This window comes from Syzygium oleosum, unplaced genomic scaffold (genome assembly GCF_021117445.2).
Source record: "Syzygium oleosum isolate NSW1041296 unplaced genomic scaffold, Sole_v2.1 Sole_v2.44, whole genome shotgun sequence".
In the NCBI taxonomy this organism is placed as follows: domain Eukaryota; kingdom Viridiplantae; phylum Streptophyta; class Magnoliopsida; order Myrtales; family Myrtaceae; genus Syzygium; species Syzygium oleosum.
The window spans coordinates 1,730,955-1,786,773 of NW_026607528.1; the positions used below are offsets into that span (position 1 = coordinate 1,730,955).

The 55,819-nt window shown below is 39.6% G+C and overlaps 3 protein-coding genes across 6 annotated transcripts; 2 read left to right on the top strand and 1 right to left on the bottom strand.

The window, feature by feature from the left end:
• Nucleotides 1–12,449: 12,449 nt before the first annotated feature.
• On the bottom strand, nt 12,450–22,584 carry LOC115684201 (TOM1-like protein 9). The gene is made up of 10 exons (XM_030608918.2): nt 22,208–22,584; nt 19,953–20,031; nt 18,722–18,820; nt 18,533–18,646; nt 18,217–18,377; nt 17,514–17,595; nt 17,213–17,298; nt 15,695–15,886; nt 13,520–14,007; nt 12,450–13,263 (listed from the first exon to the last, which is right to left on the bottom strand). The coding sequence occupies exons 1-10, from the start codon at nt 22,306–22,308 to the stop codon at nt 12,650–12,652; spliced, it is 2,016 nt and encodes a 671-aa protein (XP_030464778.1). The 5' UTR covers nt 22,309–22,584; the 3' UTR covers nt 12,450–12,649.
• A 2,672-nt stretch (nt 22,585–25,256) lies between these two features.
• LOC115684260 (aspartate aminotransferase, cytoplasmic-like) lies at nt 25,257–31,441 on the top strand. 4 transcript variants are annotated; one of them, XM_056306453.1, is made up of 13 exons: nt 25,316–25,438; nt 25,650–25,774; nt 25,989–26,060; nt 26,357–26,418; nt 26,490–26,573; nt 27,538–27,637; nt 27,730–27,850; nt 28,272–28,435; nt 28,700–28,837; nt 28,980–29,101; nt 30,023–30,117; nt 30,421–30,541; nt 30,943–31,441. In XM_056306453.1, exons 3-13 carry the CDS (start codon nt 25,992–25,994, stop codon nt 31,025–31,027), a joined length of 1,161 nt encoding a protein of 386 aa, XP_056162428.1. In that variant the 5' UTR covers nt 25,316–25,438; nt 25,650–25,774; nt 25,989–25,991; the 3' UTR covers nt 31,028–31,441. The 4 variants fall into 4 exon arrangements, with proteins under 4 accessions (XP_030464859.1, XP_056162427.1, XP_056162426.1 ...); XM_030608999.2 differs by lacking the exon at nt 25,650–25,774 and having other exon boundaries at nt 25,257–25,438; XM_056306451.1 differs by having other exon boundaries at nt 25,297–25,774.
• Nucleotides 31,442–32,363: 922 nt separating this feature from the next.
• Nucleotides 32,364–33,714, top strand: LOC115684216 (protein SENSITIVE TO PROTON RHIZOTOXICITY 1-like). Its single transcript, XM_030608936.2, has one exon. It carries the CDS (start codon nt 32,412–32,414, stop codon nt 33,522–33,524), a length of 1,113 nt encoding a protein of 370 aa, XP_030464796.2. The 5' UTR covers nt 32,364–32,411; the 3' UTR covers nt 33,525–33,714.
• Nucleotides 33,715–55,819: the final 22,105 nt, after the last annotated feature.

The following is a 55,819-nucleotide window of genomic DNA, read 5'->3' on the forward strand; positions in this document are numbered from 1 at the left end:
ATTCCCAAAAAAAATAAAAAAATAAAAAATAAAAAATTTCACATAATGGCTTAGAATACCTGTGGCCACCCACTTTGAGCGAAATTTAAATTTTTTTAGGTGCCGAAAAAAAATAAAAAAATAAAAAATTTCAAAACTTCACAGAATGGTTTAGAATACTTGTGGCTACCCACTTTGAGCGAAATTTAAATTTTTTTAGATGCAAAAAAAAAATATCAAAACTTCACATAATGGCTTAGAATACTTCTGGCCACTCACTTTGAGTGAAATTTAAATTTTTTGAGGTGCCCAAATGGTATTTTTGATTTTTTGCTTTTTTAATTTTTATTTCGTCACCTAAAAAAAATTAAATTTCACTCAAAGTGGGTGGCCACAGGTATTCTAAGCCATTCTGTGAAGTTTTGAATCTTTTTACTTTTTTTATTTTTTTTTCGGCACCTAAAAAAATTTAAATTTCGCTCAAAGTGGGTGGCCACAGGTATTCTAAGCCATTATGTGAAGTTTTGAAGTTTTTTATTTTTTTATTTTTTTTTCGGCACCTAAAAAAATTTAAATTTCGCTCAAAGTGGGTGGCCACAAGTATTCTAAGCCATTATGTGAAGTTTTGAAATTTCTGATTTTTTTATTTTTTTTGGGAATCTCAAAAAAATTAAATCTCACTCGAAATGGTTGGCCACGGGTATTCTAAGCTATTCTGTGAAGTTTTGAAATTTTTTATTATTTTTTTATTTTTTTTGGGCATCTCAAAAAATTTAAAATTTACTCAAAAAGTGGGTGGCCACATGTATTCTAAGCAATTCTGTGAAGTTTTGAAATTTTTTATTTCTTGATTTTTTTTGAAAAAATTCAACAAATTTCCTACTTTCCCGAAATCTGAATTTTTTTTATTTTCTCGACATTTTAATGAATTTTTCTGGAATTTTTCAATTTTTTTGGATTTCCTGAATTTTTTTTTGAGATTTTTAGGAATTTTTCAGATTTCTAATTTTTTTTGTGTTTTTTGAAGAGAAAGACTTCTCTCAGAAATGATTCTGATTTTTATTCAAGAAATAGAAAAACTACTTTTTTTTTGTTCTGATTTCTGGTCCAGAATCGGTTCTGGAACAAAAAGTTGTTCTAGAAATAGAAAAATGAAATTGCGTTACCAAATGGGTTTCTGGTCCAAAACTATTTCTGGAAACAAAAAACTAGTTCTGGACAGAACCAGAATGGTTACCATGCGCTACCTTAGTCTTCGTGGGCATGTCGTCGCTGAGAGCAGCCTTGTGGACATGTGTGGAAATTTTGGGTCGCTTGATGAAGCTCGACGTGCTTTCGATAGGATGATCAACAAGAATTCTGTTTCTTCTATCTGCATTGCTTGGAGGGTAATGTCAAAGTGCAACGAGACAGTAATTTAGTTTTTCCGGGAAATCGGTAGTGCTGATCTTATGATTATGGAACAGTTATTCGAGCTTGTGCACGTTTGGCAGCTGTGAGGCCAGCAAAAGAGGTACACTGCCAGTACGTAAGGAGAGTTGGCTGGAGAGATGTTATCAGAGAATCACCTTTGCATGATTTGATTATTGTGTTATGTGAATGTTGAATGTTCTTGTGAAAATTCGCAATGTTAGTCACGATAAAACGACACCCAAGATCTCCATAGCTAGAATCTAAAACACATTAATCGAGTTAAAGAGATTTGCGCACCTAATTTGGAATCCATCATTCTTAATGCGGAATAGCGATGATACTCTGCGCAAGTCTCCTCTATCACCCTCTGTATCTCTGGCTCAATGAGACTGCCTCTCACAAATAACGTTTGCTTCTTATGTGAAATAATGTGTGTGTCAGGATTAGAATAGGGACTTAAGATTTATTTATAGAGTTTTAAGCCAGGCCCTCTCATCACGGGCTGGGCCTTACTCGACCCATACTAGCTAGTCCCATATCAGACTATTTAAGAAACTTTATATCTAACCTTACTAGACCAAACCCGTAAAAACGGTTAATTCTAATCTCAATTAATGTAGCCCACGTAAAAAAAACTCTTACATTCTCCCACTTTGGCTATATTAATTGAAATTGTACTGTATGTGTGCACATTTATGTTGGTCTAGAGATAATTCTTAATAGTCAATCCGATCCCATAAAGTCTCAAATACCGAATTATTGCGATAACTGCATGTATACACACAGAGCCTTTCATGGTCACAAATGTTTTCAACTCTACTGATATGAATTCAATATGCTAGTGTAGCAATTAGATAACACCTCAAAAAAAGTAACACCTTATGTGTCATCCCCTTGTCAGTCTATATTCTTTTTCCTTAGGTGTCACAAAATCGGATATTTCACTAGAGAATATCCTTGTGGTTCGAATGAATCTACATATGTCTTATCCTTATAGTTAACTTACTTTATGTGTAACAAGACATATCCTTAAGGTTAATAACCGGATGCCCCCAGCCTTTACTCATGGCTTACACAATACCTTGAGGTTTTCACCGGATATATGTATTCAACATGATAACAATGCATTTATAAACACTTTATTAAATGCAAATGAGTTGATACATATCAAAATATGTTACTAAATGTAACAAAACACATATGTAAAATTTATTAGAGCAAAGACAAAAGCAGCTCCCACTAAACATCAGCATCCCATGATGCTCCTAAACCCATGTTAATGATATGCCGTTCAAATACACAAGAGCGAAGGCCTTTAATTAATGGATTTACAACCATATCATCTGTGAGAATATGCTCTACTTTAATGTCACCATTACAAATTGTTTTCTTTATGGTCAAAAACTTGACTGCCATAGGTTTAGACCCCTTAAGACCTCTGTTGTTGATAAATAACACTGCAGAGTTATTGTCATAATACAACTATATGGGCATGTCCACAAAATCAAATACGGTCAACTCTCTAATGAGATTCCGGAGTCAAATAACCTGGATAGCTGCTAAAAAGCACGCTATAAACTTCGCTTGCATGGTAAATGATAATATAGATTTCTATTTCTCGCTTTTCCATGATATCGCTCATCCTGCTAAAATAAAGATGTATCCAGTTGTCAACTTCGATTCATCCTGACAGCCAGCAAAGTTTGCATCCGGATACTTTACTAGCTGCAGGTCCTGAACATGTCTATAAATCAATATATAGTCTCTTGTCCTTTTTAAATACCTCAAAACCTTCTTGGCAGCAACCTAGTGATCGTATCCTGGATTTGACTGATATTTGCCTAGAAGTCTTGTTGCAAAAGTAATGTCTGGTCAGTACAAACTTGAGCATACATGATACCTCCAAGTGCACTAACATAAGGTACATCTTTCATTTGGATTTTCTCAATATCAGAATAAGGACACTATGACAGATTCAGTTCAGCACCCTTAATGTCCGGAACAATTCCTGGCTTGCAATGCTGTATTCTGAATCTTTCTAAAATACGATCAACATATGTCCTTTGAGATAAACCTAATATATGGCGAGAACGATCCTAATGATCTCGATGCTAAGGACAAAAGACGCCTTATCAAGGTCATTCACGTCAAAATTTTTCGACAACATCTGTTTTGTCTCATGCAGTAATCAAAGATTATTACTCGCAAGCAAGATATTGTCTTCATAGAATATGAGAAGAATAAATTTTCTCCCACTAACCTTGTAGTATATACACCGATTCACTTTGTTTTCAATGAAACTGAATGAAGTGACAACACTATGAAACTTTAAGTATCATTGTTCAGAAGCTTGCTTGAGGCTATAAATTGATTTTTTTTTAGCCTCCACACAAGCTTACCTGAATCATTTGTTGCAAAACCTTCGGGTTGTATCATAAAGACATCCTTATCAAGGTCTCCATTCAGAAAAGCATATTGTCATTCATCTGGCGTCACTCCATATTAAAATGAGATACTAATGCCATAACCACTCCAAAATAATCTTTAAAAGAGACTGAGGAAAATGTTGATTTAAAGTCTACTTCTTCTTTCTAAGTGAAACTCTTGGCAACTAATCTGGCTTTAAATTTCTTAATCTTTCCTTTGGAGTTCCTTTTAGTCTTATACACCCATTTGCAGCCGATGAGCTTGTGACCTTTGGGCAACTCAACAAACTCCCAAACACCATTATATTTCATAAACTACATCTCGTCTTTCATCGCATCCAACCACAAATCTGACCGAGGACAAGAAACAACATCTAAATAAGTCACTAGATCAATTGCTTAGCCAATATCATAGTCATACTCTCCGAGATAAATTATATAGTTTGGTGAGTGGAGCTCCTATAACTTCATGCTGCACCTGAGAGGTTTGAAGAACTTCATTAGGAACTGTCTCAGTAACATGATCCTAGACCTTAACAGGCTCAGTGTGTGCTGTAGAAGGCTCCACAATCATTTGCATTGGTAGAGAAATAGACATAGTTGTTCCCACCATACTATTATTTTTAATAGTGTATGAGCACCTACCATCTTTGGCCACGTCAAATTCCAAAAACTTCGCTGTCTGTAATTCCGCAATTCTTGTGCCTCCATTAGGATTATAAAATTGATATCCTTCAAATGATCTGGTTAAGATAGGAAGTAATAACGAGTGGTTCTAGAGTCCAACTTACTTAATGTTGGATTATATAATATTACTGTTGCAGGATATTCCTAGACTTTAAGATGATTCAAGCTAGATTTACACCCAATTTATAACTCAAAATGATTCAATGGAACATATTTAGTAGGAACAACGTTTAGTATGTGGAGAGCTGCTTCAAAGCTTCATCCCACAAAAAACCAGATAAATTGATCTTACTAATCATACTCCTCATAATATCCATAAAAGTGTGACTGTGCCTTTCGACCACATCATTTTGTTCAAAATCAGACATAGTAAATTGAGTTAGTATTCTAGAATCCTCCAAGTATTTGGCAAATGGCCCTTTAAGCTATCTAGCATTGCCATGATTTCCATAAGACTCACCACCACTGTCAAATCTGACAACCTTTATGACTTTTCCCAACTGTTTCTTGACTTCAGTCTGAAAAATCTTGAATTTGTCAAGAGACTCTAACTTTTCCTTAATCAAGTACATATAACCATATCGGGAATAGTCGTCAATAAATGTGATGAAATAAAAATTTCTACACAAGATTGCCGTATAGGGTCCGCTAATATCAATGTGGGTCCACTAATATCAGTGTGGATGACCTCTAACAGGTCAGAACTATAGACTGCAGTTTTCTTCTTTATTTTAGTTATCTTACCTCTACAACAGTCCATACAAGTCTCTAGGTCACTTTTTAAAAGTCGGCAGAATGTCGGCCTTTATTAGCCTTTCCACTCTTTCCCTAGAAATATGACCAAGTCGTTTATGCCACAACGCATAAAACTATACCTTAGGTAAAAGCCTTTTGGAAACAACATTGTCAGTCGTATAAGCGACGTACATATCATTAGGAGTTAAACACAATTTGTATAATCCATTGGATATATTGCAGTACCTAACTTTATTTCAAATATAGAAATAATATTGTTCTTTATTTCAAAACAGTATCTACACATGTCTAGACATGATACGGAAACTAAGTTCTATTTAAAGGAAAGTACATAAAATGTGTTTCTTAACATCAAATTAAAATTAGTATCTAAAATTAAAATGACATCTCCCACGACTCGATGTCGGCTTTATTGTTGTTTTCCATAATAAGCTTTGATTCATCTTGATTTGGCTTCTTTCGATTATGAATCCCTGTATGGTAAACGCAACATGATTTATTGCACCACTATCTTGCCACCATGAACTGGACGGAGCTTATGTTAAGTTAGATTCATAACCAAATGCCAAAGAATCATTAATTACATGCTCACGCTTGGATAACCAAGTCTTTCTTTATGTGACTAGTCTACTTACAAAAGAAGGATAGTCACCATCCTTCTTAAAGTATTCTTTCTTAGAACCTAGACAGTCAGAATGACCGGTGGTTTCATGAGTTCCTTTATGAGTATGATTTTGAATCTCTTACTCTTCTTGTCCCTAACCTTAGTAGAACCATCAAGAGTCATTGCAGATATGTTCCAATCTTAGCATTAAACGAGACACGGTTCCAAATTTCCAAGGCTTCCATCATTTATTTAGCAGTGCAGTCAACTGGCAAACCACTCTTCAAGTATTCTTGAATGGATTGCTTCATCGATAGTAAGCAAATCCTATTGCTCTTTTCCTAAGTAGCAAAATGTGCTTTCTCGGGATTCGTACTAGAGACAGTGAGATCTACCGGTTTTTCCTTAACTAGAGCAATATAAGCATCCGTCAGCTCCATCCTCAACAGAAAATGCTCTTTCCATTGCTTAAAGTCTGAACCAGAAAGAACCTCAATCCTAATAAAGTTATCATTTTCAGATAAGGTGACTAATTTATAAGCAATGTATAGGTATAACTTAAAACCGTATAAGTACACATCCTGAGAATTACATATATCATCGTACAAACACCATTGGACATAATAGATGATATGCAGTTGTATACTCTCCACATGACAACGGCCATGAGAATATATTTCAACATTTGTGAATTCACCACCTTTGAGTTTATGAACCACTAAAATCAATCACTACTCAAGCATATGTTGTACATGTGTCCCTCCATAAACTAATGCACGATCACCTCCTTTGGAAGTATGACCACGCATTAGAATAGGAGACATCCCAACACAATATGAGACCGATATTTCTCAAACCCAATCAAGTGTACCACTTTGGTGGTCACAACCCAATTGAATCCTTGAAACTCTCTCGTACCAAGGATATAAACTTTGTGTCTCACATTTACGATATACATGTGATTTTCTTGAAGACGGAGGCAATTTGTCACTAAAATCACATGTCATGCCAATTACATTGCTCCATTCATTGATAGACAATGAATTACACTCTACACATTCTTTATGTGGTGATATACATGTGTAGCTGCCATATGTATTTCCGAAACCATAGAGAAATACATGAAAATAGTAAAAATACCTTAAAAATACGCGCATATAGAGTTCTATACGTATTTTCACATTTTAAGAGTCTCAAACATGTAAAATAAATACACCACAGTGTAGAGCATATCGATACAAGTGCAACAGTACCAAGAATGTCTCAAATAGACGTCGGACGCACCCTCACGCGCCATCAAAAAGCGCAGCATATGCGCGCGCATTCAGCCAGTCAAACCGGTCTGAACCGCCGGTCCGACCGGTTGATCGGTGGGGCCGGTCAACGATCAATGGTCAACGGGCCGATCTAACCGGTTGACTGCGGGTCGGGTTTTGGATCTAGTTGGACTCAGGTCGGGTCAACCGACCAACAAAAAGTCAACAGGTTAAGTTAGGTTGGATCCCAATTGTTCAGGTCAACCCGTGACACGGGTTGATGACGTCATCTGGCGTGTGTGTTGCACATGCTGGTCGCGCTAGCGCGTGGAGGCGAGTGGACGATGCACGCTGCCGCCCAACGGCGCGTGGCCGTGCATGCGGCATCCCTCGGTAGTGCGCTGCCTATCAAAATCTTGGTATCGTTGAGTACATTTCGAATATATGATCAAAAATTATCTTTGATGAACAAAAAATTCCAAAAAAGGCAAAATCAGTACATTCGAATACTAGGCTATGTCGGCTCTAATACCACATGTTAATCGCGATAAAATGACACCCAAGATCTCCGTAGCTAGAATCTAGAACACATTCATTGAGTAAAAGATATTTGTGCACCTGATTTGGAATCCATTGGTCTTGATGCGGAATAACGACGATCCTCTACGCAAGTCTTTTCCTCTATCACCCTCTGTATCACTAGCTCAATGAGACTGCATCTCACAGATAGCGTTTGCTCCTTAAATGAGATAATGTGTGTGTTAGGGTTAGAGGAGAGACTTAAGCTCTATTTACAGAGCTTTAAGTCAGGCCCTCTCATCACAAGCCGTGCCTTACTCGGCCCTCATAAGCCAGTCCTATATTAGACTATTTAAGAAACTTTATATCAAACATTACTAGACCGAGCCCGTAAAAACGGATAATTACAATCTCAATTAATATAACCTACATTAAAAAAAATCTTACACGCAATGCATGGTCATTTAGATGGGTGTGCCAAGGAATAAAAAAACCAAGGAACAAGATTGCATGTTCAAAACATTTTCGACAGAACGAGAAAATGTATGAAGTTTGGCATAATCAATTCCCCATTCCCTGAATCATGGGTTCTTGGAAGTGAAACGACCTCTCGCATTTCACTCAGCTACTAACCGACCTCAAATAGGATAGTGGCGACTCCTTAAGAGATAACAAAATTTTTGTAACTAATTGAGTCAATCGATGTCTCGATAGATAGAATTTGGAAAAGTTCAAGCTAGGTGTAAACACCACCATACGAGAAGAACCACACATGCCACTTGGTAATTTGTCTGCTTGTCTCGAGGCAACATTTCTAAAACGTGCTTGGCCGACCGCCCTCGAGAGGGTCGTGACAATGAGCATAGGACATCACATTCCTTCCCACCCTATCCCGCGATCCATTCTGGCAAAATCAAAGAATTGACCAATTTCACTCCATCAAAAGAGAGACGTGAATGTATGATTTTGACTTTTTCTTCATCAAATGGGCTCGAGAAATCATTGGGGACACTGGCTTCATGTGAGCTTAATGCATTACAATAGTTAGATCATGCAGGTCTCATTTAGGATCTATCAAAACCAATTGAGGTTTGGGCTCATTTGAATCCGATGAATCTTATCATTTTTCCAGTTGCCTCGTGTAGCACAGAAAAAAGAAAGTTAATCCATGATTTCCTTTTTCACTATCTGCTCGTTTTGTTTTTGGGGTGAGATCTTTCGAGACATGCATTAGTAATGTGATCAAACTTTGCTCAACTTGGGATCGTGGAAAAATGGAACTTCTGAGACCGAAGCAGCACAATCACGTCAAGTTTAGGACGCAAAAAGTGTCATTCCCCTCGCACAAGTGCATGCTTCTAAAGAATGTGAAAAATCTCAAGTTAGTCTTGTCCTGCCTAGTGTTACACTTGGACATGCCCGAACGAATCAACTTGCCCCGGAACCATATGGTTAGTACACGATCTTCTCCAAGATTTTGATTTAACAAAATATGTCGTATGATGTACCAATGTGGGTACATTGGTCAAATTAAGAATGATGATGTGACGAATGTTGGTAAATCAGCCAAATTAAGGTTGGTAAGTTCGTATAAAAAAAAAGTTAGCAACTTCAACACATTGGTAAGTCACATAATGGATAGATTATCAAAGTCACGGGTAATTTTGAAGTATAAATAAATGGTACTCTTTCAAGACCAAAAAAGATAAAAGTTGATAAGTGAATAAAATTAGTTGGCATCTTAATGCCATGCCATCCAGCACAAATCCATAACAGTCCAAACTTTGCTATTGACATCCTGTGATGACACGTGAACAATGGAATGCATAGATGTGAAGCTTCTGGCAAGTGCATGTGAAGCTATGATTGAAATTTGGGATCCAGCACACTTGACTTGACTTGACTTGCTTTTTCTATTAATAAAAATATAGAAAAGTAAATTGAGGAGCAAATACTGGTTAAAGTTGTTTGTCATTAGACACAATAATATGAAATAGTTATGATAAAACGAAATAATTTTTAGGAAAGAATATGAAATGCAATTTTTTCTATTATACGATTTTGTGCAAGGATTTTGCAAAGATTATGAAAAATGAATTTGAAAAGAGTATAATAAATTAATTGAATTTCTTTTTAAGTGAAACAAACCAAGGTTGGGACTTTCATTCACCAATAAATATATATATATATATATATGTGTGTGTGTGTCAAGAAACTTGTAACGAAATTCAGCATGGAGAATTACAAGAGGAAAGACACATCCATGCCTCATTCTACCGAGCTGGATAAAGATGAAAAATTGTAAGCCTATTGACCTAAAACCGTACCAAAGCGTTATAGGATCATTTCTCTACTTGACTGCATCTAGGCCAGATATATTATAGAACGTGTATATATGTATTCGATTCTAATCAAACCCTACAGAATCATATATTACTATTGTGAAGAGACTTATGAAATGCATTGAAACAATTCCTAACTTCTATTAATCCCGATCGTGCCCATCTCCTAAGAATGTCTTCATTCTTGCCTTCCTTGGAGTGGTCCCTGTATGCATGCATGCCATTTCGGCTAAGGTGGGTGAGGCCGGGCTTGTGGGCTTGACCTGGAGCAACGCAATGGGCTTTGGCTTTGCATGGGTGTTAAGGCCCGGTCCAAAAACTCTAAAAGAATCATTGTCATGGAAAAACTTTAGATTTGGCCGCCCAACGGGCCGGTTCACAAAAATTCGCAATCTTGCCTAATTTAATAGTCAATGTGGACGGCCGGCGCGGATGTGAATACCGAATTTCAAATCGTTAAAGAAATGAAAAAAAACCCCTGAGCCTTAGAGAAGGGGGTCGTTCACTTAAGCTTCCTTCTGATCCAAATCTATCGATCTCTCGCCCAATCTGTCCATTTCTAGCCCAAATCTCAAAGCCAGTTAATCATATCACGCTGCATTACTCCCCCGCATTTCAAAGGCCTCTAACTCTAAGCATACTTTGCAACTCAGTATCCTCGCTTCCGATTCCACCCCCAACCCCATTCCCCATCAGTAACTTTGCGTGCTCGTAAATTGTCTCTGTTCTTCGCGGTTTGGAAGGGCGAATCTGGGCGAACGCGTCGGGCAAGCATCGATAGAGCGTGAGATCAATGGGGCTTTGGGTGATAACTCTCAAAATTTTAGATTTAAGATCAATTAAGGTTCACAAGCGATTTGGGGGGAGAGATCGATGGATTTGGGGCTAGAAGAAAGCTCCACTGAATGACGCCCTTTTTTAAGGTGCGGGGCTTTCTTCCTTTAATTTGAAGTCCCGCGCATATATCAACGCTGATCGTGCCATGTGGGACGATCGGCGCTGACTAAGTATTCACGTAAGCATCTTCCGGACTAAATTTGTTGAAAGAATTACATTGACAAATCGTTAAAAGGTTTGAAATTGAATTGGCGAAATTGAAAGGTTTAGAACTGAATTGACCGCCGTACAATAGATTTAGAACTTTTTGGACAATTTTCACGAAATAAATTAAGGTTTAAGGAACATTTAAACATGAAAAATGTTGCTAACTAAAAATGGTGTTAAGCAAATATGGATAATATGGCATAACAAAAAAATTCTACTTCAAACGTTTTAACAAAATTAAAAGCGATGTTTTTATTTTTTGTTTATAAATGAAAGGAAAAATGCTTGAATCCTAGCAGCACTTTATGTGCCATTTGAATATGTTTGTCTTTGCGACCAAAATATATATATATATGTTTGTCTTTGCGACCAAAATATATATATATATATATATGTTTGTCTTTGTTTTCAATTATAAACAAGAAAATCATTTAACTTATTTGAAGTTATTTTGAGTTATTTAAATGTTTCTTAATTGAAAGCAACGTTTAATCACGCCTAATAATATTTCTTCATTTAACATCATTTTCGTTAAGCAATGGTCGTCCCCACGCATATTTGGGCACTTACGTACTTGAAATTGGCCAAACCATTGGATTGAAGAATGTCAAGATTCTGATCTTTAATCCCTCCTTCACGGGTAAAATGCATCATTTATCAAGCTCCGCTTGCTTCGCATAAAATGAAGAATGAGCCTGGTCGTGAAAAGCAAAAAGCGAGAAGAGAAGGCACCTCTGCAATGAAGTCAGTCTCTGCTCTGGATCATGGGAGAATCACCCCTCAATGTCATGGGTCAATTTGTGAAGTCTATCTAGCCACAACCATGAAAGTTCGAAGCATCATTGATGGAAAACAACACCGATGTTTCTTTTGTAGGGCACTTAAAAAAAAAACAAGAGTAGACAGCAACCCCAGGAGAGGTCTCGTATCATAAACTTTGACGAGAATGCTGAACACAAGAAAACATAAAAGCTATAAAGACCGACGGAGCTTCACTTTCGGGCGAAAACATTCTAAAAATATGGCAGAAATACCAAATATAGGATGATAATACGAACATCAATAAAGGCCAAGCAATTTACATTTCACAAAATGATATTAGAACAGCGGGACAGAGTTTTCCCTGCTGAAAAAGAGTTGCTCCATATGTACACCTATACAAACTCACTCATCCAAACTTCACCCCCTACAAGTACATCTTCCGAAGATGAGAGAGCCCATCGCAACGACAGCATGCTCAAAATCGAAAGCCAATCATCCTGCTAGGTCGAAAATCCAAGTATCGTCGCCACGAATTCTTCTCTCAAGCACACTCAAATTCTCATAAAAATCTGCTGTAGGGATGAGCACCAACTCTAACTAAAGAAATTCTATAAGAATTATATCAACTTAATGACGTGCACTTATTACCGGTTCGGCCCGATAAGAGATAAAAGGTCGAGGAGATTTCCTTTGCTTTCCCTTTACAAAGAATGTACATGATCTCAATGCCAAACAAGTAGCGCCAATACACGGCCACAAACAGAAGAAACTGCCGAATATGTATAATAGAAAAATTTGAAATAAAGAAAATCAAAAGAAATCAACTTAACAAGCAAAAAACATGATTGGCAAATACTACTGCTACATGCTACCAGCTCTGCCTGGAGTAGATTTCGCAGACGATTTCACTTTAGCCATATCAACAAGATCTCCGAATAGCTTGTCCTCCGGTTTGGAAGGCTTCATGGGCGGCACATACGATGAAGTGGACACCTGGTATGAAGAGTTCCTTAAGCTACTGTCGTCTCTAACTGATAGCCCATACATCCGCTGGTCAAGGTACTGAGCACCTTGTTGGCCATAGCCGTAGGCTGCCACCTGGCCGCCATACATTTGCTGGGGATACATATAAGCCATCTGACCTACTTGCATTGGCTGAGGAACCATCCCCATGTAAGGACCTCCTTGGATGTGCTGAGGCGGTAGTCCTACCATTTGGTTTGTCGGAACAACCTGGTTATTCAGCAATGGCAAGTGGCCACCTGCAACTGGTTGCATGTACATGCCCATCGCTTGCTCATTCCCCATCGGATAAGGCGCCTGGGGATGCAATCCACTCGGTGCAGGTTGTGAATGCATGACCACCACCTGCGAACCTTGCATTGGTTGGGGGTACTGAGTGCTCATCACTTGACTGTTATCCACTGACTGAGCTTCCCAAGGGGGTGGTGGTAGCGAATCACTAGTTTGAGCACCTGCAGATTGTAAGCTCAAAACCGTAAGCTCAAAAGATTGTAAGATTGTTTGTTAGGAGTTCAGGTATGTCCACAAAGAAGAGGTCTAACTCTTGCCAAAAGGACTTAAGACTCGTAGCACGTCAGTAATCTGGAAAAGGATTACTAAGCATGCCCCTAGTATGTGCCAAATAAGGTAGTACAGTACAAGCCGACAAACAAAATACACATTACTAAGAAAGTAATGTCAGGTACTGATGAAGAAGCAGAAGAGCACCATAGACAGGAGAGGGAGGCTGTTGCTGCTGCGCAATATGGCCATTCCAAACAGGAACAGAGCTTTGAGAATAAGGTGATTGATCATGCTGGTTCGATCCCATGTTTGGCATGCTGCCATTAGCATAAACTCCAAGTTGTGGAGCTTGCAGATTCTGCTGCTGTTGGAATTGAGGAGTAGAAGGATTGCTTTGTGTAGTTGAATAGCCACTCTGGGTATTGATGGTATTAGGCTGGTTGTAACTGTCCGAAAACACATCAAAAAGAACGAGCGCATTCTGCTGTGACTGAGCCGCAGTTGACTGTGGTTGTCCAACAGGCACAAGTGCTAGTGAAGTCTCTGCCTTTGGAGAGCTGTAGTCCTCTCCACTGAGAAGGTCCATTTTTGGATTGATTTTAGCTGGAGCAGCAGGACCGTTAGAGGAGGAGGGAGCGGGAAGCAGCAACTGATTAAAAGTCTGAGACCCTGTACCAGCACTTGATGTTGATCTGCAGAAAATCCCACTTCTTATAGCTCATTTGGCCAGAAACTATGTGCAGAATCGTCAAAAATTTAAATCAAGATGGTCACCGATCCTCTAATAGTAAAATACTGGTACTTTTAGGTAAAATACACGCATGAACATTTCAGTTTTACTTTCCTCTCCCGGATGTTTGCTGAACTTTCAACTTATTTTGTATCTTACTATTAGTCTATTAATGATAGAACATGTCAATTATCAATAAGTGATTATATAGAATCACATCCACAAAACCAAGTACAATATTTATATTAATTTTCATAAGATAGCACAAAAATATAACAAAATTCAATTATTAAATACAATATTTTCACAAAGTCAGTAATTTAAATGGTCTTATTCTACCACGTAAATCTTTTCCATTAGAATAGAATTTGTGAAGTCGTGATAGCTTCATTTTACATTCTATTATAGTAACTCCGAATTCATTCATGTACTTTTAAGAAAAATGACCATTTATACTCATCCTTATCCTGTATCGAATAAATTTCTTTCTGTATAACACTAACAGAACCGATCTCTGTGTAAATCTCAAGTAATAAGTAGAGAGAGACTGCAGGTGTTTAACCCCAAAAAATGGCTGCTTTCTTGTCAATCTAGACTAGCTTATTAAGAAAGATCCCTAGCCATCCTATGAGCAAATTGGGGAGACATAGAAACACTTGGAACTCAAGAACTGAACGCATAACATTGGACAGCAATCTCCTAAACTTTAATCAGCCTTATTAGACACGAAGTTTCAACAGCAAATATTCAAGATCTGAGGTCAATTTAAGCCTCAAGAGAAATGTTTGAGAGAAACAGGCTTCAAATATTTTGTACTTGCCTATTTACAATGAACACATGTATAAGATGTATTCGTACATTTCTCCCTTCCTCTCCTTTCATCTTCTCTCAAGACCTAACTCACAACAATAGTACTACTTAGCATCTGCTTGGCAAAGTTGTGGGTCTGTTTCTGCGTTGTAGCACACATTATGGTTGTGCTGTGAAGCACTGTAACTTGTATGCTTGGTAATAAATCCTTTACAGCTGCAACACCTCAAAATTGGATGAGGCAGTTTTCTAGAAACAGTTATAACTCCTGCAATTTTGAGGGTACTGCAGCTGTAAAGAATTTGCCAAACACCTCATAAAAGCTGCAACACCCTTTTTTCACAGCTGTATCTGCTGTGAAAAAGTTGCACCATACAAACTCTTAACAACTGGAGGATCAAGAGATAGATGATAAACTTCTATAAGGCTCCGCTTGTTTTGGGGAAAATGAATGATTTAGAAAACATTTTCCTTAAAACGATCGCTTGTATCGCTTGAAATAATTAATCAACAAAAAATGTTCTCATTGTCGATAACAATTTATGTTTAAACATTTTCGTGGACAATGAAATTATTTTTCATTCATTCATTTTTGTAAGCAATATAAATAGTCATTTTTAGGAAAATATTTTCCAAATCAGTCATTTTCCACGAAACAAACGGAGCCTAAATTTATAAATATCCCCAAGTTTTACCAAACAGCAGAAAATTAGCGAACAATATCCAGATCAACTTATCATAAGAGTAGCACTGCTCAGTTCACTCAGCTGAACTTCATATTTTGCCACATAACAAGTATATGGGGTATCTATTGGAATCATAACTAATGAACCAGTTACCTTTCATCAGGCTTTTTGCTGTTATCTCCAACATCAAGTAAAGGACCTTTGACATCCGCCGTGGTGCCAGAAGGTTCTAACTGGATTTTCTTTGCCTGAATTGAAGTTCCAGAAGAAATGACTTCATGCTTGGCAAGTACACGCTGCAAGTCATCATTCAAAGCTAATCCTTGAAGTAGAAGTGATTCATCCCTGGATTACAAGATCAAGTTGGAATTAATAAGCCATCCCTTCTTATGAAATTTAACATGTGCATATCTAATGACTACTGGAAAGTTCCACATCTATGAGCTATGGAATTACCCTGGAGAGAGAGAGAGAGAGAGAGAGAGAGAGAGCTGGGGCTATAAACTCGCTTCAACAGGACCCGACATAAAGAAAGTAATGTTAACTAAGAACCTCCTTACAGGAAGATCCATCGTTGTTACTCTCTGCAATTGTGCTTTATTTATAATTCCCATCTTCTTAACTGCACCAAAATTCATTCATTCACTGGTTGTGAAAAATTCCTGTCAGATGAGTGAAAACTTCTTTTCCTTTAATCTTTTATTCCCACCCATGCGTAATCAGACAAGATATCTCACAGTTAGCCTTTTACAAGCTTGGAACTCATGCAACTGTTGGCACCTATATCTCATGTTACTATACCCTAAAAAACTACAAGGTAGTGGAGGAAAATAGGAAACCACACAGAAATCATCTGCACTTGTGCTTATAAATTAGATGCAAGCACAAGTTATTCGTTAGACGAAAATAAGTTTCTTTCTGTATCAGATCCATACACATTTTAAATTTGTAGCATACATGACTTCCTCCTTATCAATAATTAAAACACCACAGCTCCAATGCAACAGGTATGACACAATCTTCTCCATACCTCACAAAATATCTATTAAATCTTGACCCTTCATCTAGGAACACGCTCTATGTCCATTTATGCTACTAAAAATGGACAAGTTGCACTGCAAAGATAGCAATCAGATGAAATATTAAAGGAAGCAACAGGGCAAGGCAGACGAATGCACTGATTTTAGCTAAACTGATGTAGGTCATTAAGAATCAGAATTTTAGTCAAACAATTTTCTACTCTAGTGTCCTTTTCACCAGATAAGACAAAACTTGATATCCACACAAGTTAGATTGATTTATTATAAAACGAAGATATAGCTATTGAACATCACATCATACAGAGACAGCAACCAAGTTATTAGTGTGCAGACACGTAAAACATTCCAGTGCAAACCAGATGAAAAGCATACATCTTGAGGAAGAGTTCACACTTTCTCACACCAACATCATGAATCCACCACTGTGTCCTACAGCGCTTATGCTGGATCTAGTCTTATAAGCAAAGAAAACATATCTAAAGGTTTCCTCTTCACCAACAAACAAATTGACAACCACTAAAATGTCCCACCTATGGACATGGTAGCAAGGGTATTTAAACACAAAAAAGGAAAGCTGGAGAAGACGATAAGCAACAAAATACAGTCAGGAAAGAGGGCATAAGAGCCTTACGATGTTGAATTTGCAAGGTGCACCACTCTCTGCTTGTAGGTGCGGCACTGCTCTACCAAGTCAACAATGACCTCCTGCCTAAGCCCCTGCAGATTTTTTAAAGAAAAAACTAGCCAATAAGAGAACAATTGTAACTGCAAAAGAAACACCGCTGGATGGTTTCCAAATTAATGGAAAACTAAAAAGAAAAGTGAACTTCAACCTTGCATTATTTCAATAAGATACTATCGGCGCCCCTAATTCAACTGCTTGATGCATAAAAATACATCCTTAATTAAGCATCACAAATTGAAAAATATACCTCCTTGTTCCCAGGATCTATGGCATTCAGCATTTCTGCAAGCACATCCATGATCCCCCGTGCATTCTGTATTTCTGTCAAGCTATACAAGAACATTAAGTTATGCATCAAGAACATCAAAGCAAATGACAGAAGCAAGGTGCTGCAAAATGTCCTTTAACAGGTTATACTAAATTATCCCATTTACATAGGGCTACCATTTCGACCAAAACAAAAACCTAGGGCTACCATCCTTTAAACATCAGTGCACTAAAAAAGTATGTAAAACAATAATCAAAGTGTTCCTTTCATCAATTGTGCAGACTGTCTAAGGATCACAAAGATAGGACCTCTAAGATACATACAAGCTAGAAGACAATAATGAGCTTGGTTGAATTCGCTTGAAAAAACAATTATTATATGCGAATTACGTGTCAATATATGACTATTTTGAAAAACAATTCAGGTGCATCACGTTAACAAAAGTCAAATTGAGTAAGCCACAGAATTAAAGAAAATAAAAAGTACTCAACAAAAGTCTCACTAAACAAACCCTGTCTTACGAAGAACAGATTTGCCACTTAGAAGTAAATACAAGTGTTAAGTTCCACACGGTACTATAATATGAGCAGCAGGTTTAAAATTCTTTGACATAGATCTGTAAGAAATAAAAACTCTTGAATGACAAGAGAAAAGTTATCAGCATTTCTACGTATTAATGCACCTCAATGTGGGAAACTCAGACTCAGCAGAAGACTCGGATGCCTCCGGCCGGAAATCAGCATTGCGGATATTTTGCGGATATGATGAAAGAGGTTGTGTTTGTGGAGGTGTAAAAACCGGTGCAGAACCCTCTGCTCTCTGAGGGAACACTGCTCCTGCTCGCTGTACCAAAATGAGTGGACTTAGTGAATAGTAACTAAAATAACATAACAATCAACACCAGAAAAAGGTAAATGGTATAGTACTGTCAAGACCTATATACATCATCCAAATCACAAATAAAACAAGTCCGTTCCCAAGAGCAGAAAAAAAAATACCAACAACTCCTGGTAGGCAGCATAGTATTGAGGATATCTTGCCCTTGCTCCTCCAAAAGCTTCTTGCCAAGTATCTATCAAGATCAGTATCTTCTCTTTGACATGGATATCGGGCTGAAGAATCAGGAATACCATGAAGTTTCAGCCAACAAGCACCTTTTAGCATCCAACAGCATTAACATTTCTTACCTTCTTCTTCACTATTTTCACCATCTCATGAAGAACATCTCTCTCAGCTACATGCATATGAACAATGTCTCCACAATTCTTTATAATTGTCTCCAATAACTATTAAGACAAAAAAAAACCCAACTGATCTGCATTAGACAAAGATTTAACAAGCATTTAATCAAAGAAAAAAGAATTCGTAATGGACCTAGAGCAGAGTTCTTATCCAAACAATATGAAAATCAATTCAGATACTTCATAAAATGAACAACCTTCTCTAAAGAAAACAAAGTGAAGGTATGAAAATGCAATTCTCACTCAACACAACAGAATATCGTAAATTGCTCCCCTTTCTAAAAATTCCTTCCTGTGACTGAACAGAAACATATTGCACAAAGCAAACAAGGTTACCACATCGCCTATACACTCGATGACAAGATTTCATGGGGTCAAAAAAACACTAAAATACGAAACTTCTACAGCAGGTAAATCAGATTGTAGACGGTGCTTTTAGAACAAAACAAGTTATTCCACAATATTCAAAACCTCTAATACATCTTCACTTTAGTGAACCCAAATATGGGACACAGAATTAGCATAAAGATTTTTTTTCCAAATTATTACAAGCATATTCTTGTACTCTGGACCTTTTTCAGTATTCAAAACTATTAGACTGCTTCGGGTGGCCCATGATTCTTGTTTGACTGGCCTCTGCTTCTCATATCTTCTACTTCTAAGCTACAACAAAACATGGATCCTCAAAATCGCAAAAAACAAGCCCACATAGAACCTTTCTTTTATCTCTACATTCACTAAAAACTTGTGAGCAGCTTTTTTAACATCAAATTGGACTGTAGTATCCCATAATTTGCTATTTGTGAGAAGTTCAGTTTTTTATAGCCATAAGATCACCATCATGGTTGAACATGAGCAAATATCCCACTCTCTTCTTAAATAACCACTTATCCACTTTCTTCACCATTCTTTCGTCTCCTCAATAGTTGATAACCACTTACTCTATCCTTTTTCCTTCTATCCCTTCTTGCACTTACATATGTTTGTGCCTCTATACTGGTATTAATTATAATTTCACTGGTACTAAACATTTCCTCAGTGCCCAAGTAGGACCAACACTTTATGAGTACTATATTGCTTCAAAAATCGCAACAATAACACGAGCGCATTCCCAAGGAAAACAGAAGTTCCATTGTGCTTGCAACTTTAAAAGGAAACCAAAATCTGCAAAACCTACCGTTAAAGCCAGGAGTTGAACCTTAGGATTCCTGCTTCCAAGACGCTTCTTTATGCCTTTAACTACATCCTTAGCTTGCCTGCAAGCACAGTAGATGAACTCATGCAGTCAATCAGGACTGAGCAAATATTTTTCCCCAAAAACGGAAGATCGTGAAAATTTCAATACTGACAAAAAGAAGTCAGGCAGAAAGTCTCTGTATAGACTCAATCTAGGTCAATTACTGAGTTTAACAGAACCAAACAGAGGGAAAGCAAATAATACATGTTATGGGTAGACAAAGTTAAAATTTGGAGGACCTTGCAACCAAGAGTGCAAAACCTAATTAAACTTCAAATCTGGCCCAATAAGTCCTTAAGCTATGTGTGGGAGACTCTAGGGGAAGGGAAGGAAAATGCCAATAAATTTAAAAGTTTCCCTTCGTTCCTTTATCACAAGAATTTTACAATTTCAAAATTTTCTATCCAAATTTTCATTCTCCCAATTTGCCAAACAGAGCCATAATGTTTAGCAAAAGTAAGAGGTGATGAAATACTTAAGAGTTTGACTGATAACAAGTTTCTCGGGACCGTCATAATTAAGAAAAATTCCAGAATCAGTATTAGATGAGATGCTTCTCAACTCAAAGAGCTTGAACTTGACAAAAATAGAGAAAAACAAAACCGCCCCAATCCCCACCCCAAAGGAAACCCCAAAAGAAAAAACTCAAAGCACACTGCAATGGTTAATATCAGAAGCTCGGCTAATAATTTTGAAGAGGAAACCCAACTGGTAGTTCGATTTATTTGTCTAGGAATGCATCCCATAATCCAATATAGTGAGTAATATGAGACTAACAACTAGCATTGAAAAGTTTAGAGAAGAAATATTTCTCCTTCAGCGAGTGAAACAAACCTATACCGGTTAAGCAGGAAAGGGAACATTCCTAGCAGGAGAGAAGATGATAAGATGCCAGAAATACAAGCAATCAAAATACTAACTGAGAAACATGCTTCAGAAAACCATCACCAGCTACAGTTGAACCACTATGCTATAAAATATTCATCCACATTTTCCTTTCTTGCCATTAATTGTTTCGCCTTCTAGATGAAAAGAACAATTCCAAGCAAATTCACAAGACCGTTTAAGCAATTCAATATTAAACCATCCCATCACAGTCACATTTGACCTTTATGATTTTGACACCTATCACAAGTCTGTATGATTTATGACCACAACAACTTCCTAGTTTCATAAACATTAACCCTGATAATGATTGATTAAGTAATGACTCAAGAAAATCCAATGTCTCAAAATCCCATAAAATTTCTCACAAATAGCCTAAACCACCGTGGCTTGATCAATCTCAGTTTCTTGACAAAGTAGCTAGATTCAAGTGGCCAGGTCTTAGATCACAATGGGTCCAATCAAAGTTATTAAAGGGCTTTATTTGAGAATTTATGATCACGCCTTGTAGAGTGGAACAATGGAAACTTGGAGTCATTGTGTATGTTGGTTGCAGAAGCAATCGGAAAATGTCACGAACTCATCATGGCATGTCAATTATATATACAACTCGTCACGATTAATAATCTCTGGGTTCCCTGATAATAACAGCAAGCTTTTAATGGTTTCATGTACTGGGACTCACATAAAAATCCAGGGAACCCCCACAAAAACGGTTTTCCAGCTTTCTGGTCAGTAGGGAGAAGAAGAAAGCATCCAAAACAACTTTTTCCTCTCTATCAAAACCCACTGAGTTAAGTTGAATAGATTCTCTCATCCATTCAACTGCGACTTTGGGTTGAGATATAAAAATCAGACATCGTTACTAAAACCAACGTTCACTAACTTTATAATTCCTTCTACACGAACTTCTCTCAAAAACCAAATGAATCTTGTCCAACCTCTTGACCATCCAAAACTACTTCCATAGCTACTTGATCAAGTAAGCGGAAAACACAATGACAAAACCGACTGCTTCTGTGCTCTTGCAATGCGATCGCCGCGCGAAATTGATCTCACTTCATCCATCCAAACAAGACAGTTAAGCATGAAGATTTAAATATTTCGTATTTGGACGATAAGCATCGTCAAGAACCCTTTCGCACTAACTCTTCTCGACAACCAAAATAACTATTCGATCAAATTCCAACCACTGCCCCGAGCTTCCAGCGCAGGAACTTGATCAAACCGAGCAGAAAAGAGTAGCAACGGAAAAAATACTTCGACAGCAACACGACAACGACGAGATTAGTCCGCAGAGCGGCTCTCACCCGGGGTCGTGATTGAGGATGTCGCAGATCTCAATGTTCATCGCCCAATCCGGTCCGATGAGCATGTCGGTCGTCGCTCTCTCCACCATGGAGTTCACCATCTCGACGAACGACAACAGCACCAGCAACAATGGCCAATCGGAACCGCTCGATCGGCGGCGGCTGCGACCGATCCCCAAGGCTCCGTCAAGAGAGAATCAAAAAGGAACTCCGGCGAATCGCGGAGCGATCCGGCGAGCCTCGGCCTCTATCCGAGCAATCTCCGAGCAGAATCGACGGACGGAATCGTCGTCGTCGTCGTCTTCAACCTACCGTTCTCTCTGCGCCCCCCGTGAGATCGCGAGATTTTCTTTACCTTCCGTTGAGGAATGATTTTTTTTTTTTTCCTTCTTTTTCTGCTCCGCTCTTCTTCTTCTTTTTTTGTTTGAACTACTCCACCTCGATACAGCGATCAAAGGACGGGGGCGAACGACGCGTCGCCACGTGTCCGTGGCCCAGCCCTCGAAGGGTTCGGCGGCCGTTGATTCGGCCGACTTTTTGCATCGGACGGTTATTACGTGCTCGGTGTGCTTATTCTCCTTTTTCTAATTTTTTCGATTTAGGCGGCAGGGTGCTGCACAAAGCGACAGGGCTCGCGTGGTCTTCCGGCGCAGCAAATTATGCGGTTTTTGTTTGTTTTCTTCTTAAGCTAGAAAATATGCGCGTAGATGCGAGGAATAAAATAAAGCAAATTTCTCACAAAAAACAATAAAAAAAAGTAAGAAAATTGCTTTCGTTCCGAAATATTTGAACCGTTTAATAATAAAAAAATTTATTGATAAAAGGAAAAATAACACGAATGGTCTCTGAATTTTGATCCGAAGTACAATATGGTCCATAAACTTAAACCCAATATGCAATGCAGTCCTTGAAATTTTAATATATTCAATATTGTTCTTAATCTTTTGGTGCATGTTCAATTTAGTACATGAACTATATGAAAATGTTTAATATAGTCATGAACTAGACATCATATTAAATATTAAGTTAAAGTTCAGGGACTATATTGAACAAAATAAAAGTACAGGAACCGCATTGTACAGTAGGTCAAAGTTCAGAGACTATTTATTTTATCACTTAATAAAAATTACACAATATATATAAATTGTACTAAATTTGTATTAAAGTTGCACACCCGCTCCATGTGTGTGAAAAATTAAATAAATATTATTGGCTTGAAAAAAGAGAACATGATTGAGAGTAGATCATTCGAATAGCTAACGTCACATTTCTAGTGGAGCAAGTGGATATTGAGTTGTGGACAGAAATATTGTTATAATTTTCTTATTATTTTATGAAAGGTATTTTTGGAAGAAAAAATGAGTCAATTGAATGTTTTACCTTACTATATAGAAGATAGAAAGAAATATTCGAAAATTTGAAATTGTTGTTAAGGTAGAAAAAGAAATCCAATTTAAAATTGAAACAAGTAAAAAGTAAAATAAAATTAGGGAAAAAATCACCAAAAACCCCAAACTTTGCCATCTGTGACACATTTACCCCAAACTTTTTTTTGTGACACCAAAAACCCTGAACTTTGCTTTTTGTGACACATTTACCCCAATGTATTTAGTCCATGGGCATTTTCGTCTTTTTTGCTTTTTCTTTTTTTTTCCTTTCCGGCGAGGGGGGCCTCGCCGGCGTCGGGCAAGGGCTGCCCATCGCCGGATCCGGCGAGGGGGGCCCTCGCCGGCGTCGAGCGAGGGCGGCCCTCGCCAGATCCGGCGGCCCTCGCCGGAAAGGAAAAAAAAAGAAAAAAAAAAGAAAAAGCAAAAAAGACGAAAATGCCCATGGACTAAATACATTGGGGTAAATGTGTCACAAAAAGCAAAGTTCTGGGTTTTTGGTGTCACAAAAAAAAGTTCGGGGTAAATGTGTCACATATGGCAAAGTTCAGGGTTTTTGGTGGTTCTTTCCCATAAAATTATTAGTTGACGTACTTATCTAACAATAATTCATTTATCAAATTACTAAAGACGCTCTTTTGGGAACGAAAGATGGGGTTGTAATCCATTTAAAAATTTAAAAGTATGAACATCTCTTTACTTTTTCATCAATATAGATAAATTATAGTGAAAATCAACTGAAATACGTGGGGATAAATTTATTATAGTGCTAGTAAAAAGAACAGGATCATACTAAAGAGCGACTCGCGAGATTTGTTAATTAACAGGTTAAAGAAGTTTTGCAATTTTCTTAATGCAATAACCTTTGTAGTACTATGTGCAATCATTGTATTAGAAAATGTAATATTTGAAATTAAATTTACTTAACGAGTACACTGGGACATATATAAATATTCTCTCGATAACATCCGTATGGAAACTATCAATATCTTTTAGCATCCTCAATATTAAAATTGGATAAGATTGCTTTGTGAATTGTTCCTTCATAGAAAAAGTAAATTCATACTTTAAAAAAAGTTTGATTGGCAAAACATTGCTTATTATAACGTGAAAAAATAATATTATTTAATAAGTTGTATTTGTATGTAATTTTTGGGAAAATGATACCAATGGTCCTTAAATTTTGGACCAATATGCAATGTAGTTCATAAATTTTTAATTTATTCAATGTGATTCCTGAACTTTACCTCAATAAATAATATGGTTCCTAAACTTTTAAGTTGTATCTAATCTCGAATTAATAGAAGAACAATACTAAACATTTAGGGACTACATTTAACGCATACCTAAAATTCATGGATCACATTGAACAAATTAAAAATTCAGGAACCACATTGCACATTGAGTTAAAGTTCATGGATCATATCGAATAAATTAAAAGTTCAGAAATTACATTACACATTGAGTTAAAATTCATAAATCATATCGAATAAATTAAAAGTCCATGGATTATATTGCGTATTGTATCATTATTCCTTTAATTTTTTAGTAGTTGCCTCTGCCCAACTTTTATAAAAATGTAAAAATATCTTTTTAAGGATTTCGACGACATTGACCTCTTGTGGCTGTGGACACTCGCCGCTGTCAATGATTTTCAGTTCTTACAGGAAAAGGGTGTCACCGTTTCTGCTCCGCTTCTCTCTCTCTCTCTGTCTCTCTCTGGGGGTGTAAAATGGAGTCGGAGAACGATCCCGACCGACGCGAAGAGACAACCATGGCTAAGCATTGCGGTGCTGAGTCCGCGTTTGCTCATGTGCCTCGAGCTCCCGAAATCCCGGTTTATGCGGTACGCCACTGAATTTCGCTTTCGCTTCCGAGACACTGGGTTACCGAACTCTCGGTAGCCGTCCTGATGGCCATAACATGGGATGCACGCAAGCTGTTTGTTATATGTTGGCTGTTGGCTCGATATATATGGAACCTCACCATGAAAGAAACAAATGGGGATGAGATTCGGTCTCCTTTCTCTAGCTGTCTGAAAGTTTTGATGGTTTTAGGCAACGGGCTACCAATTTTGGTCAAGCGACCAGTTTCTCGGGATTGCTTGAATTGTGTCGGGGGGCCTGGAAAATCGCCGTTTTATGGCGAACATCGAGCATGCTACTTAGGAATCACTTTAAGTGTAAGTTTCGTGTTAGGTGCGAAACAGGGGTTGTGAACGTAACAAAGTCCAGTGGATGTGCTATCCGGGTGTAAAAATTTTGATGAACTATTGCCAATTGTTCTAAAAGCTTAAACAGTTAAATGAAGGTGTGGTCTATTATTTACTGGGTGTTGCAGCTATTGCTACTATTTTCAATTTATGGAAGAACTTTGCTGTTGCTTTGATAAAATAGGTGATGACTGCATGCAGTAAAGATCCCAGCCCAGTGAAGCTGAACCTGGGCATGGGTGTTTACAGGACGGAGGTGAGTCTTTCTTGGGTCATGTTGGTGTTTTACATTTGAGTGTGGTGTGAAAAAGCATCGATATTCTGTCGCTCGTTGCTCTTAACTACTCTATTCATGAATCCGTGGTCATAAAATTGCTAGTAGGGTTTTTCTCAATGAGAAAAGTTGAAGGGTTTGCTTGAACATTTTAGTCACTTGGATGTCCTCACGCCAAGCTACCATTAATGCTATTCACTGCTTTTGTGATTGCAATAGATTAAATGCTGATCATAGTGGCTTTTGGTTTCTTCTTGTCTGTATGATTGGCAAAACAGGACGGCAGACCTCTTCTTTTAAATGTGGTTAGAAAAGCAGAAGAGCTCCTTTTTAGTGACCCGTAAGGTGCATTTGCTTTATCTTTCATGATCCAATGGTGCGGAAGTGAACAACTATTTGCACATCTTACAGGTCCGCTAATAAAGAATACTTGCCAATTACTGGACTGACAGAATTTAGGGAACTGAGTGCTAAGCTAATATTTGGTACAGACAGGTATAACGGTTTGATTCTGCTAGATAACTGTTTGGGTTCCTCAATATTTTTTCCAGTTTCACAATATCAACGCGCAATACTTTATCTATTAAAAATTTGGTGTTGCGATACTTGTATTTGCTTATAGCAGTGGACTGACTTGTTTCAATCTCAATTCTCGGAAAATTGCATCTTACCCTATTTCAATATGGGATCGAGCACTTGGCCCCCTAGATTTATTGCATTGCCTAACCACTATTAACTGTGATTTTGCAACAGTCTTTACCTCCTGTGTTTGTTTACATCTGTACATTTGAAGTGACTTTTGGGCTCTAAAGTGGAAAGTGACTTCTTAGAAGCACACATTGCTATATGGCAGCCGTCTCATTGAGAGAGAGAGAGAGAGAGAGAGAGAGAGAGAGAGAGAGAGAGAGTTCATGAAAAAGGAGCGGAAGACGTTTGGATCTGGTTACTGAGCACGTCTCAGCTGTTGGATTGCTCAGCCATGGTAAAGGGAATGTTTAGTTCTAACAGTCATCTCAAAGACATGCAAGACATGGAAGATGTATACGGCTGATGATTGTCTTAAATGAAAGCTGAGCTTGGGAAACCCCCAAGGGTCGGCTGAGTTGTTAATCCCTGTTCAAATCACAGTGTCTTCCACTTAGAGTAACCTTGCCGTGCCAACTGCCCTGCAAGTGGAGTGTCACCTCTGATGCATGTGGACTGGGGGGTCTGCATGTTTCTGTGGTAATTGGTCAAGTCAGAAAATTTGGATACCTTGTGTGACTTAAAAAAACGAGGGAGGCAGAGAGAGAGAGACTTGAGCCTGGAAGAGTGCTCCATTTAGTAAGGGGGCAAAGTCTGCACTACCCTCCATAGATCAAGGATATAAAATGCATTTCACGCCATAATTTCGCAGTTTGTATCCTCGTTGTGGAGAGAAGACTGGGGTGCTCGCTTATAATGACATGCTTTATGACAGCCCTGCAATTAAAGAAAATAGAGTGACCACCGTGCAATGCTTGTCTGGGAGTGGCTCACTGAGGATTGGTGCCGATTTCTTAGCAAAATATTATTACCAGGTAAATGTTGGTTTCTCCAAAATTTTATTCTTCATTTTGCTCTAATGATGATTGGACATTGTTGTATGTCAATTACCTGACTTGTTTTGCAGTCGACAGTATACCTTCCTGAGCCAACATACGGTAACCATCCGAACTTCTTCATAGCAGCAGGGCTTTGCTTGAGGACTTACCGCTATTATGATCCAGTGACAAGAGGGCTAGACTTCCAAGGTTTTTGATCTTCTCCACTTATGACCTCTACTTTTTGTTATAATCTGTACCTCTCATTTGTTTGCAGGCTCAAATTTCCATGTCATTTATTGTCCGCCTTTTACTATAGCACTTGCTGCGGATTTTCTTTTAAGTTAATTAGACATGATAGCAAGTTATGCTTCAACAAGCACATAAGTTCAATCACAACATGGACAACCCTGCTCGTCCTCTAAGGCATTGACGTATCTCTTTAATTTTGTTTTTGCTTTCAACACCTGGAGTAGATGATAGCAAGCCATGCTCTAACAAGCACATAACTTCAATCACAACATGGACAACCCTCCTTGTCCTCTAGGGAATTGATGTTTCTCTTTTGTTTTGCTTTTGTTTTCAACACCTGGAGTAGATGTTTGTGTATTTCACTTGTGTCATCTAACAGGTATCTTGGAAGACCTTGCTTCTGCTCCATCGGGAGCTATTGTGCTACTCCATGCTTGTGCACATAATCCTACTGGTGTTGATCCAACGGTTGAGCAGTGGGAGGAGATCAGACAGATTATCAGATCAAAAGGGTTGCTTCCATTCTTTGATTGTGCTTATCAGGTTAGTGGTCCATCATATTAATCTAGGAGGATTTTAGTCAGATTCTGTTAATCTCTTTAATAGATCAGACCTATATGCACCTTAGATTATTGCAACATATTCTTTCTGCTGTTTTAATTAACTCTGCTAAACTATGGTCACTGATTTCACTTTCCACTTTTGTTTGCCGGTAGATATTTACTAATAGTAGAGCGATGCTGTGTATTCTTGAAGTTGTTTGATATGTGGAAGCAGTGGCCATTTAATGTTTGTCTATATATTCAGGGTTTCGTAAGTGCAAGCCTAGAAGATGATGCACGAGCTGTGAGAAAGTTTGTTGCTGATGGTGGTGAATGCCTTGTTGTCCAGTCGTACTCAAAGAACATGGGACTCTATGGAGAACGAGTTGGTGCACTCAGTGTAGTAAGTTATCAAATTAGAATCTTAGAAATAGATGTCCACAAATGTGGGAATTTGCCTTCTCTTATGTATTCTGTTGTGGAGAAGTGGAATGGCTTTCATGCTTTTCCTGTTATTTTGTCATAACCCCTTATTCATGTTGTAGGTTTGCAAGACTGCGGATGTGGCAACCCTTATTGAGAGTCAGTTGAAGCTTCTGATTCGACCCATGTATTCAAATCCTCCAATTCATGGTGCTGCCATTGCAGCTACCATCTTAAAAGACAGGTATAAAGTACCTCAACTTGTACAAAGGGTTTTTTTTGCACTTAATTTGGAAAAAAAAATCAGCTTTTTGCTATGGAATGTCCTTGGTGAATTCTTTGGGCATAAGAAACATGGAGAGGTAAACACTTTTTGTTTGGTGCATATATTTAGTTATTTTAACATGGAGTTTTTGTGAGATTGAGCAAATTGCAGCACTGCATGCTGCTTTTGAGGGCAATTAAATGTTTACTTAAAGTTGTCTAATTTTAGATATTCCATGTTTTGCAATCTAGTCGATAAAGATGTGCAAAACATGTTTTCCTTTTAGAAACAATTGAAGGGTCTATCTTTCTTCAAAAACATACTTTGAAATAAGTTGTGGAACAGCACTTCTAGATCACCATTGAGGCCTTTTCACCACGGTATTGGTTATTTACACTTATGTTACTTGAAGATTACCAGTATGATTGCCATATATGCAGCATTACAACTGGGTTTGCTGTTTTATGTTGTAGTGGTGCTCTTTTCAGGAGCTCCTTTATCATTACATTTGCAGCACCGAGATGGTATAAGCAATACCTTAAGCAGTGGAATGTGCTTTCTCGAGACTTGCTTTTATAACTTAGAAGAAAATTCTACATTTATTAAAATACTGCAGATCTTGCAAAAAATCTGAATTTGGTCAACTTGGATTTAGATGGTGAATAGGAACCAAAACATCACCAATAAAATTACTTTGAATGAGTTCTACAGTTTTAACTCTTCACCTCGCTTTCTGGTCCAATTTCAAAATAGTTTAATTAAGTTAAAAGTTTGTTGAATGGAGAAAATTGGTTAAGTGGCCCTCGAAAAAATCTTGCTGATAGAATACATTTGAAGTTTGAAGAGGAGAAAAGATATTTGTAAATACTGCTCAAGCATCGATATTACTCATATGTGCAGGAATTTGTTCAATGAATGGACATTTGAGTTGGAGACAATGACTAAACGGCTCACATGCATGCGGGAGCAATTATTTGATGACTTACATGAAAGAGGTAGACACAAATCTGCGCGTGCGCACGCTTACCTGGTATTACTTGTGTGGTTATAAAACTACAGAGCTGGTGGGAATGCAGGTATATTAGATCAGGCAGCTTCATATTGGAGTCCAACTTTGACCTCACTTTAAAAGCGGCATGCAGCCGCTTGTAATGCAATCTTTACTTTGGCAATACTTGTTAGGATATGATTGCTTGTAGCTTGCCAGTACTTTAGAGTTAGTTTTATGGAGGTTAATTGCATTTCATATTTTCGTTTTGTGTACTCAAATGTTCAAGCACACTTCTCCTTGCTGACAGGGACCCCTGGTGACTGGACTCATATCCTCAAGCACGTCGGCTTGTTTACATTCTCAGGGTTGAAAGAGGAGCAAATTGCTTTCATGACAAGGGAATTCCATATTTATATGTCATCTGATGGGTGAGAGGATCTCTTCTACTTGTCTTATAGACGTAAATGGAAGTCCGTCATGTACAAGATCTTATTACAGGATCTTTGGCTTTAATCAGGAAAATACTTCGGCGGCAGGTCTATGGCCATTAACTTGGAGGTTTCCGTTTTCATGAACATGCTATATTCTCAATAGTGGAAGCTTGAATGAGGAATGTTTAGCAAAATCTTGATTCAGAAATGTTTAGCAAACTTCTTTACTATGAAGCATTTTTCGTTTCTTTTTAATTTTCTCATCTCCTATGTTCCCTTCAAATATAATGAAGGTTTAGCTGACAAACCAAAATACAAGAAATCATTAGTCAGAAAAAGAAAAGCTTCGCTTTAGGCATTGCATCGATATCTCGCATCTTATATCAAGTCTTGTGCAGGAGGATCAACATGGCGGGGCTGAGCGCCAATACAGTCCCTCACCTGGCCAACGCAATACACGCTGCTGTTACTCAGATACCATGACTAGTCCGCAACAATGGCCTTCCCGGTTAGACCATCCTACTCATCCGTCGGACGAGAAACTCGAGCTTTTGATGTAAATGCATCAATGGACACATCGAGAAATGCTCGACGGTTGTTTGTTGTTTAAATTCGGAGGTTGTGTTGATTCTTCCAAATGTGTGGAGTTGCAAGCTGATCTCCATGCATCTGACAAAACCAGCAGGAGTTGGAAAAAACAGTGCTCTTAGCATTACACTATCTCTAAGCAGTATGATGGTTTCCTCTTTTAAGTTATTAAGAGGCTGTGGTAATCAGCTATAGCCTAGAGAAAGAGGGGCTGATGTCCTGGCACTAATGATGGTTTCCACTATGTGGAATCACATTCAAACTATGGGGAATCCCATTCAATGACAGTCTGTTTTGTTTATGCTTTAATTGTATGGACTTTTTGCTTCCTTCAGAGTTGAAATTATTTAGAAATTCTAAAGAGGCATGTGCAAGTTTCCAGATGGTCTATTAAAAAAATTATAAAGTGAAAGGAAAAGGGCAAAATGGCTCCAAGTTGGCCTCAGCAGCCATCTTTGAACACTTTCACCTGCTTGACTTGTTGTGCCATCTCTCTTTTTCTTGATGCCAAACTAATAGACCTTTTTCCCTACACAAATTCGAAAGGCCACATTAGACTCTTGTCCGCTTCCAAAAGATAATCTCAAGCATATGAAGCGTTCACAAGTATCGGTCCATCTTTACGTGATTTCGACACGTACTTTATCTTAGAACTTCACTTTATGTTAGAACCCAAATCAACCCTTGGTACAGCCTTGATACGTTACTTTATACGAGAGTGGCCAGCGTTGTGATGTTTCAATGTGCTCATGATACTCTTCCTCTTCCACAAACACGGTTCGGGTTTAAGATGAATTCGCAAAACTAATTGGATTTCATTACTTTATGTCTGAGACGAGAACCGTCATCTGAGTGTATAGTATACGTACTAAACAGCAGAACCTCGATAAGAATTGGATTGAGTGGGGCCATCTCATTTGCGAAATTCAAAGCGAGTCTCTCTCTCTCGCATCCAATTTCAATGCGATGGATGCGACTAGTTCAAGGAATTGTGGGGGCAGCTCCCGCCCACGTGGTGGCGTGCGGCTGACCTGTCCAAATACCTTTTCGACACGTCTCCATCCCCATGGCGCCCTTTTTGTCAACGTTTTGGGCCAAAGTCCCATCCTCGCCTCGCTTCCCGAAACACAGCAAGCCAAAAGAAGGAAGAAGGAAGAAAAGTCTCGTTCGATCCCCCCTCTCCATTTTCTCTCGCGGTCCCCCCTTCCCAACTTCTCCGACGCCCCCCCCCCCCCCCCGCCGCCGTCTCCGATCACCCGGAGATCTGAATCCCGCGGCGATGAGCCAGCCCGCCTGCTGCGAAGCCCGCCCGCTCCCGGCGGAGCCTCCCTCTGGCGGCGCGGCCGGCGGATCCGCGCCCGTCGGCGAGGGCGACCCCCGCGTCCCGCTCCTGAACCTGGCCACCGTCAGCATAAAGATGGACTCGGTGCAGCAGTTCCTGTCGCGGTCCCTCTGCAGCAACACGCTGCTGAGCAAGGACCAGATGGACATGGTCTCCTCGGAGATCGTGTCGGCGATCCACCAGATCATAGTCAACGGCGGCGCCCTGCTGGCCTGCTCCCAGAACCCTAGATCGGATCCCGAGCCGGGGACCTCGGATCCGAAGCCGCCGGTCGGGAGCCCCGTGGGCCCCTCGACGGCGGCGAAGCTGCCGGAGGTCGAATTGAAGGACGAGAAGGACGAGCTCGAGCCCGATTGCGAGATCGTGGAGCTCGACGCCGTCGAGCTCCTCGCCGAGCATGTCCACTTCTGCGACATTTGCGGGAAAGGGTTCAAGCGGGACGCGAACCTGAGGATGCACATGCGCGCGCACGGCAACCAGTTCAAGACGCCCGAGGCGCTGGCGAAGCCCGAGAAGTGCGTGGAAGAAGTCCCTCGGAAGACCCGGTTCTCTTGCCCCTTCGAGGGGTGTAACCGGAACAAAGGGCACAAGAAGTTCCGGGCCCTGAAATCGGTGATCTGCGTGAAGAACCACTTCAAGAGGAGCCACTGTCCGAAGATGTACTCGTGCAACAGGTGCAACAAGAAGAGCTTCTCGGTGTTGGCCGACTTGAAGAGCCACCTGAAGCACTGCGGGGAGTCTAAGTGGAGGTGTTCCTGCGGGACCAGCTTCTCTAGGAAGGATAAGTTGTTTGGACACATGGCTCTGTTCGAGGGTCACATGCCCGCGTTCGCCGCTGATGATGAGGAGAAGGCGTCTGGGGTTGTTGCTATGATGGAGGATGATGAAGATGAGGATGCCAAGGTCGAGGACGAGGAATTGGCCTTGAATTCGGTCGACAGTGGTTTCTTTGAGGGGTTGCTTGATGGGTTTGGATCGCTTGATAGCTTCGCTTTTCAAGATGTCTTGAATGGGATGGGCAATGGTATGCAGGGGTTTCCCGGGGTTTGACATGAATCTGGTGGATGAATTTGTGTTTCGGGGTGTTCTTGCCTTGTTGTACACTTCATGTTTCTGTAATAATGTTTAGGATGATTCTGTCTCGGTTATTGTGTTTATTGTCGTTACTATTATTGATCATTGTAGCATCTGTACTTCCTGGTCGTTTCTCAATCTGCAATAAAGTTTTCATCTTTACTTAGCGCCCCCTTCTGGAACTTGGGTTGATTGATTTAAGCAGGATGCCGTCATTTTACTGGAGTAATTAGCGGGCCTTCATCAAATGACCACCCGCTGTCTCATTCTCATCCATTACTTTTGATTGAAGTGTTGATCTTGATCTGCATTTGCTGATGTGCCTGGAGCTCCCAATATCCCAGTTTATGTGTTATGCGACTAGCGTTGCCTCACTTGTAGCTTGACCTCGACATTGGATAATCAAATTTGAGTAGCTATCATTGTTAGCAATTTCTTGTCCTGTAATAATAGTGTTAATGCAAATTATGCAGGCAAGCTGTTCGTTAAATTAGCTATTCTTTGATCTGGGATCTCACCATGAATGAGACAATCGGAACCCGATCGTGTCGTTTCTTTAGCTGTCTGAAAGTTTTATTGTGTTTCAGCACTGGGCTATCATTTGTCAAGCAACGATTTTGCACAGATTACTTGCACTGTCGGAATTCGTTCTGCTGTACATATCAAGCACATTCCTTAGTACTCCCTTTACGTGTAAGTTGCATGTTACATGTGAAACTTGGTCAACGTGTGGGTCGAGTCGGGCTTGAGCATGCTCTTGTAGAATGACCGGTCTGTTGTTTGGCTCTGCTAACCTTTGTCCTTAAAAGCCTCTCCCGAGCTTGCACATTACTTGAAAAACAAGAAACTTTATGTGTCAAGGTTTGGGCTTTGGGTGGACCTGCCAAGCTGGCTAGAGCTGTAAAACTTTTTGAATGATATATAAGCTTTCACTGAGAAGGTAACAAGGGCGTGCTGGTACCGATACTGATACCTCCCAATACCAGATGGTTTCAAATCATCTTTTAAGATTTCTTTGCCTGAAGCAGTGATTGGACCACGGGGATCCTAACTCATGATCGGGTCGAGAACTTAACCACATCAAATAGAAGAACTGAACCCTGTAATAGGAGAAATATTAGTGGAACAACTAGAAGCGGAAGTATTAGGGTTCAATCCCCTGATTAGTGCCATCCTACTAATTAGCAGTTTGTCCAATCAAAAGACGGACATGCATTGTGTATTCAGCATGCTTCTTAAGATCTTTTTAGTAAAACTAGTTTCTGGCTATTATGGTCTTTTATGTGTGGAGACCGACTTTAGCGGGTATTGCTACTATTTGCAACTCATGGGTTGCCTATTGATGTCGCTTTGATGAAATAAGTGATGGTTGTATGCAGTAAGGATCCCAGCCTAGTGAAGCTTAACCTGGACGGGTGTTTAAAAGATTTCCTTGTAGCATGTAAATGTCTTCGATTTGAGTACTTTGTGAAAAAAGTGTTAATTTTCTGTTGCTTTTTGCTCCTCAGCCTACTCATAACTCCACTGTCACTGAACTAGTGTTAGATCTTTGTTCAACGAGAAAAGTGGAAGGGTTTGTTTACACATTTGAGTTTAGTCACTTGCATGTACTCATAACAAGATATTATGGGTGCTATATTATTGTTTGTGGCTGCTACAGATTAAGACTGATGCATAATGGTTTTTGATTTCATTTGCCCTGTTAGCATAAAAAAATGAATAATCAGGGTGGCAAACCTCTTTTTTCAGATGTGGTTAAATAAGCGCAAGATCTCTACTTTAGTGACCTGTAAGCCGCATTTGGTCCATCTTTGGTGATCTAATTGTTTGGAAGTGAACTACCATTTGCTGATCACTGGACTGACAGAATTTAGAGTATTTGCTTGGCCAATTTTCATACAGATTAGTACAGCGTTTCGAATCTTCTGTACAATTGTTTGCAGGGATTAAATGTTGCTCAAGCATCTATCGTGCTTATATATGCAGGTACTTGTTCTATGAATCAACAATTGAGATGAAGACAATGACTAACCTTCTCATAACATGCGGAAGCAATTGTCCGATGCTTGGAAGCAATTGTCCAATGCTTTACATGAAAGAGGATTAAAACGGTCTCTCTCTCTCTCTCTCTCTCTCTCTCTCTCTCTCTCTCTCTCTCTCTCTCCATATGTGCATGAACATGGTATAGTTAAATAGTTCTGAACTTACTTAAAAGGCGGGACTGCAGGCATTTTGGCTCTAGTAGCCTAAGCTGCTGAATACTCAGCAGATTCCTGCTGAAGTCCCATCTTGGACCTCATTCTTGGCATTTACTTCTAACACGATCATTACATTTGGCGGCGGTACCTGTTGGGACACGGTACCTCGCAGCTTGTGGGTGCTTTAGTTTTAAGGTTGATTGTGTCTTAGATGTTTTCGTCCACGATATTCCTTTTCCATATACTTTTGATCTTTTCAAGCACACCTTTCTTTGCTGCCGATAGGTACCCCTGGTGACTGCCGTCGTATCATCTATCAAGCATGTTGGTAGGTTTACATTCCCAGGGTTGAATGAGGAGCAAATTGCTTATGGGGCAAGTGGATCTGGATTCCATGTTTATCTGTCATCGGATGGGTAAGAGGATCTCTTCTATTTCTCTTACAGACGTCGAACGGAGTTTGTTGTGCTCAAGCTCGTCACTGGAACTTTGGCTTTCCTTCATGCACTATGTTAAGGTTTATTAATGTTTACCGGGAGGTTTTATTATCTGTAGTTGTTTAATATTCTCACGGAAGCTCGAATTGGGAACGTTCAGCACCCTACGCAGATGCTTTACATTTCTCGCAGAAGCTTCCTTTTTCGTTCTCGAGAAATGTTCAGACTCCGTTTGGTGCTCGAATTTGGAGGCGATATTGTTTTGTTCAAATGTATGACGAAAATGACCGCAATGATCTGTTTTCTTTTCACTCGTGGTTTGCTTCAACACGCCACGAGTTCCTGCTCTTGAGCAAAGGTATGTTCGCAAGCTCTTTTTATTGAAGCTGTATAAAAGATCATTTGTAATTGTCCATCCTCGTAAGCGGCTTCATTCGACGAACATGAGATAGGTGAACTATACCGATAGGATTATTCGCTTTATTTGTAATTGAGCCTCTCGGCGAATGCAACGATGCTGAAGATGTCGATCTCTATACTCCCTGTTCATGAACTCTCTGTGCCGTCTTCCATCACGCTCCTCTGGAAACAGATCTCGGGTTCTCTGTGTCAATGGCATGATGCAGTTAATTTGGTCCGCATTTCTTTCCAGCGATGAAAGGTAATGTGTCGAAGGAATCTGAAATCTGAGAATAAATATAAAATATGGTGATAGTCTAATAGATGTATGCGTTTATGCAACTGCGCAGAAGGTGGAGATGAAGTGTAGAGCGTTGGATATTTCTCCAAAGGTGACTTATGGTCCATCTACCACAAACAGCCCTAAATGAGGGACAAATTCCATCAAAGGGGAAAATTGCTCATTCAATCCTAAATTTATTGCACGGGTACTAATTCAGTAAGCTTTCTAATTTTGTCAATGCAATCTTAAACATTCGCTTGAAATTCCAATGCGATCCTTCCGGCCAGCTGTCCTTAGATCTCTTACGTGGCGATTCACGAGTTGTAAGAAGATCGAAGATAACTGGACAATATGTCAACCATTTTCCGGTGGCAATTGGCACGAAGGACTACCTTGAAATTTCGTGCAAAGGTTTAGGAGTACATTAAAAAAATTAAAAAATGTAGAACCGAACTGACATTAGTGCAATAAATTTAGAGCTGATTGGGTAATTTTCCCCATCTCTAATATTTCTAAGATACTAATTCGAGTTGGTGATATACACAAACGGGATATAAAAGAGGAAAATTGTCGAAAAAGTTTTAAACCTATTAATTCAGTTTTAAATCTTTTAATTATGTTAATTGAGTCCTAAATGTTTCATCTTTTTACCAATTGAATCCATCCGGTCAATTTTAGCTGGAAATCCCTAACGTGGATAATTTTTAATAATTTTTTAAAATATTAAAATATTTATATTTTCTTTCTTTTTCTTTTTCCTTCTTTACTTTTATTTTTATTTTTTTATTATTAACGGCTGGCAAGGGGCTGCCGGTCACCAGCCGAGACCCGGTGACCCTCGCCATTGGGGCCTGCGAGCCCTCGATTGCCTCAGGCGAGGGAAGGTTGTTTCAACAGTAGAAAACCCGATACCGATAGACATTGACGAAGCATGTTCTTTTGGTGAAGCTCGAGCTTTACTGGAGCTCGATTGACATCTATAGAGAATAAGCGCCCGTTGGGAAGCCAGCATAGAAAAACTTGCCAGTAAATGAACAGTCGAGATGGATAATTGTTAAATTAGATCTCGAATTTGCACTTAAAAGCGAGCTGAGTATGGCTGGGCAAATAAAATCCAACCGATTGTTTCTGTTTTGTCTCTTCCTGCATTTACATTTGGTGCATACGTGCTGGCTTGAAGTGAATAGGACGGTCATGTCCTGATTTGGTGGGATCTTGGCCGCAACAGAAGACTTCCGCACGCTGCTCAATAAATGAAGGGAGGACATTAAAACAAAGCCCTCTTGTCTCCTAGCAGCACGAAGTTGAAATCTTGAAGATAAGCCAAGAAAAGAGAGAAAGAGAGAGAGAGAGAGTTGTTCTTGGGGGGTCCCTAGGTCCTTCGACAATTTTAGTCATTGCGTCCGGATGGGACTTGATCTCTTTCTCTTTGGTGCATTGTGAGATATGTGTGCGAGGTACTAGGTGTAATTTAGATGTGAAAATTTCGAGTGCGAGAGCGATTATAATTATGTAATTCTTCGATTAATTAGTTGATTATTTACTGGCTCTCCTCATGAATCTAGGTTTCGGCATTCGGACAGAGCCATGCAAAATTTCCGGTGTCAATTATTGTTTCTTGTAATTATTTTCTCTGATAATTTCATCCGTTTGTGTCTCGATATAATTGCAAAGATTCAATCCGTTTTCATAACAATTTTTATGATGGTGGCAAGTGCCGTGATAGTTTATTGTTCTTTGAGATTACAAGTCAAAGCGTTGAGCTGGTTTCGAACCTCCTCTTCTTATATGAGTCATCATTGAGATTCTTTTCGATGAGGACTCGAGCTCGAGACACATCTGTAAAACTAATGTGAGTTTATCAAGTTTACGCTTGCGACAACAGCTGTCATCCCAAACTTAGCTCACTATCTTTTTTACTTCCTACCATTCCATCAGATGGCCACTGGTCGAGGAGCAAGCATTACTGAGTGCGATACATATTCTAAACGGAATCGCATCATTACATTAAGTAGGTCCTTTGTGGGTTTCAAGTGAGCCTCACTCTATCCAACTTAGTAGATATAACACATTCTACGAATTATTCTCCTCGACAAGTTCACACATTGGAGAAATTATTGGTTGCTCTCAGATCACCACGTTTGGAGTTAGCTAAACCAATAGAATCTCATTTTCAGACACACCAACTTAGGGACCCATACATGTCCCATATTTCTAAAATACATCAATATTAATCCATCCTATGAAAATTCGTACCCACCTATTTAACCAACTTTAAGCTCTTCATGTATATATGTTCTTTGAATAAATATTTCGTATCAAAACTTAAAAATAAATTAGCACAATAAAAGAAAGTTAGTAAATAAAGTAAAAAAGGAAAAGAAAACTTATAGATTGAAATACTTATAAAAAACTAGAAAAGTTTGCATGTATTGCGACGACACATACTATGAATGCATGCTTAATTGGTCCAAGTCAATTTAATCCTTTTTTTTCTTCAAATCCAATTTATCACTAAAACATTTAATGAGTGGAAGATGCATAACATAACTACTTGTTAATTCAATCTGTGGGTGAACAAGACATCGTCAAAATCATATAAACATAGTCTAATAGGATGAGTTTCTTTTTAAGAAAAATGAGTCGCGACTTATCTTAATTCTGTCACTTTCGATTTTATTAAGGTTAATGCATGTCGTAATCAAACTTGAAAAGCCACATGCGATTCACTTTATGACATTCCACATCACTTCTCCCGATCAAAAAGTCGACTGAAGACTTGAATGATTAAAATTAAATAAATAAAAAAAACGAGGCTAGTAGGCTAAAAAACGAATCATTGAGCCTAATAAATCACAATAAAATGTTACTTAAGTAATTATTCGACGGAATCAAGATTCTTTAAATTTTTTAGCAAACAATTGTTAAAGGGAATCATTCGACTCACCAGCCATATGTAAATATCGTGGGCGAACAAGAAACAAAAAAACCATGAAAAACGAGAGAGAGAAGAGTAAAAAAAAAGTCAAGGCAGATTATTAAGTTACAAAGAAAGAGAGAGTCTAACCCATTTGACATCCATATTTATTTAGGTTTTGCCATTTTGAAACTCATTTACTAAATTCCACTAATTCATATGACAACTTAATTTATAAAATATGATTTCTTTTTTGGTCGAAGAAATTAAATATGATTAGAAAGTGAGTTTAAAACTATTTTGCCAGTTGTAGAGAGGGAGGGGGACCAATGGTTTCCCGGCCTAGGTCTCACATTTCCCAACCACTTGTGCCATGTTGTCCTTACTCTTTAGTCAACGTTTAGCCATTTTCCGCATTTACCCGCCTCCCTCCAATCGCAGAGCTCTAGTTCCACGGTGTTGAACCCGCCGGAACCTTCCGCCGCCGCCGCCGCTGCCGCTGCCGCTGCTGCCGTAGGGGGATCTGTCCCTGCCAACAATGCCGACCCTTGCATCCCACTCTCGAGCGTCTCCACCGTCCGCCTGAGCATGGACTCGGTGCAGCAGTTCCTGTCGCGGTCCCTCTGCAGCAACACCCTCCTGAGCGAGGACCAGATGGACATGGTCTCCGTGGAGATCGCGTGTCGGTGATTCGACATATCATCGTCGACGGCGCTGCCACGTTCAGCTTCGCTCGTAATGCTAGCTCTGATCCCGCGCAGGAGTGCTCGCGTCCGAAGCCACCGGAGGTCCGAAGCCCTGCACACCCTCTGGCGACAAAGCTGTCGGGGGGTCGAAGTGAAAGTCGAGGAGGACGAGCTCGAGCCTGGTTGCAAAATCGGGGAGCTCGACGCCGCCAAACTCCTCGCCGTGCATGCCCACTTCTGCGACGTTTGCTGGAAAGGGTTCAAGCGGGATGCGACCCTGAGGATGCACATGCGCGCGCCCGGCAATCAATTCAAGATGCCGGAGGCGCTGGTGAAGCCCGAGCGGTGTGCCGAAGCCCCCCGGAACACCCAGTTGTCTTGCCCCTTCCAGGGGTGCAATCAGAACAAAGAGCACAAGATGTTCCAACCCTGAAGTTGCTGATCCGCGTGAAGAACCCCTGCAAACAAACTAAGAGGTGTCTTGTCCCACGTCGAAAAGATGTGAGTGCGCTTGTGGAACGAGATTTGACACTAATCAACTATTATTATTTTTTATTCATTAAATTTCGAATTTATCATTATAAAATAATTGTTTTGTCCTATTAAAAAAGTGTAATTATTTGCAATAAAGTGACGGTTGTTTTTTAATAATTTAATTTAAAATTTATTATTTCTGCTTAACGGTCATTAAACGCTCTTACAACATTTGAAAGGTTGTGTCTATTCAGACATAACTTCCGTTCGGACATGACTTTTTCATTTTTGAAAGGTTGTATCCATTCAAATATATTTCAATATGTTCATTATCAAGAACTACCATTTTTGTTTCTTTCAAAAGATATACATCCATAGTTTCCAATTGTTTCCTTTTGAGAGATTCTGAAGAAATACCGGAATTACTATCTGGGTTATTTCCTAAGGATTTTTACCGGTAACCATTAGTAACTTTATAGGACAAATAATTCCTTAAAGAGAGTGTTATCACGCCTCAAAGTCTGACTTCATTATCCTTCCCAATTCACCCGGATATTTTCCCAACAATTTTAAGGAATTATTTGTGCAACAATGGAGTCAGAGTCAATCAAACACTATGTGCAATTCGGTGGCTCCTAGATGTTTTGCTGCTCGCGATAATCTTGACGGCATCTATCGCCATGAAGAAGAAAACTCCCTCTTGCCTCGACCGCTCTACCGCAAAAATCGACTGTCATCCTCTTGAATTTCTAATTTTTCCCCTCAAATACGTGCGCGGCACACGATTCTGTTTGAATCATCAACTGGGTGTTTCTGTTTTCATCGTTTCTCTCGTTTGTTCTCCGGCCGCAACCGATTTGGATGCGTACATACAGTTGTCCACACGAATGAGGACACATCCAGTGTGCATGCAACGAATGAGAAATGTACTTCGAGAAAGAAGCGAGCCATTAGGAGGGGGCCTAGTAATAAACGGAGATTAGCTGTTGAAACTCTCGCAGGAGGGTCGTTTTTTAAGAACAGGAAAGGAGACGTGAAGGTCAACGCAAATAAGGTTAAAGTTGCGGCCCCACTTCAATGGCACTTGATAAGCAGGTGACATCTGAAATTTTCGTAATAATATTTTGTGACATTAGGAATTTTCGGTGTTCGATAATAATACTTAGATTGCAAAACTAAGTAAATATTGGTGAAGACTTACTCTCTAACATGGCCAAAGGAGAATAAGTTCTCTCCCAAAGTGAGACTCTTGCTAATTTAACACCCAAAGACTAAGTGTCATCAACACAAGGAATTAGTAATCAAATTCTTCTCCCATTTGACCATCCACTACGTGAGACATTGCCGCATGTTCTCTTCTAATCTTGCATGAATGGATTAGTTGTCTTCTTAAGGTGAAGACACACTACAAAAAAACATGTTCTTTGCGGCGGATTTTGCGACGAAAAAATCGCAAAAATCCGTCGCAAATCGATTTTGCGACGAATTTAGCGACGGAAAAAATTCCGTCGCTACTAGGTCGTCGCAAATTTTTGCGACGGAAAAAAAAATTCGTCGCAAATAATTCGTCGCAAAATTCATCGCAAAAAAATTCGTCGCAAATAATTCGTGGCAAAATTCGTCGGAAAATTCGTGGCAAAATTCGTGGCAAAATTCGTCACAAAATGTATTGGACGGAAATTGGGCACGAACTTGATTCGTCGCTACTTATTCGTCGCAAATTAGCCACGAACTGTAATGGTCGCAAAATTCGTATGTAAATATTCGTCGCAAATTTTACAGCATTTCGGCCATCAAATCTTGTCCATATCAATTGCTACGCATTATTGAACATCATGTAATACATTGAAAACGATCAAAGGACACGAGAAAACCATAGATTCCGCTTCAGAAACAGAAAACGAACAAACCAGAACAAAGCCATATAATTGAAAAATGTAACTAAAGGAAAGATGTTAGTCCGCAAAAAATAATGATATATGTCAAGTTGCAAAGCCTGACACGATGATATTTGATATCCAATCTTATAATACATTCAAAACATTCATAGGAGGCGGGACAACCATAGAGATGCTTAGAAAACGAAAAATCGACAAACCAGACACAAGATTGGGCAGCTGTGGTACTTGGCAGGACACCAAAAGCAGTCACTTTTGTGGACACCTGATGAAATGTGGATACATAAATAAAGATATTCAGTCAGTACAGAATATAAAAGAAGTGCTTATGCATGGATGTGGAACTAGGTATAAAAAAACAAGTAAGAGGGTTAACAAAAAAACGTTTCAGGATGAACATCAATGTTCTTACATATGAGTATGAGTCAACTTTGACATCCACTGTAGTTTTTTCACCCTTGTAAATCGTATTTCTATCACATAGGAAAAATTAGATCCTTGAACCTAGTTGTGAGAAAGTTGTGCACAAAAAGTAATTGTAGGACAGGAACAAATTGGGTGAAACTGCACTTATGTCATAAAAGAGTGTGAAGTAAGCTTACCCCCGATTTTGGCAATTTCAACTAGAAAGGACCGAGAAAATCATCAGCATCATCATCAATGTCAGCATCATTGTGTCGCTCATCATTGTGCTCATCACCTATTGGATTGGCGGGAGGTACGGGAGGAACCTAACCGCGATTGATGTTGAGGTGTTGCATAACGATTTGCATTTCTTGTTTCAAGTCATTTATTTCTTCGTCCCTCTCTGCAATTATATTTTTCGGGTGGTTCACTTCTTGGGTCAATTGCTCGTCATGTCGTGTCCTCCTTCGACCAGTCGCATTGGATGATGAAGTTCCAGCTTGATTCGGCATGAACATCCTTGACAAGGATCCCATCCCAAATATTTTTCCTTTTTTCACCCCACCCGTTGCCTCCACCCATAATGCCATACTGTCAGCTGATGGTTCAGACGCACTTGCAGAACCATCACTACCACTAGCATTGCCCATTAAAAGTTCATCATATTTTTCCTACATTAACAATATAGATGAAAATAAAATAACTTCATATATATCTCTACCATAAATATTAAAAGCATTCACGGTTTTCATTCTAGTTTCCATAAAGCCCAAAGTATAACCTTACATACCTTAACAGCTTTTGCTCGATCGCCAATCCATATCTTATCTTTCTTTTGAAATGTGCGTTCAAATGTAGCTGCAAATGTCGGTTCTGTCCCCAATTCTTGTGCCTACAAAATGTAAACATGAGTAATTGAATTAAATTAACTTATAACTTATTTAACAGACTTACCAGTCGTTTGCGATGCTCCCCAATGTTGATACAGCCCTCAGCATATGTGGCAGACCCTTCACTAGAACTAGAAGATGGATTCTTTTTATTCTGCTCACTGATTTGCTGACTCTTCTCAGTTTCCCAAATTCTGTTAATTTTCGCCCAATTGTCAGCTGTAATGAAAGCCGGCTTCACTCTCCTGCTCTTCGCTCTATTCATCACATTTCGTATGTGATCACTGACTTTCTTCTGAAAATTTTTTCTCACTTCATTCTCGAGCTGGTCATCCCACCTGAACTTCCGCTGCAATCAATACAAGCAAAACTGAAAGTTATTATGATGGTCACATATCCATTACCATGCACCAGACAATTCGGCGATAGACTTTGTTAAGTTCATCTCGGGGAAAATATTCTTTCCCCTTTAGTACCGAAAACTAAAGAGCTGTTCTGGTCCCTTTACATCATTCTTGACCATCAATATACTACACCGAACTTAGTTGGTAAGAAAATAGAATATCCAAAACTTACCTTGAACTCATTCCACCACAAATCTTTCACCTCTTGTGGAACACTTCTGTAATTAACATACTCCCCATCCAATAGTTTTTGATTATTTTATTCAATTTCCTCACAACAAACGTAGCATCCGTGAATCTGCAAACATACAGATATTGTGCAACATCGACAATTCAGTTGACATCCATATCGAAAGCCATAAATATTACATATACTAAAAAAAAAAATTGAAGTACTTACGAATCTCCAAATGGGCATATCAGGATTCGGTTATCTTCTTGACCTTCGTTTCCGTCATTATGCGAATGTTGCGCTGAATAATAAGGTGGAACGGAAGGAGAGGGAGCCAAAGGTGATTGAACTGGAGGAGATTGAGTTGGCATGTGGCCAAGTCCCATAACATGTTCTTGAGCGTTGGAGGAAGGACCAACGTGTCCATATTGTCCATCAGCATATCGTGGTTGCGGGTTAGATGAAAGGACAGGAGACGAGGAAAGGGCGGGGGACGAGGACATTGAAGAGGCTGGTCTTCTATGCACGTGACCTCCACGTTTAAACTGACAAGTAGGAAGGTTAGCCAAATATGTAAAAAAATATGAACACGTATTACGGAGACATAATGACGTACATGACGAAGCTTACCATTTTGATAGGTTGCAGAAAATGTTCCCTCTTAATTAGCCAATGCCGAGTGTTTATGACGTGCAATTTCCTACGAACAAATAGACTATGAATCGCACTCATTTTGATATCAAACATCAATACATGAGCACGATATGCCATGCTAAGCCGACATTAGCCATAATTAACCACACGATCCACTTTCAAACCACACGATAATTCATCAAGTACAAGAACAACCATGAAACATCAATTTTAGCCACATGATCTTCGTTCTCGGCCATACGATCATCAATCAAAGTGGCTGGCCATAGGCATTATAAGCCTTTAATTTTTTGGGCATCTAAAAAAATTTAAATTTCACTCAAAGTGGGTGGCCACAGGTATTCTAAGCAATTATGTAAAGTTTTGAAATTTTGTGGCTTTTATTATTTTTTAATTTTTTTGGGCATCTAAAAAAATGTAAATTTCACTAAAAGTGGGTGGCCACATGTATTATAAGCCATTCTGTGAAGTTTTCAAATTTTTGATTTTTTATATTTTTTTTGGGCACCTACAAAAATTTAAATTTCACTTAAAGTGGCTGGCCACAAGTATTTTAAGCCATTCTGTGAAGTTTTGTAATAAAATAAATTTTATTATTTTTGCAATTTTTTGGACACCTAAAAAAATTTAAATGTCACTAAAAGTGGGTGGCCACGGGTATTCTAAGCTATTCTGTAAAGTTTTGAAATATTTTTTTTTGTAATTTTTACTTTTTGTGACCACGTAAAAAAATTTAAATTTCGCTCAAAGTGGGTGGCCACAGGTATTATAAGCAATTCTGAGAAGTTTTCAAATTTTTTACATATTTAATTTTTTTTTGGCAACCTAAAAAAATAATTTTTCACTCAAAGTCGATGGCCACATGTATTCTAAGCCATTCTGTGAAGTTTTGAAATTTTTTATTTTATTATTATTTTTACATTTTTCGTGCACCTAAAAAATTTACAATTTCTCTCAAAATGGTTGGCCACAAGTATTTTAAGCCATTTTATAATATTTTGAAAATTTTGAATTTTTTATTATTATTCTTTTTTCGGGCACCTAAAAAAAATTAAATTTCACTCAAAGTGGGTGGCTACAGTTATTTTTTGCCATTTTGTGATATTTTGAAATTTTGATTTTTTTAATTTAAAAAAAAAACATTCACCAAATTTAATATTTTCCCAAAATATGACTTTTTTAAATTTTCACGAAATTTTTCGGAATTTTTCTAGAATTGTTCAATTTTAATGCATTTTCTGAATAAACGCTTAATCAATCACCCGATGATCATTAAACGGTTAATCGGCGATATAATGAACAAATTAACCGGTCGAACATCGATCAAAGCCACATGCAATCCTCAAATCGACTCCTAACTTAGCCAACCAATCAGATACTAAACAATCCCTAAACAAGTCCGATTAATACTCATTATAATAGGTAGCATTTAGAGAGTTGCTTACTTGGTTGAAGGCCAAGAAAAACCCAACAATAATTAGATTTTGCGACGGTTAATAGTGGCGGGCTCGGCACGGGCGGCGGCGGCTGGGCAGAGGCTGGGTGGCGGCGACGGCAGCGGCTGGGCATGGCGTGAGCCGGGTGGCGGCGACAGCGGCGGCGGTTGGGCAGTGGCAGGCGGTGGGCGGGCGGCAGTGGCTTGAGCAATGCGAGGCTGGGTGGCAACGGCCTCGAGGACGGCGAGTTGGGCGTCGGCGGCTAGAGCGGTGGTGAGCGGGCGGCGACGGCCGGGCGGCGGGCGCGGGGCGGCGACGGCGAGCTCGGAGAGAGGCAGGCGAGTCCGCTGGTCGGCAGCGGACAGACCAGGCGGCGGGCGGGGACGGCAAGCTCGGCGGGTGGGCGGCGGCTTCAGGCGGGGACTGGCCCGAGCTCGGCTAAGGTTTGGTGCCAGCTGGCCGGCGGCGACGGTTGGGCGGCGACGGGGAGCTCGGCGAGGGTTTGGGGCGGCCTGGCTTGGGCGGCGGCGGGGAGCTCGACGAGGGCGGGCGGCTGGCTGGGCGGCGACGGGGGCTCGGCGAGCCCGAGGCTGAGCGGCGACGGTTGGGCGGCGGCGGGCGGCGGCAGCGAGCTCGGCAAGGCTGGTCGACGACGGCTTCGGACGGCGCGAGGCGGGCCGCGCGAGGTGCTTGGGCGAGCGAGGAGAGCGGCGGCGCGACCCACGCGCGGGCGACGGCGACGGGGGACGGCGGCGGCGGCGGGGCGGCAGCGGCAGCGGGCTGCGGCGACGCGGCAAAGAGACGAAGAAGACGGCGAACTTGGCCAGGCGGGCGGCTGCAGGCGGCGACGGTTGGGTGGCGACGGGGAGCTCGGCGAGGCAGGCGGCTGCAGGCGGCCACGGGAAGCTCGGCGAGGCTGGGCGGCGACGGTTGGGCGGCGACGGTTGGGCGGCGGGCGGGCGGCGATGGCGAGCTCGGCGAGGCTGGTCGGCGACGGCCTCAGGCGGCATGCGAGGCGGGCCGGGCGAGGTACGCTGGCGAGCTGCGACCCCACGCTGCCGGGCGAGACGACGACGGGGGCGACGGCGACGGCGACGGGGGCGACTGCGATGGGGGCTGCGGCGACGGAGCAAAGAGACGAAGAAGACGGCGGCGACGGCGACGGTAGTGCACTCGGCGCGTGCAGGCGGGAGAGAGAGATTGCGACGGACATTTTTCGTCCGTCGCAAATTTGGGAGGAAATTTTTTTTCCCATCTCAAATTTGCGACGGACGAAACATCTGTCGCAAATTTCCGGGGAGTCCTTCGCAAATTTACGACGGACTATTTTTATCCGTCGCAAATTCTTTTTCTCCGTCGCAAATTTGGGAGGGAATTTTTCCCGTCCCAAATTTGGGACGGACTTTTTTTGTCCGTCACAAAATTTGCGACGGACTTTTTTAATCGGTCGCAAATTTTGTAGGGAATTTTTTTTTCCCTTCGCAAATTTGCGACGGACATATTTTGGTCCGTCGCAAATTTGCGACGAAATTTGTTGTGTCTGTCGGAAATTTGCGACGGAAGAAATAGTTTGTCGCAAATTTGCGACGGACTTTATTGTCCGTCGCAAATTTGGGAGGGAATTTTTCCCGTCCCAAATTTGCGACGGACCAACATAATGTCCGTCGCAAATTTGTGACGGACATTATGTATGCCGTCGCAAATTTGCGACGGCATTTTTTTGTCCGTCGCAAATTTGCGACGGACGTTGTTGTATCTGTCGCAAATTTGCGACGGACATTATTTTGGTTCGTCGCAAATTTGCGACGGAAAATAATTCCGTCCGTCGCAAATTTGCGACAGACATAAAAAAGTTCGTCGCAAATTTGCGACGTATTTTTTTTCATCCACAATTTTGCGACAGACAATATTTTTCGGTCGCAAATTTCGACGGATTTATTTCGGATTCCAAAAATAAAGGACATTTTCGAATCCATCGCAAATTTTGCGACGGATTCGAACAATTGCCGTGAATTTGCAAATCCGTCAATAATTATTCGATGAACAGTAGCCACGAATAAGTTGTTGTCGTAAAATAAGCAACGAATTTAGCGACGATCCAAATCCATTGGAAAATATAATATCGCAAATGTCATCGCACGAATAATATTTGACTTGTCGTCATTTAGCGACAAATTTTCCGACGATCAATTAAATTCAGAAGAATAAGCGACAACAACAGTAATAACAACAACAATAATGTTAATAACAAAATCAATAATAACAAGAACAATAATAATAATTATGAAAAACCAAAATAACACTTGTCGCAATAATAATTACACATCATTAGTGTTTTGTCACAAAAATTTTAATCTTCGTCTTCGTCTTCGTCTTCGTCTGCGTCTTCGTCTTCGTCTTCGTCTTGCTCTTCGTCTTCATCATCTGTCTCAAAATCAGATTCTGAACAGTCTTGTACATTTAATTCACAAATTTCTGTTGGATCCACATCTATCATAGTTCTACATGGATCTCGTAAAGTTGGAATGTTATATTCCTCAGTTTCAACCGTGTTAGAAACTTCCTCTTGTTGATAGGCTCTGTCCTTCCAGTGTTCCTCGATTTTTCTCCGTGCTTTGATTTTACATACAGCCCACCAATCAGCTTTATCACGTTTCAAACTAGGATATGATGCATAACATACTTGAATTGCTTGTTGTGCCAAGACAAATGGTTCATATTTCATATACATTTTCTTGTGATTTATTTTAACCAAATTAAACTTCGTATGCACCTTCATTCCTTTGACGGGGTCGAACCACTTGCACTTAAATAACACAACCCGCATCATTAATGATCCAGGGTACTCTATCTCTATGATTTCATCCAACAAGCCATAAAAATCATCTTTTGAACTGCCACCATTGGATGACCGAACAGACACACCACTATTCATTGTGGCTTTTCCCATTCCATATTCTTGAGGGTCAAAATTATATCCATTTATGAAATATGCTGGCCAACTCCGCACTCTTAACTGTGGACCCCATGACAGATAATATAGCAATCCTTGCTCTCCAAGTTCATCATGATTATTGTGAACCTAAGGTTACACACGCAAAATCAATAATATATATTTCAATAAATGATGTATAAAATTTTAATAAGGCAAGTGAACGGTCCATAGGCAACTTACATATGTTTTGAACCATGATGCAAATTGTTCGTCGCACATACGGTCAAACTCATTTTGTGGTAGTCCATACATTGAAGTTTGGAAAATCCTAGTAATAAATACCATTTATATATTAGCAAATATTTGACACACAATACATATATTTGTAAATTTACACTTACTCGAAGTATGGCTCGACATCTGGGCAGTTCAGTAAAATATATGTATGGGCTGCATGCAATTCTTCGCCTGTTAGGTAACGAGACTGACATACGCCGCTTGGTCGACCCAGATAATTGAAAATGGAGAATGGGCGGCGACTGGGATCAATGGGGCCCTCATCATTTCTGCTTGCTCTCCGCCTCTTGCACTGCACGTGCGGTTCAAAATAGTATAATGCAAATGTTGTCACTTCTTCCACAATATATGCATTACAAATTGAAGCTTTAACACGTGCCTTATTCTTCACTTTTTTCTTCAAATGATATAAGAATCTAGTTGCAATAGAAAGAAGTTTATCGGAACATAATATATAATAAAGTAATTTGAACTTTATTTAAGAAAAAAAAAATTTACCTCTCAAATGGATACATCCATCGAAATTGGACGGGACCTGTAACTTTGGCCTCATAAGGCAAGTGAACTAAGAGATGCTCCATCGAATAAAAAAACGATGGAGGAAATATCCTTTCTAAGTTGCAAAGAATAATTGGAATATCTCTCTCCAGTTTCTCCATGTGTGATGCTTTTAACACTATCGAGCAAATATCATGCAGGAAATTGCTTAACTCTGTAATGAAGCCCCATACAAAGTTCGGTAGAACTTTCTTGAAAGTTATTGGAATTAGTCTTTCCATCAATATGTGACAATCATGACTCTTCAAACTTGTCAACTTGCATTCATTCAAATCAACACATCTTCTGAGGTTCGAAGCATATCCATCAGGAAACCACACAGATTTCAACCATTGACAAACAACTCGCCTCTGCTCCTTATCCAATGTATAAACTGCTTTTGGTTTTGGTCCCCTGCTGCTTGCATCTACATCTAGTGTTGGTCGATCACAAATATCTCTCATATCTTTTCTTGCGTTCAAGTTGTCTTTTGTTTTTCCGGTGACATCCATCACAGTATTTATGACATTGTCGAAAACATTTCTTTTCTATGTGCATGACATCAAGATTATGATGAATAAGATGGGCCTTCCAATATGGTAGATCCCAAAATATACTGCGTTTTGTCCACTTATGTCTACTTCCGTACGCAAAAGTCGTACCGTGAGGGTTCTGAACAACAGTTGGAAAGTCCTGCACCCGCTCCCAAATTTGATCGCCGGTCAACCTCAATGGTGGACGTGTTCTTTCAGTCCTATTCTTGATGAACTCTTTTTTATTTCTTCTGAAGGTATGATTTATCGGTAAAAATTGTCTATGATAGTCAAAATAGCTGGGCTTCTTTCCATGTTTTAATCTAAATGACTTTGATCTCTCCAAACATATCGGACATCCTAAGATCCCAGCTGTACTCCATCCAGATAACATTCCGTAAGCTGGAAAGTCATTTATCGTCCAAAGAAGAGCATCCTTCATTATAAATGTTTGATCGGTAGAAACATCATATGTAATGACACCTTCCTCCCATAGCCGTTGTAACTCTTCAATCAATGGTTGCATATAAACATCTATTAACTTTTTCGGATTTTGCGGGCCAGGTACGATCAATGTCAAAAACATATAAGGTGTCTTCATGCACATACCAGGTGGAAGATTGTACGGCGTTAAGATAACTGGCCAACATGAATAACTTTTTCCTGATTTCCCAAATGGGGCAAATCCATCAGAGCAGAGACCTAACCTGATGTTTCGAGGCTCTATCGCAAACTCAGGGTACGTTCTATCAAAATGCTTCTATGCCTCTGCATCTGAAGGATGACACATTAGATCCTCTTCTGTTTCATGATTTGCATGCCAAGTCATGTGTTCAGCTGTGGCTTGAGACGCATAAAGCCTTTGCAATCTGGGGATTAAGGGTAGATAAAACATTTGCTTGCATGGTTTAGGCTTCTGATTACGACCCTGCCTCCTGTTAATCTTGTACCTAGGTTGGCTACAGAATTTGCAAGATTCTGCATTTTCATCATCTCTCCAATATAACATACAACCCCTACTACATACATCAATCCTTACAATTGGAAGACCTAAGTTATCCACTAGCTTTTTCATATCGTAACAATCACTTGGCACGCTGTTATCACAAGGCATTGTTTCCCGCATTACTTCAACAAAAGAGTTGAAGCAATCTTGCGACACATTATGCTCTGCCTTGATATTTAACAGTCTTTGCTGTCACAGATAACTTAGTGTGGTTGTCACAACCTGGCCATAAAGGTTCATCTGCTGCTTTCAACACTTCCCAGAATTGATTATATGAAAAAGCTCCATTACACACATTCTCATCAAAACCCGTTACTCCCATGTCTTCCAATTGTGATGCATGACTAGTACCCACTTGTTCATGTGTAGGAGTAAAACTAGTACTTGCATGGTTCGAATCTGAAACAAAATTCTAACCAGCTGCATCAATCACCATCCTCTCGTATGGGTTCAATTGGTCATAATAGCTACATTCTTCCCCTCCTAAAAATTGGTCACTTCTTCGATATCCTTCATCAGATATAAATGGTTCACAATGGCAAGTCCAATTATAATAATTCGGAGTAAACCCAAATCTACAAAGATGTTCTCTAACTGTATCACACACATGAAATTTACCATTACTGCACTTTCTACACGGACACCTTAACTTATTTCCATCCATGAACTCATATTTACTACTAGCAAAGTCTAAAAATAGTTCCAACCAAGTCCGAAACTCATCGGTCAATCATTGACGTCCAGGTAAGTTCTTATTATACATCCAAGCCCTGTTTCTTTGCATTGTGTTTGTATTAAAATAAAAAAAAATATCGTAAAATATTTAAAATATCATATCTACCGTTGTTAATTAAAAAAAAAATTTATGAAAATTAAAATTTTGTTTTTCACGCAACAATTACTGCGAAATTTTAAAAAATGTAAAAATTACCATGTAAAGAAGACATACCCAGATATTTGACTGAAATCTTGGTAGCAGAAAGTAGTCAATTTGAAGAGAATTGCAAAGTTCACTTGGATTGCGAGACCTTCAATTGGACACGTACCTAAATAAAAGCAAAATCACTTAACATTCATTCTTTATTTATTTATTTTTTTTATTTTTTCCGAATTTTTTTTAAAAAAAATTTATTATAATTTTCTCCGGTCGCCGGCGACCCCGCTCGTCCTCGCCCAGATCAGCCGGCTGGGGGACGGCAAGGTCGACCGGCGGCCCCAGCGAGGCCGCTCGGCCTCGCCCAGATTTGGGGGAGGCCGACCGGCCTTGCCGGGGCTGCGGGTCGACCTCGCCGTCGCCCAGCAGGGCGATGGCGAGGTCGACCCGCGGCCATGGCCACCTCGCGCGGCCTCGCCGGCCATGGGTCGACGCCGGTCGGCCTTGCCCAGATCTGGGGGAGGCCGCCACGGCGGCGAGGTCGACTGGCACCTCGCCCTTTCGTCCGTCGCAAATTTTCTTTGCAACGGACAAAGACCGTCCATCGCACATTTGCGACGGACCAATACCGTCCTTCGCAAATTTGCGACAGACAAAGACCGTCCGTCGCAAATTGGTGGCCGGTCGCCGGTCGCCGACCAATTTACAACAAAAACAAAAAATAATGTCAATAAAAAAAAAATTCGCATCTGACGATGAATCAGAAGGACATGACCATATTAGTTGCATGTTTAAACGGACTTAATTAGCTACGATACTTACCTGTGGAAAAGTTTCACCGAGATTGATTTCTGTGTGCACGGATTATTGAGAGAAATGATAGAAGGAAAAGGTGAGAGAAAAGCGGGCGACCTGACGAATCACTACTGAAAGAGAGAGAGAGAAATTGACAGGTGGGGTGGGGTGCATATCACAAAATTAATTTTCCGGTACAAATTTGCGACGAATCCAATTTCGTCGCAAAATCCGTTGCAATTTGCGATGGATAAAATATTCGTTGCGACGGAAAATCAATCCGTCGCAAAATTCGTCACAAATTTGAGACGGAAAATTAGTCGTCGCAAATTAGCAACGGAACTGGCGACGACCAACTTTCCGTCGCAAATTTGCGACGAATTTTGCGACGGAAAAAAAATTCCGTTGCAAATTTCCGTCGCAAAAAACATGTTTTTTTGTAGTGACACTTACACATTTAGGCAGGCATCTGTGACGTCCCAGAACGTCTTTCGCAACACGTATCCTTTCTAATTATATTCTTTATTCAGTAATAGCATGCGAAAGCTAAGTTAAATTTTTCCTCAACTAAATCCCGTACAAGAAAATCGCATGAGTTAAACATGGATATTAATTTTATTTATGTTAAACATCAATTTTACAACTTTACTATATCATTCAAGCAAAATACAAAACACCAAAGTCCTGGGATAAAGGTCAAGGTTGCCTATCTCCATATTACATTATACTCCAAAAGTCTGCCTGTACATAGGTAGACTTTACATCATAGACCGTCTATCTTCCCCAACGACGAGTCAGAGACATCGTTGTTGTTGTATCATTCAAAAACTGGCACTCATAGTATCTAGGAAAACCAGCAAGCATTGGCGGCAAATTGCCCATTCCTATATGTCTGAAAAATAAAGGAATGAGTCGAGGCCCAATAAATGAAACCTTTAGTTTTAAGTTAGGAAAATCATCTTACCACTTCACCTGGCACAAACAACGTCAATGCATAACAACCGCTAAGTATGCATAGAACTTGAATAAATGTTATACTTTTCCCATTTGGATATGCCACACAAATCAAATCTCTTCATTATTCCACAATATTTTAGTTCAAACCAAGCATATGATATATAGTATTCATATTCATGTGTTAGGTTCGTTACTTCTCCTCCAGAACACTCCCGGGGCATCTCAACTCCAAGGCATCCCGGTACACCATCTGGGGCATCCCGACCAACGGGACGTCTTGACTCCCTAGGCATCTCGGTACACCCTCCTAGGAATCTCAACACACGGGGCATCGTCACTATTGATTTGTGGGTGATAGAAATTATATTATTTTCATGCAAGTCATGATAAATAAGTATTTGGATGGATATACTTACCTTCTTTTTACATCAAATATCCCTTAAAGCAATGAAATGCATTATTCAAGCAAAAAAGTACGAGGTAATATGTGATCAGACTCAAAAGGCAAAAATCTACTCAAGTTCAGAAAGTAAATTTACTCGGTTCATAAGGTAAATCTATTCAAATTTAGAAAGTAAATATACTCAAGTTTAGGAAGTAAATATATTATGGTTTAAAAGTAAAATCTGTTCAGGTTCAGAAATAAGTATGTCCAGATTTTGAAAGTAAAATCTGTTCGGGTTTATAAATAGACATATATAGATTTTGAGAATAAAATCTACTCTGTTAAGAATTAGATATATCTAGATTCATATTAAGATATTGATACAACGAAATTAAGAGAGTAAAATCTATTCGGGTTCAAAAATAGACATATACAGATTTTGAGAGTAAAATCTATTTAGGTTCAGAAAATAGTCATGTCCAAATTTTGTGATAAAACCTACTCGGTTCAGAAAATACATATTTCCAGATTTAAAGAATAAAGTCTATTCGAGTTTAGAAATACATATATCCAAATTTTAAATAGTAAAGTCTACTCGAGTTCAGAGATACTTATATCCAGATTTTGAAAGTAAAATCTACTCGAGTTTAGAAACACATATATCCAAATTTTGAAAGTAAAGTCTACTCGAATTCATAA

Bases quoted from the DNA above. Each gene is read 5' to 3' on its own strand.
- LOC115684201 (XM_030608918.2), bottom strand. From the start codon at position 22,308: ATGGTGAACTCCATGGTGGAGAGAGCGACGACCGACATGCTCATCGGA. The intron at 18,821-19,952 runs GTAGGTTTTGCA...TTGTCTTAATAG, and splicing joins TTCAACTCCTGGCTTTAACG to TTATTGGAGACAATTATAAA. The intron at 17,299-17,513 runs GTATATTTTTCA...AAAAATCTGCAG, and splicing joins TAGATCCTGGGAACAAGGAG to GGGCTTAGGCAGGAGGTCAT.
- LOC115684260 (XM_056306451.1), top strand. From the start codon at position 25,505: ATGGCCATAACATGGGATGCACGCAAGCTGTTTGTTATATGTTGGCTG. The intron at 25,775-25,988 runs GTAAGTTTCGTG...TTGATAAAATAG, and splicing joins ACTTAGGAATCACTTTAAGT to GTGATGACTGCATGCAGTAA. The intron at 30,542-30,942 runs GTGAGAGGATCT...AGTCTTGTGCAG, and splicing joins ATTTATATGTCATCTGATGG to GAGGATCAACATGGCGGGGC.
- LOC115684216 (XM_030608936.2), top strand. From the start codon at position 32,412: ATGAGCCAGCCCGCCTGCTGCGAAGCCCGCCCGCTCCCGGCGGAGCCT.